The following is a 72,089-nucleotide window of genomic DNA, read 5'->3' on the forward strand; positions in this document are numbered from 1 at the left end:
TCCCAGCAAAATTATTTCATGATGTTAACCAAAGATACCTAAATAACTCACAACTAGGCCTCTCCTGACTTCCCCATGTCCCAAGCCTTTACTCATTGAAATGCACTTCTTAATGATTCTACATTATAAGCAATGCTCTGTCACATTGCAAAAGCAACATTCATTTCAATTCTAAGAATAAGCTCTTTTTTCATGTTAAAGCATCACGTTTTGTCTCCTACACTTGCAACTTTTAATACGGCACGTTTACCATGGGAGAAACCTCTTTTTTCTTTCAAGAGAGGTCGGAGTCTTAGAGACTTGCTTGTGCATACCAGACTTAGAATGCAACAACCACAGGCAACCCCATCCATCACCACATCCTGGGGGTTACCTAAAACAGTGGGCCACTATCCCTACTCTATTTGTGGTGTATGCGACGTGACCAAACATTCAAATACACTTGACCTCGAGCCTGGAAAAACTTGGAAACAATGTTTCCACACCAACTGTAACTCCATTAACGTTGTATATTTAGTCACCTGTCCCTGCGGATTTAAATATGTGGGGATAACTACACGGAAAGTCAAACAACACATATGCGAACATAGGAGCAACATTAGGTGTGGTAGAATTACAACCAAACTGAGTGAACACTACATCCAAAACAGACACTCAAGAGACCAAGTTCAGTGGACAGTCATCGAACAGGTGCAGACAGGCCGAAACATCCACCAATCTCTGTTCGAAAAGGAACAGAGATGGGTCTATCGCCTGGGCACGGACAGAGTAGGGCTCAATGAGAAAGTCCCATGGAATTCCGTGCCCAAGAGGTAACCAGCTTTGTTGTACCACCCCCCCTTTTTTTTAACTTTTTTTCTGAGTTCATACTACCAGCACATCAGGACATGATGTTACATCATAGGTGTACCCCACTTTGTGTTTTTCCTAAGAAGAGTGCCTAACATGGTCTCATTCAATTGGGTAGCATTCCAAGGGAGCCCCTCTTTGGCTTTCCCACTGTGATTAACCAGGGACCGGGACTACTAGCACTGTTTACCCGTGACCCCCATGTATCGGACACTTTTGAGCCCTAAACACACAAAACAGTTTTTTTGCTTAGAAATTCTATTTTCTGAGAACCACTACATTGAGTCTTGTTCTGCTCCATTCTTTGCTCTGACTAATTACTTCTTCAATTACACATTTTAATGATAGTTTATTGTTACAGAATATATAGTGGCAGACTATCAATAACGTTTTTTATCAAACCGGAACAAATAGTCCTCAGTGCAGTGAGCGCACTAGTTCCTTCACTGTCCTTCCAACCACATGCTAAGTTTTCAGTGAACTGATTGGTTCACACTGTACACGCGCCATGACGTGCTCATTCTGACGGGCCGAGCATGCGCAGCTCTACCGAATGACGCACCGGCTCGGTCAATTTCGAATGGCCACATCTTTCTTCAAAAGGGCAGAGTTCCCCCGGTCCCAGCATCATTGGGGTCTGGTAATTGAGGTTGTTCCAGGTTCCCAAATGGGTGACTGGCTTTGCTGGCGTGAGTTGAAAAACCCTTGAACTCGGACAGTCTACCTACAGAGCAGATAAGTAAACCGAAGGGGAAATGCCAATCTCACATCTTTTTCCCTTTTCTCGTCTCTGTTTCTAGGGTGTGCCCACTAGCTACCACCCCCTCCTGAGACCCATGGTGCGATCAACGCTCGCACCACATGTAAGCCCCTTTTTCACTAGTCCGACAATGTTCCACGGCACCGCCACTTGACATATCACGGGGTGATGTTTTGTCAGGTTTTTCTATATTGCGATTGAGATTTACTCACAAACACCACCCGACGCCCTAGCTGGCATGCAGGTTAAGTAGAGATACCATCCCAAGGGCCTTCACTATTGGAGTGGCCGTGTCCTCAAACCCCTCATAAGTGCACCTTCGTTATACACGAAATAGCACTTTAGTTTTGTGTTAAACCCCTCTGTGTGCACAGAGAGGAGCACTGAGAATTTATATGTCACAAACAAACATGAATTGTTGGAACCATCTATATATATATATGTTTGTTTGTGTCTTTTTTGTCTTCCAGAAAACTGCTGGGTGCTGATAATTTACGAGTACCTTGCCTACAACCAGGTTTTTAATACTTTTCCTGTTTTTGTTTATTTTTCACACTATAACCACCAGGTTAGGGTGAGCCTTAGCGCGCTCATACCCCCAAGGTCGAAACTTTGGTCCTGATGAATGCCTAGTGATTAGCAGTCTGGTAGGCAGAAACATGTTGACCTCACTAAGCAGGGCATAGCTGACATATCGATCCAGCTTTCCAACTGCCCACTCTATTTTAACCGTGCCAGGTTGGCCTGTGAATAAAAGTTTTTTTAGGTTTCAACCTGGTCACTTTTAACCCACTTCACTTATCACACACAGAAATACTAACCAGCTCCCCAGTAACTCTGGCGTCGAAGCACACAGGGTTGGTTTTAGACCTTCCCGGTGGGGCCCGATGATGAAGCATGTCACCAACCAGGTTGGTGAGTGAGGGCCTTCTAAAAGAATTTAATGCGATTCTTTTTTCATTTGTCCACTACTCCTCTCATTGTGAGGTACACTCTTTCGTTGATTTGATTATACGTTTAACAATCCTACAATACACACGTTTAATAGCATTTCTGTTATACACAGCATCACACTCCTGTTAAGGCTCTACATTAATCTGCAACGTTATGAGTATACCTTTTACACATTGCACTAACTCCCAACCTACTGTTATATTTCTAAAACACGTATTGGTATTTCCTCTAAATATGCGGGTGCTGACTACCCACGATTATAATGCACCCCTACAATTTTAAAGTACCATGGCGCTCTCTCAGTTCCCCCCTTTGATGACCTGCGTCATCACACAATACACCACCCTTAAGGAAAAAAACGAGTTTAACAGAGCTTGTTGCCTCTTTCCCTCTCTTGAGCAACTCCATGTTCTTAAGATTCTGATATTGATTGTCCTGCAGTCTCTCCATTCGTCTCTCTTACACTCTCAAAGATCTCTCCAGTCTGCTTGATCTGTACCATTTATAGGCTCTAATCAAACCCCATAATCCAATCACACATGCCACAACTATAATGAGGGGTTTCAACGCAAAACCAAGAAAACCCTTTCCAAGGTTTGCAAACCAACTCCCTACTTTGCCAAAGCCTTTGCTAACCTTTTCCCACACAGTTTCCTCAGTCAGATCCTCAATCTCACTATGAATCGCAGTAATGTTACTTATATATTTATCCAGATCTTTGCTGTTGTCTGGTGTATAAGTACAACATTCTTGGACCTTCAAAAGTTAACAGACTCCTCCCTCTTTTGCTAGAAGGACGTCTAAAGCAAGACGATTTTGTAAAACCATAGTCCTTATTGATAACATCTCACCTTCAGCCAACACCAACGACTTAGCTGTATTCATTGACAACTCATCTACAACAGTTGCCAATCTTCTAATTTTCACATCATTCAAGATCACTCCCAAAGTCGGTATCATTGCTCCAAAAATGTCTCCAAGTATGGCTCCTGCACTTTCACTTCACTTCACTCTCACATGTTGTCCTCCTTCTAAAAGTTCAAAATCTTCTGTATGGTAAATCTTGGGAAAAATGATTGCTAAAGAACAAGTTCCATATCATTGCTCAGGAAGTTGCACATATGCATTCATCCCACAAACAAAATACACAGTCGGAATGACATGCACCACACTCTGCAAAAAATCCTTTGCATAATACTCCAAAGTGACAGTATGCTCACACGTGGTATGACCTACTTACGCATTCTCATAGTATGTCTGTGGTCTATGAATGCACAACTTCCCTTTCTGCACTTCATCTAGAGCAATTGGACCATAACTTCCCTTCGACTTGTGCAGCTTTTCTTCATCTGTCCAATCTACTTTACCCTGTCCTGAATATCGCTACTGCTTTTGCTTATGGTACATATCTTCTACTTGTTCTATGAATTTCTTTTCTGTATCTGACAACAAACATGTCCGATTATGGCGATGAGCAGAAGACGTATCCAACTCTTGAGTCGGAATAAAATGCGTCCAAAGTCTGTCTTCTGATTTGTAATAATCATACTTATTCAAATGCTTATAGGCAGGTACTTCAGGAAGTACAGCATCATAATTTGAAAAGAAATACTCAAAATGATTTCGTCCATAGAAAATGAGAAGCAGCAAACTACATGAAATTTCATAGGTCAATGGAAGGTGATGGTATCTAATACCCTCATCCACAGAAGCAGGCAATTGCATACACACATAACAATATTTTGCATCCATGGCCTCAATATACTCATACAACAACTTTGCATACGCATTAAGCTTGAAATTGCCTTTAGACAGATCTGCATGTAACCTACCACTCTCCGCTAGTAGCAAAGCTCTTTCGTCTCCTATTTCGACCTCTTTCTTGCTAGGAGTAGTAGGTGTAGGTGTTCCCTCTACCTCCACTGCCTGCTCCTGTGGTACTAAATACGAAACTACAACTACTAGGATAATGAAGAGTATCACTCCTCCTACGAGTGTGCCTACAATGCACCTAGCTCTACGATTCGGGTTTCCAGTCTCCATGGTCTCAGGACAATTTACAGCTTTTCTTGTTCAGCAACAAATTTCACAGTCTCTTCTCTCTGACTTTAGTTGCTCAAACCAATTCCAACCACACTATGGAAAGCTGTAAGTCCCATTCAAGCTTCAGTTCCTTATTTACAGTTTTTCAAAGGCAACCCTAATCATCCTACTCCGTTCTCTATGGAAAGTCCCAAAATTTCTTCTTCCACTCGGACCTAGGTTGTCAAACTCAATTTATTTACAGGAAAAGTCTCATTCATCCATAAGAAGATTTGTTCCAACCGCTTCTAGCACATATTTCAACAGTTCAACATGAAGAACAACAGATTCATGAGATGGTATTTCAGGACCAAACGTAAGAAAGATCATTTTGCTCAAAATCAGATGGCGAATTCCGCTTAGTATCGGTGTTTTCGGGACTGTGATGGTCAGTACACCTTCAATTTCAAAATCTGGTACCAACAAAAGCACATCCAACTTGATGTTAGGACTGGTACTGATCACTGTCACTGCCCTCACCCTCTCCGATCTCAGTACTCCTGGCATCAGTCACAAGGTAAGTCCACTCAGGAGTCGCGTACCTCCGGCAAGGCACCCTTGTTCATCTTGATCTCCTCAGACCGATCGAGCTTGCCCTTCTTTGCCTTCTTCTGATTCAGATTCCTCAGACAAAGGAGCAAGATCTCTTTCAGAAACCAGTCTCAAGTTCAGTCACCTTTGTCTCTCCGGCCACTGTTCTTCTGCTCTGCTGGCTCCTCTGCCTTCTTCTTGCTCGCCCTGCTCACGACTTTCTTCAGCTGAGCTTGACTCTGGACCACTTTCACAGCAACTTCCCCTTTGGGAGTCAGTTTCGGAGTCGCTGCCATTGTGACCCTTCTCAGCCTGATCTAGTGAGCAACCAGCTGCATCAGACACCCTCACAGCTTTGCTTGTCCCCTCCTGTGGCCCTGCCACATCAGCTGGATATTCATTCAGGAGAGGAGCTGTTTTTTCCAAGGGTGCTGAAACTCGACGGGTATGGGAAGCATGTATCCAGTTCGGCAGGCCCCACACTTCACAGCAGTGTTCATGACTAGGATGACTTGGTAAAAGCCTCTCCACCGAACATCCAAGCAGCTCCTTCGCACGTGCTTCTGAACCAACACCTAGTCCCCGGGACTCAGGTCGTGACAGACATCACTGGATGCCGGGACCACAGCAGCCTGCACCTGATGAGACACAGAACAGACGACATCAGCGAGTCCTTTGCAATAATCGAGGATCAGATCATCTGTGATATTAATCTGGGCCACTGCTGGCACCGCTGGCAACCTCATAATCCTTCCCATCAGCACTTTATGAGGGGAAAGACCTGTTCTCCTGTCTGCGGTACTGCGCATACTCATCAACACCAAGGGCAAAGCATCAGGCCACTTCAGAGACGTAGATAAACACACTTTTGCCATTCGAGCTTTCAGAGTCCCATTGATCTGCTCCACTATTCCAGAAGCCTCTGGACGATAACTACAATGGAATCTCTGATCAATATTCAATGCTGTGCAAAGCATCTTCATGATCTCACTATGAAAATGCGTTCCTCTGTCCGATTCCAAAGAGGTCGGATCCCGAATTGAGGGACAAGCTCCCTCAACAACAGCTTAGCTACTGTGAGTGTATCGCACCTGCGGGTCGGGTATGCCTCCACCCACCTTGAAAACACAGACACCACTACCAAGATGTACCTCAAGTGGTTACACCTAGGCATCTCAATGAAATCCAATTGCATTCTGTTGAAGGGCCCCCCTGACCTCCCAATCTGACTCATGGTAACTGCAGTCCTCTTTCCGACATTCATTTGTTGGCAGGTAATACACCTCTTACACTCAGCTTCTGCCACCACACGAAACCGTGGATTGTACCATGTCTGTTAGAACACTCGTCTCGCACCATCGCATCTCTTCCTAAATGCACTGCACCATGAATCTGCTTTGCCATCGGACTCAGGAACTCATCCGGCAACACCGTTCTTCCATCACCAGAGACCCAAATGTCCACATCCCCTTTCATGCAGCCTGAATTGATCCACCCATTCTTCTCATGATCAGACACCTGTTCTTGCCAACACTTGAGCTCATCCCAAGCATCTGCCATGGCCAGAATCATGTTAAAATCGGTTCCTTCTTCGCCCTCTACGACATGGTTCTCAGTAAAGATATAACCTTGTTCAGCTCAGAATCGTGCAACTTCATCCACATAACGGTTTCCAAGTGACACAAAATCTGTCCCTTTTCCATGAGCCGTGCACTTTACAACAGCAATTTCTTTGGGACGTTGTAAGGCCTCTATAAGCAACCTCACTAACTCCCCTTTGCGGATGGGTGATCCTGACGATGTCATGTAACCTCTCTGGGACCGTAACTGTCAGAAGTCATGAACCACACCAAACCCATACTGGCTGTCAGTGTAAATGGTAATCCGAATCTGATCTGCTGCTAAGTAGGCATGAGTCAAAGCAATAATCTCAGCCACCTGAGCGGAGCATACTCCTCCCAAGCATGCAGCTTCAACTATTCCGGTAATGGTACATACGGCAAATGCTGCTGTCAGTTGACCAACACTTTCCGTTATACATGAACCATTAACAAAGAAAATTTCATCAGGGTCAACCAATAGTTCATCAACAATGTCAGGTCTCGGTTTGGTGCAAAGTTCAGTCACATCAAGACAATCGTGATGCGCACAATTTTCATCAAGTGTATTTGGCAACGGCATCAAGGTAGCAGGATTTAAAACAGAACACCTCTTAAGGGTCACATTCTCTGCAGCAAGTATGACCTGCTCGTAGCGTGTGAGCTTATTGTTTGTCAGGTGCTGTGTCTTGGTCCTGGTCATCAAAAGTTCAACAGAATGTGGTACGTGTACCGTAAGCTGATGACCCATGACAATGCTTTCACATCTTTCAATGCTGACACCTGTTGCAGCAATGGATTTGAGACATCCGTGCTACGCTGAAGCTACTGGATCTAAAGTAGCTGAGAAGTAGGCAACTGGTCTAAGGACACCTCCATGATCCTGCACTAGGACTGCTAAAGCGCAACCTCCTCGTTCACATCAACATAAGGAAAAAGGCCTATTGTAATCAGGTATTTCCAGTGCCGGAGCACGACAGAGATCCTCTCGCAACTCAAGGAAAGCCTTCATACATTTGTTGTCCTATGGTACCGGATCACTCACATCCTTGTGTGTCGGTCTCTGCAAAGGCTTTGCCTTCAAGGAGAAGTTAGCAATCCACTGGCAACATTAGCCACCCATCCCTAGGAACTTCCTAACCTCTCTCTGAGTGGAAGGCACCATCATACCCATGATCGCCTCTATTCTGTCAGGTGACACCTTCCTCTTGCCTTTTTCTATTTGGTGACCCAAGTACTGGACCTCATTCAAACAGTACTGTAACTTGTTTGGCGACACCTTGTGTCCATTCTCTGCCAAATGATTCAGTAAGGCAATGATATCAATCTTGCATGCATCCTCAGTCTCTGACGCTACAAGGAGGTTGTCAATGTAATGTACGAGAACAGAGTTCTGCTGCAGTACAAGACTCTCAAGATTCTTCTTCAAGATCTGATTAAAGATCGATGGACTCTCTGTGTACCCCTGAGGGATACGACACCATCAGTGGTGTAACGAACCTTGAGGGGGCCCCCCTGCAGGGTACATGAAGGGGCCCCCTCCGGACTCAATCTCGAGCTCCCCAGCAGAAGTGCAGTGCTGACGGGGGCCCCCTGGAGGGTGAGGGCCCCCCGCACCACGGGGGCTGCAGGGGCCTGTGTTACGCCCCTGGACACCATGTTAAGACATGGTTTTCTAGCTTAAAAGCAAAAAGAAATTGGCTCTTTTCATGCAGAGGGATCGAGAAGAAAGCCTGACACAGATCAATCACAGTAAACCATTCAGATTGACACGGGATGTGAAACAGTATCACAGATGGATTCTGTACCACTAGACAACAGGGAACAACTATATTGTGGATCCGGCGCAAATCCTGCACAATCCTGAATTTCCCACTCGGTTTCTGCAATCCCATAATAGGCGAGTTACATGGACTGCCCATTACTTCCTTCAGAATTCCTTGCTCAATCATGGACTCAATCACAGGCCTTATCCCTGCAATTGTTTCTGGAGTCAAATTATATTGAGGCGTTCTTGGGAATTCAGCATTCTGCTTAACCTGAATCTTAACGGGTTCAACTCCTTTGATCAATCCTATGTCTTCTCCAATAAAATCCCACGCTTCCTGCAAGACTGAATTTCTCAAGTCAAGTGGAAGCTTTTCCACTGTCTAAACAGGATACATCTCTATACACACATGCTGATTTGTGACCCTAAAGGTAGCATCATCATTATTCGTTTGCAGTTCCACTCCTTTAGGGGTACAATAGATGGTACAGTTAAGCTTACACAGGATATCCCTCACAAGTAAACAAACAGGACTCGAATCGCACACCACAAACTGATGTCTGTCAAGAAACAATCCTATTTTCACAGGAATCGGTTCTGTCAAGGGATTCGTTATCTTACTGTTCACAACACCTACAACTTGGATTGTCTGTCCTGAGAGAGGTAGGTTGGGGACTACTGCAGATCTCAAAGTAGAACGGGTAGCACCAGTATCAACCAGAAAGGTGGTCGGGTGACCATCAACATCCGCATCCACAAATGGTCCCCTCTGGTCTGCCTCCAAGACTTCCTCAAGAGTGCAGTCTTCCTCCCCTCTCAGGCACCGTCATGCCAACGGGTCTAAGTAACAATCATCACTCTCATCAAAAAGCAGCATCTGCTGGCAAGTCTGTGTCCCTGACAAGATCTTTGGTGGCAGGGGAACCTGTACTCACGGAGCTGAAGTCCCCCCTTTGGCAGTTTTTGGCTTGGACACAGTCCTCATCCCCTGAGGCACCTGTACCTGCTCTACCTCTTCCTCCTGCTGGAACTGATTTTCAGGATTCAAAGGACACTCGCGTCTCGAGTGTCCAATCTGATGACACTGGTGGCAAGCAGTAGTCCTTTTCAATGTGGCTAGGTCTACTCTTGGCTTGGAATCCTCTACATTTCCCTTTGTCTTTTTCTGACCATTCTGTTTCCTTCCCAGCGTACCTCCTCCCGACTGCACCTGACCTCCTTTGTCAGCCGCCTGCATCTAGACCAGCATCAACTTGTCCTTAAGCTTTTTGTTTTCTTCGAGTCTATTTCATCCCTAAAATACCTAGCATACCTCAAGATTTCATCCAACGGCTTGTTCTGCCAACAAATCCAATGCTGCTGGATCATAAGACAGGTATCAGGCCTCAATCCAAAACAAACGTCGAAACAAACTGTCCCATATCCTTAGGATCCATTACATCCAACCCACTGTACTGCTTAAAGACTTGCAACAGTCTTTCGTAATATTCATGCACTTTCTCCTTTGGTTCCTGAACCGTCCGATCTATCTTCACCCAGTCAACGTCCTGTGGGGGCACCTTAGGTTTTAGCCATGTGATCAGATCACCTGTTCGTACTTTTTCATAACCAAAGGCGATGGCCCGTTTGTGACAACGTCTCGGTCTGGTTCAGCAGTGGGCCATTCAATTGCAACCTTACATGCAACCCACAAATCTCCCGGACTCACAATGTCAAACAAGGTGTTCAAATCAATCCACAACTCCTTAGAGATCTTAACAAACCTCTCAACCTGCTTGTACCACTCGACTAGCTTCTCTCTCAACTTTGGAAAATTGTTCATGAATGCTGCAAAATCCCCCCAACTCCAAGGCACATGCACATATCCTCCATTGGCCACTTCCCAAAAAGGGTATGCCCCAATTCCTGCCATTCCCTCTCCTGGATTGGGTGTCTCTACCACACTCCTTCTGACACTATTTTTCTTTGACCACCGTTCTTCCCATTTGTCAAGTCAGCTCTAGGCTAATATTCCTATAATCAGCTCTTTAACCCCTTAAGTGCTGCCTCGGTGCATTGGCCGACGGCAGCACTACCTCCCCAGTGCTGCGCACGACCATTGGACGTCCATTCAGCACTAGTTCCAATGGACAGCGCAGCACTGGGGAGGGATGTTTAATAGCATCTATGAGGTTAATGTGGGTCTTTAAGCCAATTACCCTCTTCACTTCTAGGTCTTGATCAGTGTATTGCAACCTATGATTTTCCTGCAACATTTTTGTCCTGGACAAGTCCACATCATATTTATTTGCCAATTAAGTCAATTTCTCATGTGTCTACATCGCTTTGCGAGTCACATCCTTCGCTACAAGCAGCAACTCATCTGGCTCATAGAGTTACACTCTCTCTAAGGGTAAATTTCCCTCAACTATCTCATCCACTTCTGCTTTTAGTTGCATTACTTCCAGCCTTTTTGCTTTCACGGCTGCTGACAGGGTACTTCTACTAGATACATCACTCAATTCCCTGCAAGCACTGTCCTGTTCTCAGCACCTATTCGCTTCGAGTGTCTCTCTAAAAGCCATCCTGTTCTCCGCACTCCCCTGGTCCCAATCCTCTCTTGGCCCCTCGCTTTGAGCCCATTCAACAGTCTCCCATGTTCTTAAATCTGGCCTCAATTCGCTAAAAGATTTTGGTCTTGGCCCCCTCAGATCCGTCAGTCCTCTGGGGGAATCTGCAATAGCCGGCAGCGGAGTACTCGATTCCACAGGCCTTGGCATTTGGCTCAACCCACCCACTACACTGTTCCTTACATCGCTTATGCTCCCTTCCATTCCCATCTATTATGGAGTTCCATTTCTCACCGGCTCTGGATTGTACACTGACACTATGGGACCAATGGTAACCGGTACCTTAAGGGCATACGGCAACCTCTGAGGACTAATGCCTCCTGCATTCTGCATCTCCCCTGTTGAGGGCTTTCCCACTACTTCTGTACTAGGTGGAACTTGAGGTTCTCTAACTCCTTCTATTGGGGCTGACTTCTCCCCTTTTGACTCTGGATTGTATGGAGGTGGCCTCTCTGATAACATCCTTTCTAGCAAGCTATCATCCATGTCACTATAGTCTTCTTCAGCATCCTATTTCTGGGTGTCCTCTGTCTTTACCAAGAGCGGATACAACCTGTCCCCCTCAATAGTCTGTACTTTCCATCTCTTCACCAATGCATTCCGCCTCGCATCCTGAAATGCTCTGACTGACCATTTTACTCTTTCCTGCCTCCTGTCCCTGTTTCGCTCATGCGTGGCCCTAATCCACGCATGTAATGCCTCGAACTGTGTTGGTCTAGGCAAAGGACGCAAAGAAGCCATAATCGATTTCAACTGATATAACACTTCCAATCTAAATGTTCCATATCTGGGAAAAGTCAATTCTTCATAGCCACAATATAGTATGCAACCCTACATTTGTAGTCATATAATGAGCTGGAGTATCCTCAGGTGGAGCCTCTTCTCCCCCCGTGGTTCTAATTTCTTTTCTCTTTTGAACATTTCTCACAACACTTTAAACATTTCATGATGAAAACCAACTTTTCACTTCGCAGCACTCCTCTACTTCCTGATGACAATCCACCAATCCCAGAGCGGCTTTACACCAACTGTTCTATCACAGCGCGGCACCTTCTGACGTCACTCGCACCCACTTCGCAGCAGTTCCCCTCCTTTACAACTCAGCTCTCACTCACTCATACATCTTATTCACATACTGAAATGATCACTTACGACCAAGCAATCACTTCGCTAACTGTACGTCCACAGTCTGACTGTACATCCACAGTCGCGTAATTGTCACCAAACTGGCAACTGTCTGTCCACGAAACGACCGGGCACTCACCTCAACTGATAGGTTACAACCACTCAGCAACCCACGGCCAGCGTCTGTTACTCACGCACTCACACACTTGTTCCCCCTATCTCGGTTCAGCGGGCAATCGATGGTACCTCACAACCCCCTTAACAATGTTCAACAGTTACTCTGGGTGTACGGTACACCCGACCCACTTAAGCTACTTCTTGAGCCTAAGATTTTCTCGGTCGCGCGCGCTCACAGCCTGATCCAGTTTCATACAAGAGGCATTCCAACTCCGCAAGACATCACAACACAACACAAACACCGCAATCTTACAACATAAAACCCTATTCATGCTCACTCTCCCACAAACTGCTGCTTTTGCCACCCCAACACTTTCCAAGTCAAGTCAAGTCATAAAATTTATATAGCGCACTACATACCCAGAGGGTCTCAAGGCGCTTAGGGAGGGGAGGAGGATTACTTGTCAAATATCCACGTTTTAAGTTGCTTTCTGAATGCTAGGTGGTTCTGGGTAAGGCGAAGGTAAGTGGGAAGTGAGTTCCATGTTTTAGCCGCCAGGTATGAGAAGGATCGACCTCCCATGGTGGTCTTGTTGATGCGAGGTACAGTGGCGAGGGCTTGGCTGGAGGATCGTAGTTGGCGGGGGGGTGTAGAAGGACAGCCGTGAGTTGAGGCATTCTGGTCCGATTTCATAGAGTGCCTTGTGTGCGTGGGTCAGAAGTCGGAAAGTGATCCTCTTATTGATGGGTAGCCAGTGGAGGTTTTTCAGGTGACCAGAGATGTGTTCGTTACGCGGGATGTCCAATATGATCCTGGCTGAGGCGTTTTGGATTCGTTGGAGTTTTTTCTGGAGTTTAGCAGTAGTACCTGCGTAGAGGGTGTTTCCGTAGTCCAGTCGGCTCGTGACCAGAGCATGGGTGACTGTTTTTCTGGTTTCGGTGGGGATCCAGCGAAATGTTTTTTTGAGCATGCGAAGAATGTTGAAGCAGGATGAGGAGACGGCGCTGACTTGTCTGTTCATTGAAAGTGAAGAATCCAGGATAATGCCTAGGTTCCGTGCGTGGTCTGTCGGGATGGGTGCTTTTCCAAGGGCTTCCGGCCACCAAGAGTCGTCCCATGCAGAGGGGGATGTACCTAAGATGAGGACTTCTGTTTTATCTGAGTTCAGTTTCAGGCGGCTGTGTTTCATCCATTCGGCAACTTCTTTCATTCCTTCGTGTAGGTTAGTTTTGGCGGTGCTGGGGTCATTGGTGAGAGAAAGGATCAGTTGAGTGTCATCCGCGTAAGAAATGATGTTGAGGTTGTGTCGGCGGGCGATGGCCGCGAGGGGGCTCATGTATACGTTGAAGAGGGTGGGACTGAGTGAGGATCCTTGTGGTACGCCACAGATGACTTCAGTGGCCTCGGACTTGAATGGTGGAAGGCGGACTCTCTGGGTTCTTCCGGTGAGGAACGAGGTGATCCATTCAATTGCTTTTCCTTGTATTCCGATGTTTCTGAGGCGTTGTAAAAGGGTGCTGTGGCAGACTGTGTCGAAGGCTGCAGAGAGGTCGAGGAGGATGAGGGCGACTGTGTCTCCATTGTCCAGTAGAGTTCGAATGTCGTCTGTTGCTGCGATGAGGGCGGTCTCAGTGCTGTGTTTTGCTCGGAAGCCAGACTGTGAGGAGTCGAGGGATTTGTTGGCTTCGAGGAAGGCGGCGAGCTGGTTGTTGACAGCTTTCTCGATGACTTTGGCCGGGAAAGGAAGGAGCGAGATGGGGCGGTAATTTTTGAGTTCGGTGGGGTCCGCTGTGGGTTTTTTCAGAAGGGCGGTGAGTTCAGCGTGTTTCCAGCTTTCCGGGAAGGTGGCGGAGTTGAAGGAGCAGTTGATGACGTCTCGGAGGTGCGGTGCTAGTATGGAATTTGCTTTGTTGAAGATGTGGTGAGGACATGGGTCTGTGGGGGATCCTGAGTGGATGGAGTTCATCAGGTGGATGGTGTCCTCAGTGGAAATTGGGTTCCAGTCGTTAAGGGTGTTCAAGGGGGGAGGATGTTCATCATATGGATGGGTGGGTTGGTCTCCGGGTTGGTTGTCGAAGCTGTTGTGGATGTCTGCAATTTTGTTGTGGAAGAATAAAGCCAGGGAGTTGCAGAGGGCTTGAGAGGGGGTGATGTCGTTGGAGTTGGCCGAGGGATTGGTAAATTCCTTGACGATGTTGAAAAGTTCCTTGCTGTTGTGGGCGTTGTTGTCTAGTCGATCCTTGAATGCTGTTTTTTTTGGCTTTTCGGATTAGTTGGTGGTGTATGCGGGTGGCGTTTTTGAAGGCTTCCTTGGTGCTGGTGGTTGGGTCTTTTTTCCAGGCCTTCTCAAGGGAGCAGCAGAGTTTCTTGGACTTCTTAAGATCTTCGTTGAACCATGAGGCCTTCTTGTTGCCAGGTTTGCTTTGACGTTTTTTCAGTGGTGCTAGGATGTCGGCGTTGTTGGATAACCATAGGGTGAAGTTGGCGGCGGCTTGGTCTGGGTTAGAAGAGTGGGCTGGGGTGTTTAGAAGGAGCGATGAGGAGATCTGGTCGATGGTGGTTTTGTTCCAGTTTCTTTGCAGAGTTGGTTGGGGGTGGTTGATGAGTTTAGGTTTGTTGTAGGTAAAGTGGACGCAGCTGTGGTCAGTCCAAAGGAGAGCTGTGGTGTGGCTGAAGGAGACGTGGTTGCTGGAGGTGAAGATAGGGTCGAGAGTATGACCTGCGATGTGGGTGGGGGAAGTGACCAGTTGTTTAAGTCCGAGGTTGGCGAGGTTGTCCAAGAGGGTGGTGGTGTTGCGGTCGTTGTTCTTTTCAAGGTGAAAGTTGAGGTCTCCCAGAAGGATGTAATCTTTGGAGGGGAGCGTGTGTGGAGTGATGAAGTCCGTGATGTCTTCACAGAATTTTGCGCGGGGTCCTGGTGGTCTGTAGAGGAGGGTGCCTCTGAGTGTGGTCTTGGGGTCGATGTGGATCTGGAAGTGAAGGTGTTCAGAGTTGGCGAGATTGCGTCTTCCGCCGACAATCCACTGGTCAATCATCACCTAATTTTAATGGGCACGAGAAACTCTTATCCTAATTTAGATCTCCCCTCACTCTAGAGACAACATTCCCACTCTGCTACCAACTGAAGGAGCTGGGATTCTCATCTAGATTTTTACCTTATTAATTCTTCAGAATCCCAAGACAGGTCGACTGGACCTTTTTATCTGCTAAGAAGTGTAGAGGAGGTTTCCAAATTCATAACTAAAACAGCTTTGTAAATCAGCAATCAAATCCAATTTAAAGAACCACCGACAACGAACTTAAGTTTAAGAATTTATTACAAAGCCAAAAATAATTGAACATACAAACACCTCAGCAAGAGGTTTAAGAAATAAACTGGCACTAATACTAACATAATCCTCCGAAGGAGTCTCAGACGACTCAGAATAAAAGGCAAAGTCAGTTCAAGAATCATTAGGCATCCAATTACAGTCCCTACTTGAAGTCTGGACTGCATTTACAGAAGGAAAAAGAAAATGGTCAGTCTGTCCCTACACTAACTTTAAGGTGACATCCCTACTTAACAATTCCCTTCAGGCAAGAGTAAAGGTGTCAGCAGTAAGACTTTCAAAGAAGTACATTCACTTTTCTTAAGTAAGCAGCCTAAACTACTGAGCTCGTTTTAAGATGCTCCTTCCTACACCCTACTCTGCCCTAAGTTCCCTCAAATGCTATCTAGGATTGCCTACATCCTGCTCTGGCAACCTCTTAACAAAATCTGCTCTCCACCCTCGGGTACTGTCCCTAATACAAAACTCCCAAATTTCTAGGTACACCCCAAGGCACACCGCTCCGGGCAGGTATCAGTTCTTGGATTTTTCCAGCATGGCATTCTTCCATCCAGCGTCCGTTAAGGTGTCCTTGGATCCAAGGCACCTTCTCCGCCAAATGTTACAGATGAACATTCCTCTGGCAGTTACTCATCTGCACTCCTACCGGCCTAACTTCTAAACAATGGATCATTCTACCTAACGAGATCCGTGGCCATGCACCTGCAACTGAAATAAGTGAGAAGCAGTCTTGTGCACTTTCAAAGTTACAATTCAACATTCTCTGAGAACAGCACCCTTCCCAGCAAAATAATTTCACGATGTTAACCAAGGCTATATAACTAAAGTAATCACAACTAGGCCTCTCCTGACTTCCCCATGTCCCAGGCCTTTACTCATTTAAATGCATTTCTAAATAATTCTACATTATAAGCAATGCTCTGTCCCATTGCAAAAGCAGCATTCATTTCAATTCTACGAATAAGCTCTTTTCCATGTCAAAGCATCACGTTTTGTCTCCTACACGTGCAACTCTTAATATGGCACGTTTACCAATCCTACAATACACACGTTTAATAGCATTTCTACGTTATACAAGGATCCCACTCCTGTTAATTATCTACATTAATCTGCAATGTTATGAATATACCTTTTACACATTGCACTAATTCCCAAACTACTGTTATATTTCTAAAACACATATTAGTATTTCCTCTAAATATGCGGGTGCTGACCACCCACGATTATAATGCACCCCTACAATTTTTAAAGTAACATCGTGCTCTCTCATCTCTCTAACCTTTAATGCAAGGCACATTGTCTCACTTGTCACTTGCGCCGTTCACACACTTGCACAAGCAAAGTTGTAAATAAGACTCAATGGGTTACACCCACATTTAATGTAAATAGTGCTTATAATATTTTTGTATTCAATCCCCTAAATATAGACTGCTCCTTACATTTTCGAATAACCATTGATGTCTCCCAGCTTCTTTGTTTCTGCAATTATTGTGCATGTTTTACATAATTGTCTATGAATATCATCTGTTTATTTTCAGGTAGGGATATGTATACTCAAACATAGCGCTTAAACAAACTTGAAAATATTAATGGATGACAAATGTCTTGACATAGGTGAATTAAACATTCTTACATTAGTAACAGAAATTGCAGACATTTGCAAAGTTGTAATGTTTGTGTTTACCACGACCAGCAGTGGGTCTTTTAGATATTGTTGATCCTGCAGTTATCCCGACTCCACGATGAGTATAAAAAACTTGCTAATAAAACACGTTGAAATAAAAAAAAAGAAATTCTTCTAACACTGGCGAGCTCTTCACTTTCCCCAGCCATCAATTTGACCCTTACTTCCAATTTGCTGGGGTTGCAAACTTTTTACTGCGTTTTTCAATTGATTGCACATGGCCCGATGCAATATCCCCACTACAGTAGACCAATCATTTCTTTCTGCAAGTTGACTGTGCGGCCAGAAAAGGTTGAAACTGCCTGTGCAAGCCAATTTATAGAGCGATTTAAACCATCTATATGGGTAAAATAAATATGTTATCTAAGCCTATGGCTTACATTTTCATGGTGTAATTGGCAGCATAAATTATTCAATGCTTCTCTCATACTGCCCACTTTCGCCCCACGGGCCTTTGGCCTTCATCTATAGTATTAGACAAATGTTGTAAGCCATTCTTGATTCTCCTTTCGATACTCACCAATTTTTTATTTTCATTTTTTATTTGTTTGTGTTGCAGGTGCTGGAGAAACAACACTGAGGCTTCTAAGCCTCTAAATGAACATTATCACCACTATTTCCGGTGAGAACAGCTCTTCTTGATTGTTGCCTCAAAACACTGCGATGCCGCATACTACTTCTTGTGCGCAGTAGTCTAAGCCTCACTGCTGCTTCTTCTATTTCAGCTTGTGTGTCCGACTGCACAGCTTGGTCAGCAGACTGTGTATGAGTGATGACTCGTGGACAGACACATATTGGCTGGGGTGATGAATTCTGGGAGTCAGATTTATTGCCTTCATGAATGGCCATTTTGTGTCTTCCTGCCCCTCACCTTCAGATTTATGACCTCTTATTGCAGAGCTATCTGTTTAAAAATGCTGTTAAAGTTAATTTGATGATATGTAGAAGATATGTATATCATGAGCTTTACTTTTGAATGTAAATACATTTAAGTTCTCTAAGGCTTTGCTTGCAATGTTGAACTACATCTCCCATAATGGCATACCAAAGGCAACTGAAAACATGTACCAGAGTTTTACAGATATATTTTTGACTATAATTAGAAACGTTAGTGCTAAACATTTACACATATCTAAACATAAATTGTACGCATTGCGTGTTAGGAAAAGAGAACTGTAATACATGAGACTTATCTTTAGAAGTTTCTAGTGCAGTGGATATGCGTATGTTGCTGAAGCCAGACACACTTTTGGGTTCCATGGTTGACTCAATCAGCTTCTCAAGGTGGGTTGGTGGTAGTTGAGGGGAGGGGTCCTCTTTCGATTACACAAGCCTCACATTCTCCTTGGTCCTTGATTGTAGATCATACCAAGTTTTTTGGATTTCTAAAATTGTTCTCTCTGTGACCACAACAGAGTTGATCCTCTCATGCATTGGAGCCTTAATGTTCCTTTTTCAGGAAATCTGGAGCCGAAAGTGATAATTTTCCAAATAAATCATTATAATGTGAAACACACTCCGCTATATGAATTTTCAGTTCCTTTTCACAGGATTACAAAATTTATTGTTATGCCTCAGGCATCCTTCTCAGGGTCTTGTAAAGACATTTTGCTGGTTTCCATGGGTAGATGGCTGACAATTTCCAGCGCTTTCAATGGACTGTAAAATCTCTCCAACCTGAGTGCTCTCCAGTCCGTTACTGAGCATTTACGGCCATATGTATGAAGCTCAAATGGGTTTGCAAATGCCGAAATTAGCTGAATTTCGGCGTTTGCGAACTCATTTTCGCTAAATGGTATGTATGTAGCAAAATTGAGTGCAAAATAAGGAATCACAAAATTTGTGATTCCTTATTTTGCGATTGCATTTAAGGAATCACAAATTTTGGGATTCCTTAAATGCAATGTAAGAAGCATTAAAAAAATGCAAATTGGCCTTAAGGAATCACAAATTACCATCAAGTACAAGTTGGTGGTAATTTGCAAAGTCCTTGAAAAATGCACTTTTTTCAAAGTGCAATGTGAAGCACATAAATGCCCTTAGGGCATGTATGTGCGCCACATGTGCACCCATGCTAATTTCAGGGGTGCAACAGGGTCTCCTTTGGACACCCCTGCACCCTTGAAATTATTCTCAATTTGCAAATCTCAAATTGCGAATCGCAAATTGAGAATACCTTCCCATTCATTCCTATGGGCCTCCTGGCCCATAGTAATGAATGGGAAATTATTCCTTAATTGCGATTCGCAATTTGCTAATCGCAATAAAGGATTTTTAAGAGATCGCAAAAAAATGCGATTTTCTACATACATACCAAATACGATTTCTAAAAAATCGCTATTTGAGATTTGCAAATCTCGATGTTGATACATATGGCCCTTAGTGAACTACTTCCTAGCTGTGAGGTCACCATTCACTTCCAACTTTTGGAAACTGTGACTCGACTGGCAATTTACAAAATTGTAAAATGTGATTCAGTAAAAAGAGATTGCGAATGACACCGATTCCATAAACGTTTCCTTAACACTATGATACATACCAAGTAGCGATACCTAATTTGTAATTCTGTAAATATCGCAAATTATGATTCGTTCTGTAGAACCATTGTACGTCCGGCCCATTGTTTGTCGAAGGGTTCTTTAATAACTGACACTTGGGCTCACATCATTAACTCTATTAAAAATGTTTAGATGAACAAATACGAAGAGTTCATATATTTAGACCCATCTTATTTAGGTCAGGTTTGAGATCCTTACAAGTGAAGGTCTTGGTAACTCAAGTGACAAACTTTGAGGCATCTGGTACACAATATGAAATATGGGCTGTAGGGCAGATGTAATAAGGAATCAAGTAAAGTCATGTTATATTTTGGTTATTTGGGATTTGTGAAGTGAAGCTTTCTTTTTTTTTAACATTTTATTTTTCAGAACCAGATAAAACAAGTACATACAAAAGTAAAAGTATTCAAAATACAATAATATTATACAATAAACAATGGCTTTCATGTTTGATTTGTTTTCATTCTCATATTGAGAGAGAAAGTGAAATAAAAATGAAGAAAACAATAAAATAAATAATAATAATAATAATAAAAAAGCATATAAAACAAGATATTAGGGTAAGTCATTATCATACAATCATACCGTGCTAAGCCTCCTTTTCCAATTAGTGATGGGTTGCCAGATCGCCATACCACGCATAGCGGATCTTGGCCCTCTAGTGGCATAGATAGCACTTTCCTGATTGAAGACCCCGAGAAGGCGTGCTAACCACATTTGAAAACTCGGTGGATCTGAGTCTTTCCACCGTGCTGCTAGTATTACCCTGAGGACTGCCGAGCTTATAAAAAGCATGTCCTCTTCTTCCCTGCTCAGGTTTAGTGTATTATCAGTACCTAGCAGATATAGAGTAGGGGAGTCGAGTATTTTATGGCCAAACACTTCCTTCCAGAATTCACAGATCATTTTTTTAATAAGTGTTAGTTGGTGGCATTCGCAGAACATGTGAATAAGCGTTGCAGGGCCTTTAAGACATCTGGGCCAGTGATCGTTCTCTCTTTTACCCCAGGCATATAATTTGGCCGGAGTATAGTATAGATTATAGATAGTCTTATAGGTCTGGGCTATTAAACTGGCTGACATAAGTAGTCGTGATGATAGGCAGAGACTCATATCAATATCTACATTCGGATTATCAAGTCTGTCTGCCCACGCAATTTCTGTATGTTCTAGATCATCTTGTATCTTATCCAGTAGCTGACCATAGATTGTACCTATTCTTGCTGTTCTTTTAGCGATAGTATCGATAATTTCAATTTTCTCTGAGTTAATATTAGGGTTCTTATGTTTGAGCATAGTATGAATCTGCAAATATTTAAAATAGTGTCCATTTGGAAGATTACATTTTTGTTGTAAATCAGTAAAAGTATAAGCCTAGCCTGGCCCATAGTAATGAATGGGAAATTATTCCTTAATTGCGATTCGCAATTTGCTAATCGCAATTAAGGATTTTTAAGAGATCGCAAAAAAAATGCGATTTTCTACATACATACCAAATACGATTTCTAAAAAATCGCTATTTGAGATTTGCAAATCTCGATGTTGATACATAGGGCCCTTAGTGAACTACTTCCTAGCTGTGAGGTCACCATTCACTTCCAACTTTTGGAAACTGTGACTCGACTCGCAATTTACAAAATTGTAAAATGTGATTCAGTAAAAAGAGATTGCGAATGACACCGATTCCATAAACGTTTCCTTAACACTATGATACATACCAAGTAGCGATTCCTAATTTGTAATTCTGTAAATATCGCAAATTATGATTCGTTCTGTAGAACCATTGCCCATTGTTTGTCGAAGGGTTCTTTAATAACTGACACTTGGGCTGACATCATTAACTCTATTAAAAATGTTTAGATGAACAAATACGAAGAGGTCATATATTTAGACCCAGCTTATTTAGGTCAGGTTTGAGATCCTTACAAGTGAAGGTCTTGGTAACTCAAGTGACAAACTTTGAGGCATCTGGTACACAATATGAAATATGGGCTGTAGGGCAGATGTAATAAGGAATCAAGTAAAGTCATGTTATATTTTGGTTATTTGGGATTTGTGAAGTGAAGCTTTCACTGGTGAATTAGCACCTTGATGCTATCAAATTGCCAGCTGGACCCTGAAACGGGGAGCTTGATTGAATTGGGGGGAAAACAGATGTCATTGCCACCTTGAAGTACAAAGTGATTTCTGTGCAATCTCAGGTTGGATGGGCTAATTTTTCATACTTCTCGTTGCAGTGTAAATAGCACACTATATTAATGTAATTATTGACTGGAATGAGGTGCAGAAGTGATGAATGTAAACGCTTGAATCGATCTGAGCTTCTAGAAATTAATTAGGGGGCATTCCATTCCATCAATGTCTGTCTTGTCAGATCCTTCACCGTCACTAACCATATGCCAATCAGTATCATTCCTTCTCTAAAAGGGACAATTAAACTCAAAGTGCCAGCAAGGTCCCATGTGAACTATAACAGAAACAAACCCAGACACATTTCAGTCTTCTTGCACCTCTTTTGTGAGATGTAGTTTGTGTCCCTGTGCCTTCAATAGATTTCAACAGATGTGGGACAAACATTCCATTTTAGTATGACACACTTGATAGCATAAAAGCGAAGGAGGGGGTATTTTGAATCAGTATGAAACAATGGTAATTTATCAGGATACATTCCAGCCATCATTATTTTTTAGCTTGTCTTTGCCATTAAATTGAATACAGGGATTACAAATGTGCAAATCATTCATAGCTGTCTCAAAAAGGAGTGTCTCAGTAATTTACCTGAACTGCTAGACCTTGACCCCTCTGGATGGGAGGATCACAAGCAACCAGCGACTTATATCAGTGTTAGTAGGTCTCAACAGCAAGGGGCAGCTTACGTCCCTATGGCATTTAGGCATAGATGCATCAAGCTAAACACCGCTCGCAAAGGGGCAGATTCTCAGAATATGCCCCTTTGCGACCGGTATTTGTGCATTTGGGATGCATCATCCCAAATGCAAAAATCGCAATTAAAGAAATCGCAAAACTGCGATTCCTCAAATTGCTATTACATTTAAGGAATCTCAAATTGAGATTCCTTAAATACAATGCATTAAAGTTTTAAAAAAATTGTGATTTCGCTAATAGGGGGAGCAAATTACCATGAAGTTGAACTTCATGGTAATTTGCAAAAACTTTGAAAAATGCACTAAAGTTTTTTTTTTTAAAGTTCCATTTTACACACAAACATGTGTAAACAGGGGTGCAACAGGGTGTCCTATTGACACCCTGGCACCCTTGAAATTGCAATCTCAATTTGCGATTCTCTAATTGAGAATCGCAAATTGAGATTGTCTTCCCATTCATTCCTATGGGCCTCTAGGCCCATAGGAATGAATGAGGAGGTATTCCTTAATTGCAACTCACAATTTGCGAGTCTCAATTAAGGAATTTTAAGAAATCACTATTTTTTAAGTGAGTTCTTCATGCTTTGCATTTTGCTATTCCTTATTAGCGAATCCTTATTTTTCGCTAATAAGGAATTGCAAAATGGATGTTTGATGAATCTAGGGGTTAGTGTAGATTCCTCAAGGCATGGAACACCATTGAAGCCTTGCAAAGAGTGGCCATGTTTTTTTTCTCTTTTATTCTTAGTAGCTTAGCCACACAGTCATATTTAAGAACAGCTACCATTGTCTTGGTGTGAGGAGACCAATGTTGTCACTACAGCAACAGAGGAATAGTAGGAGAGGTATGAGAAGAGAATTGTACACGCACCTAGTTGTATGTAATACACTATGCAATATCATACCATGCTATACTGTGCCTTGTCATGTCACACCATATTACTCCATATGACCTCACTGTTCAGTTTATAAATAGTACACATGGTTTTTGTGCACTTCACTATGTGTTTCACAATGTCCACGTTTCTGAGGGGATTTCTAACGTGCTCTGCAAAGCCATGAGAAAGAATCCTTTGAATGTCAATTTCCAATAGTTGTGATAAAGTAGTGCAGTACACTATGGGGTATATTCACAAAAAAGAACCATAACTACAGCAAGAGTAGCGTAACATAACTTTCAGCAGGGCAGCCCATCGTGGGAAAATAACCCCTCTGACAACGTGGAATTCACAACACAGCGGTAGCATGCAATGGTTTGCTGACACCGCAGAAAATGTCCGTGAAACAACCACCTCGAAGGAGATAAAAATACAATCCCCAACCTGACAAAACCTGCGATGGTCAAAAGCGCGCTAAGAAAACAGTGACAACCAGCGCGAGGGCAGCAATGCTCACGCGCAATGCGTGAAAATAGTACAAGAAAAGCACACAGAAAATGCCACTGAACAAAACTCATCAACAGCAGAGTACGACAAATGCACCATGGCCAACTGCAGAGGACAACATATACACCACAACATCCAAGCACCGTGGAAGAACATAACCGAAAGGCACACCACACGAAAGAGACCAGTGGCAGACAGAGCAGAGCCACAGGAGCGACACACCCACCGTGCAGCATACGCACACAATCAGGAGTGCACCCCGGCAGTGACAACATCCCGGGTCACACAGCACCCCCACCACATTTGAACACAGGACACAACTGGTTCAGCAAATGTGCACAACCTGCCAAATAACATCTGGAACGCACGGAAACCTAACATCAAAATGTACAAGTACAAGCTGAGACCTGCAAAAAAAATTATTTAGACATGCAGTGCATTTGGACATTTCCTACTGTTGCTTAATTGCCATGGACGGTCACAATGTGACGTGCTCATGAGAAGTAAGTGTCAATGATGGTATTCCAACGGGCCATTCCTGCTGCTGCTGCAGTGGAATGTGGGCCACCTGCAGGGATCCATGGGGCCCTGGTGCGAACACAGATGTTGTGCAACACAGAACATGCAACGATCAGCTTGCACACAATGTCCGTGCTGTACAGGAGCTTCCCACCTGTGCCGTCCAGGCACCTGAAAGGTGACTTCAACATTCCAAATGTGTGTTCAACGATGCCCCTGGTAGGTATGCGGGCCACATTGTACTGCCTCTGGGCGGGTGTGTTCAGATCTCGGAGGGGTGTCATCATCCAAGGGTAGAGTGCATATCCTTGATCACCTGTGACAGTGCAGGGAGAAAAGAATTAATACTTGGTTCGGCAGAATGTGATGGCAGGTCCACCAGTCCAGTGATGCCTGTGCTGGCTGTGTGTGGGGTGAGTGTTCGCCAGCCCGCAAGGAGTAGCTGATGCTGGCACCTACACCACCAGTCTGTATAGGGTGCAGGGGTAGGCCAGGATGACCATGGAGTGTTGTTGTCGTGTCTGGTAGGTGTACATGTAGTTTGGCATGTTGAATATGGTTGGGTCACGTGTGCATCCCCAAAGTTGTGCATTGTGCTTTGGAGGCATTGTGATGTGTGGTGTGACGATTTGGTACTTACCAACGAGCCGTCCCGTCCCATGTGTGCCATCCTGGAAGCACTGGTTGATGATGGACTGTCGGAAGATGAAAGAATCATGCTCACTGCCTGGGTAGTTGGTGACGACATTGGTGAAGAGTCCCTGGTGGTCCAATATTGCCTGTACATTGATGGAATATGTGTGCTTTCTGTTGCAGTAGTGGTGTGCAGTATCCGCAGGGGGCACAAGTGGGACATGTTTGCAGACGATGTTCCCCAACATGACCAGTAATCTGGCTATGGTGTAGAAGCCTTGCTTGGTCTCCAGCTGTTCCTGCGCAGTGTTGGGGAAGTGAAGGTACTGGGGTATGGAGCTGAGGATGGCATCCTGGGCAGGTGTGATGAACTTTGATAGGGCTGGCTGGGAGACCCCTCTGACTCTGGCAGTTGTTGGTTGGAGGGTACCAGAGGCCATCAGGTGCAGCACAGCCAGCAGCTTTGTCTGCGGAGGATGTTGGTTCTCTGCTGTGTTGGGACTGTCAGCCTGTGGGCGATGTGGGTCAGGATGCGGTGAATGGTTGTCCTTTTGAGCCTGTAGTGGGCAATAACTTCCTCGGGCGTTAGGTCTGTGAGAGGTGCACTGTCTTACTCTGTGCTGCCTCCGTGGTGGTCCGGGGGGGGGGGGGGGGGGTGCGTCTTGGTCTAGGGGGTGGTGGCGGTCCTGGGGGTGGTGGCAGTGGGTGTTGTGGCCCTGTTGGGGCTCTGAGCTGCATGATGAGTAGCTCCATGGCGTTGTTCGATCTTCGAGTGTGAATGTGTGCAGGGCTCCGTTGCCTCCTGCAGGTAGTCATCCGTCTTTACACCTACTTGAGGCAGGTGTTTAATATGTGCGGCTAGCGCAGCTTATCGCGTGTTTTCGGTTTGCTTCGTGGATCTGTCAGTTCGTTGTGAAAGTGTGCTGCTGTTTTTTTGTGTGTTTCTGCACGGGAACGCATACTCTGCATCTCATTAGCGTTAGTTGGTGGTGTCCGCCGTGGTGTTTTGGGGCTGTTATCGCTGGAATTCTGACGATGTCTGCTGTTTGAACTAGCTTGTGAATGGGGTGTTAGTTCTATCTCCACTTTTGATGCTTTAAGGTGGTGATAAATCAGAGGAAACTCCTTGTGAATATAACCCAAAGTGTGACAGGTAAGATTCAGCAACATGAAATAAGTGAACGGATGTTGGTAAGGAAACTGGTATGAAAGCATGATAAGAGACCATAATTAGTACTATCACCGACACCAAAGTAGGGTAGTCACTCCCTGTCATAGGATTTCCTTTCTGTGTTACTTAACTAATGACTTATAATGAGAGATAGAGAAAATGATAGAACAATAACAAATAAGTATCAGTAAATTAGAGAATGAAGGAAAATTAGAAATACAACAAGGAATTAAAAAACGGTACGGAAAAGGAGACAGAGAAAGTGATAGGACAGGACAGAAGGTGAAGAGAACACGAACAAAATCAAACAAGGCACACTGAAGGTACGATGGGTAGAGAGAGATATGACAGAGTGTATGTGCATATTTGCGTGAGAGAAAGAGAGCACAAGAGATAATGAGCAATAGGGAGCAAGTTAATGTGGAAACAAGAGAGCATAATATATACACAAGAGTGAGAACTATCCCAGGCACGACCCAATGGTGTGTGCTGAAGTTGAACGTTGTGCTTATATAAAGTGCACACTGCATGTAGCATGCAGGATGCTATTTCTCTCCAGCTGCATTGTTACATCAAAGGAGTGGGCTTCTCTTATCCCCAAAGCTGCATGATGTGCCTAGAGAGCTGTGTATTTAACGTGCCCACTTTAAAAAAAATAAGTAAGCACTTCACTTAGACTTTGGCAGCGGAAAAGTGCCAACACCTTCTGCCAATTTACCACAACTAGACAGTTAATGATGGTCCTATGATCACCTTCTCCTTGGCGTGCTGTAATCAAAGAGAATGACCCCAGCAGCGGATGATAACATGCTGGCGTTATTTTTACCAGGCCATATACGCTCTCCCCATCCAACCACTAAATGAGGTCCTACATTTATAACTTCTTGGGAGGTCACTGCTATGTTTCTGAAAACGAACACATTTATCATTTTTGTTGTTGTTATCTTATCTTTGTAACTCGTGTATATATATGAAGGTAAAAATGCTGCTTAAAATTCCAACCACCCCTCTATGAATGCAAAATAACCTGTCAGAGGTTGTCTGGCCCTTATTTTGAAAGGAATTAATTGAATTTAAGATTGGGTGATGAGCCTTACTGGAAAAACCAGAGTACATCACACCTTGGGACATCGATCAGAAAGTGCGCTTCTCGCTAATTTCGTAAGTGGGGGCCCTTAAAGACGAATCCTGTTGGATCCATGTCCAAAATGTCCCCCTTTGTCTTGTAATTGCCTCCCAGTATTTATTTCTGCAGTGCATTTCTGAGGCACCACTGAATTATGTAGAAGGTTTGGAGCCAATACTTTCCCTGGTTCCTGAAAGCTGAAGCTCATTCTCCTAGGCCTTGCTAGGCTGAATTATGTTTGAAAGAGTGAGATGATCCAGCTTCTCTGGATCCAGGGCTGGATCTTGCCTGCTGCCTTGCCAGGCTTGCCTCCGAGGAATAACTCCAGTGTCTGAAAGTCCTGAAGTGACTTGGTAACTGTGACATGCACAGTATTTAGAGATTACTGCTGATACTTCTAAAGCTGTTAAGTCTGTTGGTGCTTCCAAGGTGTTTGGGTGAAATGTATGATTTGTGACTGAATATTCTTGCCATTTATGTAAGAAATAAATTGCACATGCCATTAAATGTGGATTTTATGGAAATGGCCTTTGGCATCACCAAGCAGAAAAATGTACTTATAGAGAACCCAAAAAATGTATGGCTTCCCTACTGGATGGCTAAAATGCCTGCACTGATCCTACATACAAGCGACTACATTCGGCTGCTTAACACCTCTGCCTGGAAGGATTCCTCAACTCTTGCAAAACTTGCAGCTCAAAGCTCTCTTCATCTTTATCTGCGGCTCCGGTGCCCCGCTTGGCCTGAGCAAGCGTTCTTAGCTCACTGGAGAGAGAAAAGATCAATAAAGGGCTCATCAGAAAAGAGAAAGATGGAAGCCACCCAATCCTTCTGAAAACCTTGCATTATCCGTCGGCAGTTATGTGAACACTTTCAATGTGTTGAAACATTTTCAATGTTTTAACTTGCTGCATGCCCACATGGAGGTCTTTTTTGGAGAAAGACATTAAAACTCATTTCACAGCAGAGATGCAAAATATATAGACAGCTTTGTTGAGGGAAAGCATCATCCTTATCCTACTGTATAAACTTGCAAATCACATTCATGTTTACCAAGACCACAATGAAAGACCCTGTTGCATGTTTTTTCAAAGGCTTGTGAAGATTTGTATGAATGTTCACGTTAAAATAGGTTCTCAAAAATGTGTTTGAAATTGTTAAACCTACTTTTGGTGCACTTTCCCTGTATATGTTCTCCTTTGGTAAATCTCAGTCATTTGATAATAAGTTCCACTTAGTTCAGGGCTCTCCAAAGTTGGTCCTTGAGGGCTGGATCAATGCCGGATTTTCAGCACATCCCCATTTAGATAAATGTAGTTATTTTTTTATTTCTGTAATTTTTTTACAATCTGGCATAGATCCAGCCCTCCTGCACCGACTTTGGAGAACCCTGACTTAGTTTACATGAAATTGAATCACACCTTACTTTCTTTACTGTGTTCATGCCAACACATATCCCCTCAGAGCAAACCTTCCACATATCTTTGAGAAATGAGGCAAGCAAGCATTTAGGAAATGTTTGTTTTGTCTCTGGATGGTCTCTCAGACCATATGGTGTTCCGAGTCTGGTGCTAGCCATTATCATATTTGGCCACTGACTGTGCTCAGCCAGACACATATATATCTAATGCGGTACAATTCAGAAGAACCCTTTTGGTTTAGTTGAGGTATTCTGTTAAACACCAAATGTGTGCTGTGAGAGCACAAGCTGGAAAAACAAAATAATGTTTCATTACCTTGGAGCCAGCTATCACTGGCTAGGGATGGGCCATTTTAGGTTTCGCCTGTACAGCGGTTGCGCTGTACTTGTGAAATCTATTGTTTTTAATATAAACTTAAAAGTGGCTCACATCACGCCCCTCTCTTTCCTGGCTTTTCATTGGTTCTTGTGCTGGCCACTTACCTTTCCTCCATTTCTATTGGCTGTAGCATATTTTCCTGCGTTTACCAATGCTTGTTACTCTTGTTTTTCTTATCAGTTTCCCATAGCTGAAATACTGTTAACTTACGCTTTGGGTGAACTATTTTTTCATAATGTTTTTCCTCTTTCTGCTTTTTCGTCTTGCAGCAGATTTATATTGCATGACTTATCACATGGAGAGATTAAGTCATTTGCCCAGAAATACAGGATGTTGCACCCCTGAGACTCGAACTGGGATCAAAGCTCTCAATTCAGCAGCTCTGACCATTGCTCCACATTCTCTCCACTCCTGTTATACTTGTCAGAGAGCTCCTTTCTTCTGTCCCTTCCTCCCTACGGTGAAGGATAACTAATCATTCCTCGCATAGGTGAAACCGATGCTTTACCAATGCTTGTTGCATTTTGCTGATACACCCGTTAGGGTCACATTACAAGGTCCCCTTTCATTTCGAAGGGGCCAGTGAAAGCAGTTACTGGCTGCATCAGAACGATGATATTTTCAGGAAAGAACGCTGCAGATCTGTGGTTCTTTAACCTCAGATTTCATCTACTGACAGCAGTCCACATATTCGAGTGAAACAATGTGGTAAAAAGAATTTAATCGGAGAAATCAGACCACGAATTATAGACTACCCTCGTAATTCATCAATGGCAAGGCATCCTCTGCCAAATCTGCCTCTCAGCCGCAAATGCAAATTTACCAGTACCCAGGTATCAATAACTATGCGGGAAGAATTAATAGTGACATGAGCAGGGAACTCATCATGAGCACCCCCTTCTAAATAACGTTATTTATGAGCGTGCATTCAAATTGTACAGTGTCTTGGAATTGCCTTTAATTATTTCGAATGAACAACATTAAGTATTGATTTGTTTATTTGTAACAGTAAAGCAGGGAGAGTGACTCATATTGTATTCTTTAGTACAAGCGAGGCAGCAATGCCTGTGAAGAACAGGGTGGCTCTCCAATCTAGGAAAGCTCAGATAAAGTCTCGTGGACAAAAATAGGCTGGTTGGAAAAGCAATGTGAATTGTAAAAAAGCCAAAGCTTATTCGTTACAAGAAATACCAACATCTGATCTCTGACAATGAGAATTCTTTTCAGTTCAAAGAAATGCAAGGATTGATTTTTCAATTACCCGACCAAATACTGTGGAAACGAAAAACATATCAGAGTGCTCTAATACAAACACGTCTGCAGCAGAAGCAACCCATGCATTGCGCCATTACACTCCCAGTGATGTAACCAAATGGGGCAGGGACAGGCTGATGAGATGTACCCGTATTTAATGCACATACCAGCGAATGCGAAAACCGTGATCTGGCGGAATAAGAGGATTTCTGCTTGAGGGACAATGTTGTTCGGGAGTAAGGAAGAAAATGTAGTCAGATAATGAAAGTGTACACCAAGCCAGCTATTCGCATATCGAACAGCTGCAATATCTTTTTTCCACACATAACTCCTGGACACAATGTAACTTTCAAGAGAACTAGGTTCCAAGGACCTTCAACAACGTTTTCTTGTGGTGTCAGACAGACTTGCTGTCGAGCAGACTACAACGATGCCGGCCTGTGAGGTTCATGTACTGATTTTCAGAACTTCCACACATTATAGGAGTATATAAAATTAACATTGCACATTTAGTGATTAAACTAAGATTTATTTTGAAAAAAGGAGGGGTTTGGCCCTAAGGGTTAGAGGGTAGGTAGGGCCTTAATATCGAAAAATAGAAAAATGACCTAAGCCTCAAATCACTTCAAACATATTATTGATATGAAGTAAGATAAACAAAAATTAATACGTTTATCTTGGCAATGAATTTTGCCTTTTATTTCATGTTTTTTATGGATTTATGATTTTAATCACAAAAAGAACACATCATCCACTAAACAGAATATCACAATGGTACAAAAGCAGTGCAAAAACAAATAAAGTGTGTCTTATCGTTCATATAACTACAAATACATATTCAATACATTTACACACAACAAATGATATGTCAAAAAACTGTTGATATATACATGATTAGTCTCAAAGAGTTGTCATAAAAAGAAAGAATTTCGACAACTGTACAACCCTATACTTAGAGAATAAATAAGTCTAATACTCTAAGCGTTCATACAATTAAATCAGTTTACTAGTTATTCAAGGACTCAATGCCATTGCCACTTAATGCCATTGCCGACGCGTTTCGAGTTCTGGTTTATGGATTACCGGACTCTCATCAGGGCTGGATTAATCTTTTCCATAAAAGACTGTTTATGACAAAAAACACAAAAAACTATTTTTAGAAGGCTTCGCCAACGCCTTAAGTGCTCATTGTATTATTTACATAGTTCATGGCCACATACCTGCATGGTGCCAATGTAGGTTGTGAGCCTTAGCAATGTGTTTCAACGCAGTGGGTGCCACTCTGCAACAAAATGCTGAATTCTTAGTAACACTGTATCATTAAGCCTATTGAATTTCATATTACGCCTGTTTTGGGGAGGAGAAGATTTACCTTATTAGCGGTGTGTTTGTTCAAACCCACTTGTGCTTTCAGAAATTTTAGTCAGGACACTCGCAGGCCTTTATATCTGCAAAAACGGGTAATCACGATTTAACCAAATGTCCGTATGTTGTGTGGAAACATTGAATCCCAACATCCAAGATTAGCTACTTACTCGTTAGAGGGCGGGAGATGCAAACCGAGGGAGAGGTTTTTTCATTTTTCAATTTCAGTCGTTCTTTGTTTTAAGGTTGTTCGACTGTGGATACAAGGGCAAAGTTAGTCCCCAAATTTATACACGGGCAGCGCTGAGCTGAACTAAATCCATTCCGATAGTAGTTCACCTTTTTCGGCTACTGAAGATATTTCAATTGCGTTCCCACTCCGTGTTTGTGGAAAACAAACAGGGACAGCTTTCGGTTAGTATACCGAGCCACGTTGTCACGTGATCGTTGTGACCAATCACAAAGGCGGGCCTCCCCGTAGCATTGATGATGGATTGTGGGAGTTGTATTTCAGTGACAGAGATTTTTGTAAAAACCTATGTTTGAGACCCCTCCTGGGCTTGCCGTTCATGTTTAAATTAGCAGGTTTTTGCTTCCCAATCACATATTAATCAGACGGACAGAGATAAGCACTATGGTGCCCCATCCTTATTTGGAGTAACCCAGTAGGATCAATTACCAGATATAGGTTACACTTTATTTAACTCAGTCATGCAGTTCAGGCCCTGATTGATGCAATCAAATTTCATAATTAAATACGCTTCTTTGCGTAGCAAAGCACTTTCAATTCATGGAGACCGGTGTTTTGGATCAATCCCTATCAGGATGGTCCATCGGAACTCATTTTCACTATGATTTGCAGAGACAAAGTGTTCAACCATGGGAGCAGTAGGAACTTTTCTCCTGATCCTTGATCTGTGTTGTGTTATTCTCATATTGATCTGTTGACATGTTTTGCCAATATATATTTTGTTGCATGGGCACACCACTGCGTAGATTACATTTTTTGTTTTACAGTTTGGTAAACTGTCATGCCTCCATTTGACCCCATTGTGGTCAAATACATTACCCTCTATCGTTGCGGAACATGCTACACAATTACCACATTTGTGGTGCCCGCAAACAGGTATAAAATTCCATTGTGTAATTAAGTCGCTTTTAGGTTTGGGGATTTAGCTGTCTGCTTGTATTAGCTGCTGGCCGATACTCGGGTTCTTCATCATTGCAAAAATTGGTTTCTGTAATGGATGTTCCAAATTCTCAAGTAGATGCCAGTTTTTCAAGATGATGTGTCTAAATGTGTTAGTGTGAGACCCATACACACAAACAAGTTTATCCAGTTCTACTTTTTCTTTTTCTGTAGCAGATTTTCCCTAGGGGTTAATCTAGCTCTCTTCCTAGAGTGTTTCAACAATTTTTTGGGGTATCCCCTCTTTTCCATTTCCTAACAAAAAGACATTGCATGAGTGTCAAAATCCACCAGTTCTGTACAATTCCTTCTGATCCTTAATAGTTGCCCGTAGGGGAGATTCTCTTTTAGACACTGTGGGTGTGAGCTTTTGTAATGAAGTATAGCATTTCTATCTGTCTCTTTTTTGTGCAAATATGTCGTTAGTTTTTGTTCATCATGGCCAACCGAAACGTCAAGAAACGTCATCTTCGTCTTGCTAGACTGGATAGAAAATTTATTGTCAAGGTGTCTTGTGTTTATCCAGTCAAAGAATTGATTCAACTCTGCCTGGCTCCCCTGCCACAGGAGCCAGACATCGTGGATGTACCTGAGCCATTGGAGCATGTTGCCTATAAAAGGGTTATTGCTATATATGAATCTCTCTTCATATTGGGCCATATACAAAACTGCCATTTCTGGCGCATAAGGCCATCCCATTGCTGTACCCTTGATCTGTACAAAAAAGTCATTCTCAAATTTGAAGAAATTACTTTGAGGGGATTTTTCAGCCAGTGAATTAATAAATGATGTAGGTACCCTATGTGGTCTTTCCCTCGACTTCAAATACAGTTCCATCACTTGGAGTGCCTCGTCTTGAGGGATCTGGGTATAAAGGGATGTTACATCCAATGTGACCATTATTTGTGTCTCCTCATCAAATGGCCTACCCTCCACTTTTGTGATAAAATCAGTCGTGTCTCTTAGGTATGATTTAACGCCCAGCAGAAGAGGTTTAAGGAAGAGATCGATATATTTTGAGACTGGATCTAAGGCAGAGTCGCAGCCCGAAACAATCAGTCTTCCTTGGGGTGTGTGGCTATTCTTATGTATTTTAGGTAAAAAATACAATACAGGGGTTCTGGGTTGCTTTTTATTCAAAAATTCAAATTTCTTGGGAAAACAAAGAACGACTAAAATTGGAAAATGAAAAAACCTCTCCCTCGGTTTGCATCTCCCGCCCTCTAACGAGTAAGTAGCTAATCTTGGTTGTTGGGATTCAATGTTTCCACACAACATACAGACATACAGACATTTGGTTAAATCGTGATTACCCGTTTTTGCAGATATAAAGACCTGTGAGGGTCCTGACTAAAATTTCTGAAAGCACAAGTGAGTTTGAACAAACACACCGCTAATAAGGTAAATCTTCTACTCCCCAAAACAGCCGTAATATGTAATTCAATAGGCTTAATGATACAGTGTTACTAAGAATTCGGCATTTTGTTGCAGAGTGGCACCCACTGCGTTGAAACACATTGCTAAGGCTCAAAACCTACATTGGCACCATGCAGGTATGTGGCCATGAACTATGTAAATAATACAATGAGCACTTAAGGCGTTGGGAAAGCCTTCTAAAAATAGTTTTTTTGTGTTTTTTGTCATAAACAGTATTTTATGGAAAAGATTAATCCAGCCCTGATGAGAGTCCGGTAATCCATAAATCAGAACTCGAAACGCGTCGGCAATGGCATTAAATGGCAATGGCATTAAGTCCTTGAATAACTAGTAAACTTATTCAAGTGTATGAATGCTTAGAGTATTAGAATTATTTAGTCTCTAAGTATAGGGTTGTACAGTTGTCGAAATTCTTTCATTTTATGACAACTATTTGAGACTAATCATGTATATATCAACTGTTTTTTGACATATCATTTATTGTGTGTAAATGTATTGAATATGTATTTGTAGTTATATGTACGATAAGACACAATTTATTTATTTATTTATTTGTTTATATGCTTCTATAGCGCAAGAATCGAGCCCGAAAGGGTTATCTCCGCGCTTTGACAACAACAGGTTACGAAGGTACTGTATAGGCAGCAATCCTAAAATTATTTCTCCATAAACAGAATCGTTTTTAGCATTTTTCTAAAAGTGAGGTGATTGGAGATCTGTCTTAGGCTAAGGGGCAGGTTGTTCCACAAGGCCGGCCCCACTGATGAAAGGGCTCGGCCGCCTTGTCTGGCTTTTTTAATGAAAGGTGGTTTGAGCAGGAGTAGGTTACTTATTTGTTTTTGCACTGTTTTTGTACCATTGTGATAAATGTTTAGTTGATGATGTGTTCTTTTTGTGATTAAAATCATAAATCCATAAAAAACATGAAATCAAAGGCAACATTCATTGCCAAGATAAACGTATTATTTTTTGTTTATCTTACTTCATATCAATAATGTGTTAAAAGTGTTTTGAGGCTTAGGTAATTTTTCTATTTTTCTAAACTAAGATTTTGGCACGAGCAGACCCTGCTGGAATGTTTGTATATCACAATATGTAGGACAGTAATATTGTTCTGCACATATATGGGATCCACAATATCCACTGGCAAAATAATGTCAAGGTAATCACCAATTTGGAAGATTAGATTTTCAATTTTTACCTCCACATCTACTGACCTTGATGATTACCATGACATAGCATTAATCAAATATACATATTTATGTATACATATATAAAGGAAATAAACATGTTATCAAATGCATTAAAATTAAAGTAATAAAAGTAAAGTTAATTTAATATTATAAGAAATGTATACAACCAAAAAAAGTTCACCAACTAATATTAACATAATCATAAAACTGTGTTAATCGACATTTTAAATCAAATATAATAAAAATAAATATACATACATATATTTAAATATATATATATATATATTTATATATATATATATATATATCAAACAAATGCAATCTCCCGAGCTCCGACCACAGCGACCCAGGAAATCACGCGGATCCAATAATTGTAAGCACAGTTTTTTATTTAAAGGCTGAACCAAACAATCTTACGCGTTTCGGGCATCCGCCCTTGCTCACAGACAGTCAGAATTGGTAATGCATGCGTTTTAAATAGTAACCACTGAGCAGTGAAAAAAGTGCATTTTTTTCTCTTTTTTTCAACATACACCTTGTGATAATAGACAGCGAGGACAAACTACTAGTAAAGGATAGCCTAGTCTGTTTTCCAAACAGTTTCAAAATGGCAACAGTTCGAAAAATTCATTAACAGGTTTAAATCCATATGTTAAATAGACAAAGATAGAAACCCATGATATAAAAGTTAAAAAGATTTATAAAACTTTTTTCTATACAAAGCTTAAAATGCAAATACCAAGGAATTGTATATAACAAATATTTATACATACAGATAGCCCTCGCCTATATTTGATGTAGATAGTGCAAAATAGCATATTAAAGTGCAAGGTGCATAAAAATAATGGTTGTTGTTATAACAGATGCAATTAAAAACCAGCAATGATACTATTGATTATGTGCAAAATATGCTTAAATGTAAACAATATAATGTTACATCTGTATCCATCAAAGTGCAAAACAGCATAGTAAGTAAACATATGACTGTAGCAGCATAGTTGTAAGGCATGGGCTATTTGGCATCTGATCATGGGAATATCATAGTCACAAAAACGAACTGTTGCAAAAACATGTTTCCACATGAATCACAGAGAAAAACTTATGTCTATGTCCTCGAATGAGTGTACCCAAAAAAGATAAATGCAAATACCTAAATGATAGATCACCGTGAAATTATATGTAAATAATACGTGCAACAACCCAACAAGGAGACAAATTGTTGGACACGTGGAGAAAGGGGGGGGGCATAAGCCAACTAAACCCCACCACCCAAAGTAATACAAAGCGAAGTGGACAAAGCAGGGCTTGAGTTACAGAAACACATGTAGGTCTTCCGTATTGTTAAGACCATTCGGGGATCTACTGTCTAATTCAAGAATGAAATGAGATTCCATTCTTCTCAGCATCTTAACCCTATCCCCGCCTCTTCTGGGTTTGTCTATTGCGGAGATAACAAAATAAGAAAGGCACTCCAAATTATTATTATGCATTGCCTTGAAGTGCCTGGCTACAGGGTAGGTTGGGTCGTTATTGACAATGGCACGTAGATGCTGGAGGATCCTAACGTGTACTGGTTGTCGTGTACTGCCGACATACCTGAGTGCACATGTGCAGGTTAAAACATAAATGGCAAATTCAGTCTTGCAGTTGTATTGGCCCTTGATTTGAATAGGGTCTGGACTGAATGGCGTGTTGTATTGCCGAGTAGTTTTGCCGAATTTACAAGCCCTGCAGGAGGTGCAGCGTATAAAGCCAGATCTAGTTTTCAACCATTCCTGCTTTTTTCTTAGTTCAGGAAAATCATGGCAGACGTGGGATCTGAGAGAGGGACACTTCCTAAAGGTGACAATGGGAACTTCTGCTAATTGGGGTTTGAGTACAGGGTCTGTAGCAAGGACTGGCCATCTTTTAGATAGAATAGATTTTATTTGCCTGGCCTGTCTGCTGTACGGTGTAAGGAACCTAGGGTTCGTGGTATCCTCATCTGAAGTGCTAGATGTATTAGCACTTCTGTTGGTTTCAAGTAAGGAAGCACGGGATCTAGTCTTGGCTTTGGCCATAGCTGTTGTAAGGACTGATTCGCGGTACCCCCTAGCACGAAACCTAGCCAATGCTTCATTGGTGCAAAATACCAAATCAGAGTCTGTACTGCAGATTCTCTTAATTCTTAAGAGTTCACCTAAGGGAATGTTGTCTACCACATGGCGCGGATGTGCACTGCTGGCGTGCAAAATACTATTGCCAGCAGTGCTTTTTCGATGCAATTTAGTGGTAAACTGGCCATTGTGGATCTGGATTTTAACATCCAAGAATTCTGCCTCACATTCACTGATAGAACTAGTGAATTTCAGATTTTCATTATTGACATTGATAGAATCAATGAACAGTTGTGCACTGTGTTTGTCACCCTGCCATAACAAAAAAACGTCATCAATATAACGGAGCCAAAGTAAAACATGATCAGAATAGATTTGAGCATGTTGCCGTCTGAGGACATGTTCCTCCCACCAGCCCACGTGCAAGCACGCGTAGCTGGGAGAGAAACATGCCCCCATCGCGACCCCACGCCTTTGCAGATATAGATCACTCCCAAAAAGAAAGAAATTGTTGTTGAGACACCATGATGTTAGCTCGATCAATACTTTGTTGTGCTGGTAACAATTTATGGGCCTTTTACCAAGAAAAAACTCTAGAGCTTTAATACCACACACATGCTCTATGCTCGTATAGAGCGACTCTATGTCCAAAGTGATCATGAGCATTTGTTCAGTCCACTGGATGTTTTGGATTTTGGCCAGGAAATCGCCAGTGTCTCTAACATATGTAGGTAGTTCTTGGACCAGGTTTTGCAGGAAGTAATCAATGTATTCAGTGACATGTTCAGCCACTCCTGCAATAGCCGAAATGATGGGTTGGCCTGGCACTGGTCTTGATAGATTATGTATCTTAGGGAGTAAATAAAGTTTGGGCAATACAGGAAATTCGACGTGGAGGAATTCGAATTCTTGTGAGGAAATCATACCTTCCCTTTTATATTTGAAAAGTAATTTCTTGAGTGATTTCCACCTAAACTTGATAACTACCCAGAGTTCTCTCCTTCTTTTATATATATATATATATATATATATATATATATATATATATATATATATATATATATATATATATATATATATATATATATATATATATATATATGTGCATATCACCTACTGGCGGTCGCCAGTAGGTAGTTATAGTTAGGATTTTTTTCAACGTTAATTTTCAAAATTCTATTTGGAATAACTTTGGCGCCGGTTGACGAATCTGCCTGAAAATTTCCTCAAAATGGTCTCGCGGCGCCCCGGTCCGTCCCTGAAAGTTTGGGGGGGATTTGTCAAGCGGGGCCGAGATAAAAGGGGGGTCCCAAAACGTGTTTTCCCCATGTTAATTTCCATAGGGCGGTCGACCTCACTTTTAGCTCGTACGGCTGAATGGATTTCCACCAAACTTGGCAAAATTGTAGGGACTGGTAGCCCGATGTGCCTTTGCTATGTCTCAAGATATGTGCTCCAGTGGATTTTGAGTAATTTAGGTTCAAAAAAATATATTTATCTGTAAGCGCGCCCCGGTACGCGGACCGGGTAGCGCACCGGGCGCGACACGCGACTTGCACGCGGAAAGCTGATTGGCTCACGGGTGTCTGTAAACATTCGAAACAGTCCGGAGTGGCCGCCATCTTGTGTCTCGGTAGGATCGAGACACAAGAGGTGGCGAAAACAAAGGGGGAAATGACCATAAGGGGGCAGAGTAGACCCCCCCTGACCCCCTAGTTTTGATGTGGGGAAAATAAAAGGGCCCCGCGGGGCAAAAAAAAAGTAACTTTTTTTTCGATTTTTCCGGGGGGAGCGCCCGGTACGCGCACCGGGGAGCGTACCAGGAAGCGCACCAAAGTGAAAAAAGTAGGTAAGAGTTTAAAAAATTATAGCAAATTTTTATTATTGGAAGGTAGTTCTGAAAAGAACCTTTTTTTTTATTTTTGTTGTTTTATATATTTTTTTATTTTTCTGAACATTTTTTGTTTTTTTTGGTTTTTATGAACTATTTTATATTTTTTTGGGAAGAAACAAAAACTGGGAATTAACAGTGGCTCAACATGAGCAAAAAAAAAAATAAGCTACTGCTTTCTTTTCTTGCTGCAGTGGTGGTTGTCTACAGCATCATTAATGAGGGAAATACTTAGTTGCCCGTAGCAGATGGTCTTTCCGCAATAAATGCAGACCATCGTTAATCCACCAAATTTAATTTGTATGTTTGGCATCATTTCGCGCCCTTCTGGTGCTGCAACCGAAATTTCACCTGTGGAGGTGCTGGCCTGAGGATCTCTGTTCTTCTGAAGCATGTCCCGTACCTCAGCCTGTGCCAAATTGTTAGGATGCCACCTCTCCATGTGGCGGATCATTGTATAATTCCCAAAGGAATACTTTTTCTTTGGGTTGCCCCTGGAGAGGACATTGTTGCAAATCAAACAGGTGACATGTGGGGCATTCACTTTTTTTTGCCCAGCAGGGATGGAGAAGTACTCCCATATAAAATGCACTTTCACATGCCTTTCCCATGGTTTTTCCCGCAAGAATCTCCTAGGCTGTTCCTCCTCATCATCTTCTTCCTCCTCTTCTTCAACTCCTGGAAGGATCTGGGGTGGTGGACCTTCCTTTCTGGGTAGTGGTGGTGGTGGTGGTGGGGGTGGACTGGCTGCAGCTACTACTGAAGCCATTTCTCTGCTCACAAATAGCTCTTGCTCTCTCAAAGAAGAAAGTAAGAATGAGGAAAAAAGGAGGGGGCTTTCATCATTTGGAGAAAAAAAAAGTTGAGAACCAATGAAAAGTGTTATTTTCAGGTCACATGTCCCGACGCGCTTACGTTACGCGCTCCGGCGCGCTTACGTTTCGCGCACTGGGTCGCGCCACGGAGCGCTTCCGGGTGCGTTTACGCAGCGCGCCGAAAGAACGCATCACGCCGTTACGCGATACGTCACGCTTACGCGGCGCGTCACAATGTTGTTTTCGTTCGCGCCAATTGCGCTGACGGGGCCCTCACCGTTACGCGCACCGGGGCGCTAAACAGAGTTGCGCTTACCGGTGCACTGCCCGGTGCGCGTAACGGGAGCGCACCGGGGCAAAAAAAAAAACATTAAACATAAAATATTTTTTATTAAATAGATATAAAATACATTATTTTAATGAAGTATCTATTTTACAGCTATTGATATTTGCTATTAAAAAACCATTGAAATTCACAGAAAAAACCATAGGTTTGAGACCATATATAGTTAGGTGAATATTTTAATCATACAAAACCAATGAAATTCCCATATATAGTTAGTTGCACTAACTATATATTTCGCGCACCCGCAATCCACTGCTGATGATGTCACATATTACATCATTCATGACATGGTCAGTGACATTACTGATGACATCACTGATGACATCTCAAATGACATCCCTGATGACATCACTGATGACATCTCAAATGACATCACTGACGACATCACTGATGACATCTCATTTGACATCATTGATCACATCACTGATGACATCATTCTTGTGCTAATACGATGAACCTCTTCAGACTCTAATATAACCTTAGATACACTCAGTGTATACAGACACTCACACACTGTTACTCATCCATGGAGTTACTCAAATACCTAGTCAGTCATGCAAAGAATCACTCACCTCCATTTCCTCAACTATACAGTTATACACACCTTACTTATTCAAACATATACTAACACATATTTACTCTCTTATACAATCCCTTATACAAGTTCACAATGATCCATACAGCCACTCACACATTCACTGGCTCTCATGCACAGTTACATAGGTTTGAGGCCCTATATATAGTTAGGAATTAGCATTTAAAAAACCTATGAAATTCACTGAAAAAACCATAGGTTTCACACCAGTTATAGTTAGGAATTAGCATTTAAAAAACCTATTAAGTTCACTGAAAAAACCATAGGTTTCACACCAGTTATAGTTACCTGGAAATTTTACTGACATAAAACCATTGAATTTCCCACGTTATAGTTAGTTGGACTCACTATAACTTGCGCGTGTAATGCACTGCTGATGACATCACATATTACATCACTCATGACATGGTCAGTGACATCACTCATGACATCACTGATGACACCATCCTTGTGACAGAGTAACAGACCTCCTTTCAGTGTAATGTAACTCTTGAAACACATAATCAAAAAAAGAAACTAAAATTTTCGAAAAAAAAGAGATATCCATACCAGTTACAACCAATTCAGTATTATCACCATCTATATACACATCCACTCATTCATCAATAGTTCTTTATAGTCACTCATACATATACTCACTCATCATATGTAGTGATACACCTATACATCCTGTTACACACCGACAGTCATCAAAAAGTTACTCACACATGCAAATAAACTATTGAACATCCATTTATTTACATATACAGCTTTACACACTCTACCACCTCACTTCTAAGGAAACTTACACATACTTACTCTCTTAAACAGTCACTTATAGAAACACATACTTATTTAAAGAAGAACTCTTTCAATCTCTTACTCTCACATATACTCACTTATATACATCAATACTCACATATACTACATTAGAACAAATGTAGTTAATGATAAAGATACTAGTGTGACAGTCATTCACTCACTAACACACACATATACACACTCATCCACCCATACAGTCCTGCACATATGCTGTCTTCAAAACTCCTACAAACAGTGAGTCAGTCACCAACCCATGCAGCCAATTATACACAAAATGAAACACTGATACAAAAATTTTAATATTTAAACAATACTCGCTAATATATGTATTCACTAAGATACACTTAATAAGCCAGTTAACCAATCAATTTAAAAAAAAAAACATCCATTAAGACACTTATTTAAATATGTATTCTTCCATCGACCTTTACAAATACATATGTAAAACATATTTATTTTTCAGAAAGACACACATTCACTGGATGGTGTCATCAGTGATGTCATGAGTGATGTCACTGACCATGTCATGAGTGATGTAATATGTGATGTCATCAGCAGTGAATTACACGCGCAAGTTATAGTGAGTCCAACTAACTATAACGTGGGAATTTCAATGGTTTTATGTCAGTAAAATTTCCAGGTAACTATAACTGGTGTGAAACCTATGGTTTTTTCAGGGAATTTAATAGGTTTTTAAATGCTAATTCCTAACTATAACTGGTGTGAAACCTATGTTTTTTTCAGTGAGTATATTATATATATATAGAGAGATGGCACTGATGTATTTTTAACAAATTGATCACCATTGACATAAAACAACTACATCATCGAACTGCCAGAGGAATTACAAAATATGATCATCGACATTATACATACATCAAATTAATGAGAAAATTACAACTGGATGACAAAGTGATTGTCCGTAATTCGGACAAGGGAGGAAATATAGTGTTATTGGCAAGATAAGAATACACCAAAGAAGCACCAGACCAACTGAACGACATGAACTGCTATAAAAAGAGCAACATTCAAGCAGTTAAAACATCATGGAAGGAATTTTATTCCATGCTAATGGCATGGCGCAGTGCAGGATTTCTCAGCATGGATGAACTTAAGTTTTTTTTAAAATGACCATCCCACCATGCCGAATATATACTTTATCCCTAAAATACATAAACACTTGACCAAAACTCCTGGCAGACCAAAAATATCAGCACAAAGAAGTCTGTTGGAAAATACCTCAAAATACATAGACTTCTTCTTGCCGGAATTTGCCAGCGAGTTGTCCTCTTATATACACGACACAGGATATTTCCTGAAACAGTTGTCCAAATACAAGTGGTGTCCGGACTATCAGCTCATATCTATAGATGTGACTTTACTGTATACCAGTATCCATCACATAGAAGGCTTAAAAGCAATTGAATCCTACTTGGGCAAAAGACAATTGAATGTATTTAATCATAACCAAATGTTGATTAACATGATAAGTTTCCGTCTGGAAAACAACTATTTTCTATTTGAAAATCATGTATACCAACAAACCAGAGAAGTAGCTATGGGGGCATGTTTTTCTCCCAGCTACTCTTGCCTCCACATGGGCTAGTGGGAGGAAATGATACTAAAAACAAACCACAGCAAGATAATGCAAAATCACATGGCTGCCTGTCTCAGGTATATAGATGACTTATTTATTATCTGGTGGGGGACAGAAACAATGGCCTGTGAGTTTATAAAATCGATTAATATCAACAATCTAAACTTACATTGTACAGCCACAATCAGTCAACATTCAGTCAATTTCTTAGATGTTGACGTCTTTATACATACCCAACAAATTGAAACTAGGTTACACCATAAGGACACCGCAGGTAATAGTGTATTACACACTACCAGCCATCATCCTCAACATCTCATCCACAGCATACCATACAGAGAGATGCTGAGAATCAGAAGAATATGTAGCACAGATTTAGACCTGAAAAATGCCCAAGAACAGAGTAAACAACGCTTTAGAGCCAGAGGGTACAGTGAAAAACTATAGACATCGCCATCAGAAAAGCTAATAATCTGGACACACAGATAATAACATCTAGAATCACGCTGGAAATACACAGAAGCAGGAGACAAGATTAATATTAACATATAACAAGCAACACAAAGCTTTGCGTAAAATCATCAATAAAAGTTGGATGATAGTATGCAATGACCCCATAATAGGCAAATATCTTCCCAGATACCCTCACATTACTTTTAGGAGGATTCATGAAAGATGCGCTCATTAAAAGCAGCCCAGAAATCAGCTCTAGTTGCACTTGGCTAATCAAACGCAGTGGTTTTTACAAATGTAACAACTGCAGAGCATGCCGATATGAGGTCAACAAAATGAATTATACTGTCCCGTTTCAAACTGAGCCGATTAAAATCAAGATAATTCTGACATGCCACACTGAGTTCGTGATATACATGTTGGAGTGCTCTTGTGGATTGCAATATGCGGGCAGCACCAAGTTGCAAGCCCACTATAGAATATCGCAATACATGAGGGCAACCACCAATTCTGATGCGACATACCCTGTAGCTCGCCATTTCAGGGAAAGTCATAACAACAATTTAGATAACCTGAAATATTTCCTGATTGATACGATTCCCAGTTCGAGGAGAGGTGGAAATCGAGAGGTTAAACTCAGACAGTTGGAGATGAAGTATATTATTCGGTTAGACACTAAAACACCACACAGTCATAGTTCCAGTGAAGATTTTTATACATGTTTGTAGTTAACCAACTTACAACATATGTACTTCTAGCATAGCACCTACCTTCAGAATTATTCCAAACTTCTGGTACAACGTTCTACTAATAGCTGCAAAGGCATTATGCCTATATACCAATGTTTTAACTTGAATTTTAGTTGTAAAACACACGCACATGTATTCAGCACATTGCACTTTCTATACTTTTCACACTTCATACACTTTTGTAAGTCAGACATGTAGCGAGTGACATTATGTCATTATAATCAAGGTTGTTGATTGATCTTCTGTGCAGAGAACAAGTTCTTTCATCCAACTGGTGGCGTTAGGTTAAATGAAATCCTAAAAATGTATTGCAAGCGATCAGTGATTTAAAGTTAGGACGATAATGGAGTTCCTCAAATCCTGTTACGGTAATGTATTAAATGGTTATACAGTTTTTACGATACAAACATGTATTCTTGGAAAATGTTCTTACCATGTTACTTATGTAAATATATTTACATATTTATTGTGATTTATATACATTATTGAGGTACCATGATGATTTTAGTATTTATACTAGTAATAATTTGAACAAACATTTTAGTATTTATACTAGCAATGATTTTTGCACTATAGTGAAGTTAGTATTTATATCTGTGAAAATTTGCACATACATTTAAGTATTTATACTTGCGATATGTTGCACCAAATGCATACTTTGCACAGAAGTATTTTTTCAATGTCTATGTCAATGATCTGAACCCACCTGTGTTGGCACTATCACTTTATTTGTAAAGCAATTCTCCTAAGACGCGTCATGTGATCAAGGTCTTGAGAGACCGAAACGCATCATTGCGGTCATGGTGTTAGAGAATCCGAAATAAAATTGGATTAAAGCACCAAACTTGAGGTCAGCTCTTCGTTCTTTTCCCGAGGAATGGGAAGCTTGCACAAACGGAGGAATTGGTGATATATATATATATAGGTTACTAGGTTGTTATTCCAGGGCATTACCTACCTGGAAGCAAAGCGCTGCATTATGGGAGTTGCAGCTCCTGATGACGCCTGGAACTGCAACAGGTGGGTCTTTAACATCGGAGGCGGGGCCACGGTCACATGGCTACTTAAGGCAGCAGGACAATATTGTTGCGTGGATGGAAGTTCCCTGGACACTTGTGGCGCTGATGAAGGCTAATAAATGCCGAAATGCATTCGCTGAGTTGATGTGAATAAAGGCTTCCATGTTGTCCCCAGGTGTGGCCTCTACTCTCTTCAGGCGAAGGAGGTTTCTTTGACATTTTCTGCGTACATGCCAGAGACGCAGTTTGGATACCCCCACTCTACAAAGTTGACCCGGACTCTTCTGGCTCCGCCTTTTGCGATACCAAGGGATTGGTTTGGCCTGGGCCCGCCAAGAAGTTCAGGATAAATTGAAGTGGTAACGAGGACATTGTCCCCATTTTTGGGAGGCGTGCATTGACACCGCTGCCCCCGTGAAAGATTGGACTGTGACTTCGGGGCTGGAGCGGTAAGGGGAATCAAGGAGGCATCTTGTTCTCACTGCTGGCAAGGTCTGGGGTCTCGTCCATGCCTTCCTGCTTCCCGCCCGACCACTAGGTTGTTATTCCAGTGCACTACCTACCTGGAAGCAAACCGTTGCATACTGGGAGTTGCAGTTCCTGATGACGCCTGGAACTGCAACAGGTGGGTCTTTAACATCGGAGGTGGGGCCACGGTCACATGGCTACTTAAGGCAGCAGGACAATATTGTTGCGTGGATGGAAGTTCCCTGGACACTTGTGGCGCTAATGAAGGCTAATAAATGCCGAAATGCATTCGCTGAGTTGGTGTGATTAAAGGCTTCCATGTTGTCCCCAGGTGTGGCCTCTACTCTCTTCAGGCGAAGGAGGTTTCTTTGATTGAAATATATATATATATATCTATACTACTATTATAAAGAGAGAACACAAACCTTTTGGCAAGGTAAACTCGTGAGCCACAGCGCCAATCCACACACCCAATACATTGTTGTAATCCTCAGGGTGTGCAGATGGACATAGGCTATAGAAAAGTTTTAAAAAACGTAAATTTAAAAATATAACTTAAAAAAAAGTAGTGCCCTGAAAGTAGCTCCGGCCGCGACGCTGACGGCCACGACGTAGCCCTGGCCGCAACGTTGGTGATGACGAGGAGGAGCGGCGGTGAAGTGAGGAGCTCGGGGAGGAGCGGCGGCTCAGGTAAGGCTCTGGGACACGGGACGGGAGGGAGCCGGTGCGGGAGGTTGGCATGGAACAACTGCGGTAAGGCTCAGGGTCTGGGAGCAGCATTTCAGGCTTACGAGGAGGAGCTGAGGTGAAGTGAGGAGCTCGGGGAGGAGCGGCGGCTCAGGTAAGGCTCTGGGACACGGGACGGGAGGGAGCCGGTGCGGGAGGTTGGCCCGGAACAACTGCGGTAAGGCTCAGGGTCTGGGAGCAGCATTTCAGGCTTGCGTGCACTCCCGCCCTGGCCCCCGCCCGCCACGACATTGTCCGGGACACAGACAATGTCGTGGCGGGCGGGGGCCGGGGCGGGAGTGCACACAAACCTGAAATGCTGCCCCCAGCCCCTTTCTGCCACAGGCAACGCTGGGGCGGGCTGCTAATATATATATATATATATACACGTCCCACTACGGCTCAGTTTTCTGACGTTTTTGGTGCTCTGTGGCATTGCGGGGCGTAGAGACGGCAAAGCCCAGCCGTTTACAATATCAGCGAGCTATTTCTGTTAGAAACAAATCCACTCGCACTCACGGGCATAGATCTTCTCCAATTCCCTTTATTTCATTGGCAGCAGCATTTTGTAGACAAACAAATCAGCCCTATGTGTTTCGGTCAATCGAAGAAACCTCTTACTGATCTGGAAATTCAAGTCCTCAAACTTGGTTTAAACTTCTGTCCCACCAATACAATGGACCTGGCACAAACCAGGATATATATATATATGTATAAATATGTTCGAAAACTAAAACTTGCCAAGATCTTCAAAATCTGGCTGATTGCAAAAAAGAATTGGAAAGACCAACAATGAGTCTAGCAGCAAAAGACTCCAGTGACTGCATAACACTTATGGAACTAGATCAGGAACCCAATTCGCAGAGCAACGAACTGGAAACATACTGCCCACAATTTGGTGCTGGAACCAGTGGTAAAAAAGCAAAATCAAAATTCTATCCACAATTGCCAACCGGAGAAATAATAGACACTTTTCACGAAGCAGTGATCAAAGATCTATATCAACTGAAAAAACAAAAATGTAAATACAACCTGAAACTCAAGGAACGAAATGCTCTAATTGCTTTGAAAAAAGAGGAAGATATTGACATAAAAATGGCTGACAAGTGTGGAAACATTATTGTTATGAATAGGGATTTCTACATGCAAGAGGCACACTCTCAACTACAAAATACAGTATATTATGAACAACTAAAGGAAAGCCCAACACTGAAATACAAACAGAGTCTAGACAGAAAACTATAGGAATTGTTGCATGAAAAATTACTTGATCACGATAAAGTAAAATAACTGACAACAGAGTATCCAACAACAGCTACAATATATTTCCTCCCCAAAATCCACAAACATTCAACTAGACCACCAGGGAAACCCATTATATCTGCAAAGGGGTCTGTACTCGAACACATTGCAAACTTTGTGGATGGGTACTTGTTACCATATGTCAAAAGTCTAACATCATATTTACGAGACACAAGTGATATACTACGATTTGTACAAGAAATTTCATGGTTACCTTCATACAAATTAATCACAATGGATGTGATCTTGTTATTCACGAACATCAAAAATGAGATTCGGATTGATTGCATGTGAGTACTTTTTGAGCGAATGTAACATGCAGTTTGCTAACCACAACAAAATGGTAATGGAAATGATTAGACTATGTTTGACACAAACCATATTCATATTTGGGGAAGTAATCTACCAGCAAAAAACAGAACCGCGATGGGCTTTTCATTTAGTCCTAGTTACGCCTGTCTAACAATGGGGTGGTGGGAGCAAAAATTGGCATGGCACCCCGAAAATGGTAGGTTTGTCAATCAATCATTTGTAAAGCAACTACATACCCACAAGGGTCTGAAGGCGCTTGGGGGTGCTCTACTGATCGAACAGTCAGGTCTTGAGTATCCTCCTGAGGGTGAGCAGGTCTTGGGTCTGTCGTAGGCTCGGTGGGAGGGTGTTCCATGTCTTGGCGGCGAGGTGGGAGAAGGATCTCCCACCGGTAGTTGTTCTTCAGATGCGCAGGATGGTGGCGAGTGAGAGGTCGGCGGAGCATAGCTGGCGGTTGGGGATGTAGAAGGAAAGCCGTCTGTTGGGGTAGGCTGGGACGGTCTTGTGGAGTGCCTTGTGTGCATGGGTGAGGAGCTTGGAGGATATCCTCTTGTTGACAGGGAGCCAGTGCAGGTTTCTCAGGTGGGCGGTGATGTGGCTGTGGCGTGGTACGTCGAGGATCAGTCGTGCCGAGGCATTTTGGATGTTTTGTAGTCATTTGATGAGCTTTGTCGGGGCTCCCGCATAGAGGGCATTTCCGTAGTCGAGTCTGCTGCTGACGAGGGCCTGGGTGACTGTCTTTCTTATATCTGTTTGGTTCCATCTGTAGATCTTGCGGAGCATGCGGAGGCTATTGAAGCAGCAGGAGGAGACTGCGTTGACTTGCTTGGTCATTGAGAGCGTTGAGTCGAGGATGATTACCAGGTTGCGTGCATGGTTGGTGGGTGTCGGGGCAGCCCCCAGTGCCGTCGGCCACCAGGAGTCGTCCCAGACTGAAAGGTTGGAGCCGAGGATGAGGACCTCGATCTTGTCCGAGTTCAAATTCAGACAGCTGGTCTTCATCCAGTCGGTGACGGCCTTCATTCGTTCGTGGAGGTTGGCTTTGGCTGTGATGGGGACCTTGGTGAAGGAGAGGATCAGCTGAGTGTCATCGGCATAGGAGATTATGTTGAGGTTGTGCTGTCAGGCTACGTGTGCGAGTGGGGCCATGTAAATTTTGAACAGCGTCGGGCTGAGGGAGGATCCCTGGGGTACGCCGCAGATGATCTCGGAGGCTTTGGAACGGAATGGGGGGTGGCAGACGCTCTGGGTTCTGCCGGAGAGGAAGGAGGTGGTCCAACTCAGAGCCTTGTCTCGGATCCCTGCGGCTTGGAGGCGTGCGTGTAGTGTGCGGTGGCAGACGGTGTCGAAGGCGGCAGAGAGGTCTAGGAGGATGAGTGCTGCGGTCTCGCCGTTGTCCAGCAGGGTCCTGATTTCATCAGTGGCGGTGATGAGGGCAGTCTCGGTGCTGTGGTTGCTGCAGAACCCTGACTGGGAAGGGTCCAATATTCTATTTTCTTCAAGTTATCGGGTCTGTTGATGGTTTTCTCGATGACCTTGGCCGGGAAGGGGAGCAGAGAGATGAACCGGAAGTTCTTGAGGTCGCTTGGATCTGCCTTAGGTTTTTTGAGTAGGGCGTTGATCATGGCGTGTTTCCATATCTCTGGGAAGGTTGCTGTCTCGAGGGAGAGATTGATGACGTTGTGCAGGTAGGGTGCGTTGGAGCTGCTTGCTCTGTTGAAGACGTGGTGCAGGAATTGGTCTGACGGAGAGCCGGAGTGGATTGTGCGCATGGTCTTTATGGTGTCATCAATGCTCACGCTGGCCCAGGCTAGCAGGGGATCGTGGTCGATGGTGCGCAGAGGGTCTGTTGTGTTGCTGTCTGTTAGGGCTATCTGGGTGTTGAATCTGTCGTGGATGTCTGCTATCTTGCGGTGTTATTCTCAAGGTGAAAGTTCAGGTCTCCGAGGAGGATGTTGTCGGTGGAGGTCAGGGCGTGCATGCTGATCAAGTCGGCGTTTGTGAAGGAAACCATTATGTGGTTGAGCTACATAGACAATCTCTTCGTAATATGGGATGGCTCCAATGAAGAGTTCGAAGAATATTTCCAAATTCTTAATAATACCAACAACAACCTACATTTCACATATACAATCAGTATCAGTCGGGTGGTTTTTCTGGACACAGAGATCTATATCCTCGATAACAAAGTACATACTACATTACTTCGTAAATCCACCACAAGCAACGCAACACTCCATGCAGAGAGTTTCCATCAAGGTACACTAATTAAGATCATCCCATATGGTGAATTCTTGAGGATACGTTGGATATGTTACCAAGAGAAGGAATGTTATAAAAGACATGGGAAACCCAAATACAATTGGTCAGGGACCTTGGGTAATCAATTATTTCTAAAGACAGTGGTCCCTAGACAAGGGTTAATGTAGGTAAACAATAAATATAGTCCCAATCAGTACTATATTTTACAGCTGTCCAGCCGGACAGGGTTTTTTTAATATGCAGTTGCTTAAATATATACAAAATAAAGCAAGAAACAATTAAAGTGGGACGCAAGCCTGTATCCAACTTAGTGGGAAGGGTGTAAAACATGAAAACAGGAAGGTTCAGGCAGAGTAAGTTGTTTGTATGGGCCACATTTTGATATGACAAACAAATTATAGTGGAGACACCATTACACAAGTATTAAATAAAGAAGTGTATATGGCACACAACAAGTCATGGGACCTAAGAGGAGGAATGGCAGGAACACAGCCAACAAACCACCAGACGCTTTAAAAAAAGAAAGTACAACAAAAATGTTAGAGCCTCCTGCCTACAAAGGACATTCAATAAAACAAGATCGGAAATTATGAAAGAACAAATTAAAGAGGGAACTGCTGATACAAACGATGACAAAATTCATTTAATTACAACATTCTCCACTGAATCGAAACAAATCTCCAACATCCTACGAAAACATTGAAACATATTGCATCTAGATCCAACAATGTCGACAATTGTAGGGAACCATCCAAAAATTGCCATCAGAAGAGCAGAAAACCTAAAGGATGAACTAGTTCACAGCCACTTCAAAACAAAAAAAACAGGATATGTGGCTGAAAGCAAAAGGGTTCTATAAATCGTCCTACTGTAAAGTGTGTCAAAAACCAAAGAGATTTGCATGGCAAACAAAACAATTTGGAAAATCAATCAGTTAATCAACTATAAAAGCCAGTATGTCATCTACATAATTGAGTGCCCCTTCTCGTTAAAATACATGGGGAGCACAATTTGCGAACTCAAGAAGCACGTACTAGAACATTTGAGGGAAACTATTAACACGGATCGAAGCAACGCTGTTGCCAAACACATGGAAACAAGCCAAGGTGGAGATTAGAAATAATTTAAATTGTACGCAGTAGAGATCGTAGAAAGCCACGTGAGAGGTAGTGACAGAGAACGAATTTCAAGACAGAAAGAATCACGCCACATTTTGGCCTTCCGATCATTAAATCCAAATGCTTTGAATCAGGATAAATAGATGCATTCACATCTATAGTGAGAGACACTGCACCTGTATACAAATAAGACAAAATCTGAACTCTAGCCTCTCTGATATATTGTTTTTAACGTGGACGCACAAAATTCACGTGTGATTCACATTATGACATAAGAAGACGTTTATATGGGCTTCAGGGTTATATTAAAACTCTTAGTTACATGTAGGGAATAACGTATGCAAGAATGAAAATGTTTGTGCACAAAATGCAAAATGAGCGACAAACAGCTGATGCTCACAATAACAAAATAAGCCAACTGGAGGGCAGGATTTGAATATTAATTGCAATATTATATTATTTAACATCATATTGTATGATATAGAATAGATTATTAGTAATTATCCAAGGTTTGCAAACAGTGATGCACGTGAACTGATGGGGGGACTAACAATTTATTGAGGTTGAGAAGTTGAGTCCATGACCAAAGATTAATTGTAAACAGTTATCAAAACTATGTTTGAAGGGCTGTTATACATGTTAAAGTTGTGCTACACTGTAAATTGATTCACCTTGGATCAGATAATGGTTTAATTTTCACACGTATCATTATGTTTAAATTTTGACAATTCACTCACAAACACACAGTTGTATATATTTGCAATCTACATAATGCGGTGTTTTCAATCACATGCACTACAACGACCACAATGCATAGCGCGTGATAAAGAGGATATGATGTAATGAATCCTGTTTAGCATATAACTTGAACAGAATTACCGCATTTTGTGAAACCCGTGATCAAGGTCTTGGATAGACCGAAACGTGTGGGGCTGCTTTGTTTGTCTACAAATTGCTGCTCCCAATGAAATAAAGGGAATTGGAGAAGATCTATGCCTGTGAGTGTGAGTGGATTTGTTTCTAACAGAAATAACGCGCTGATATATGCATATATATATATATATTTATAAATATATATATATAATACCTATTGGCGGTCGCCAGTAGGTAGTTATAGTTAGGATTATTATTATCTGCCTGAAAATGTCGTCAAATTTGCCTCGCGGCGCTCCGGTCCTTGCCTGAAAGTTTGGGGGGAATTCGTGAAGCAGAGGCCGAGAAAAAAGGGGGTCCCATAAAGTGTTTTCCCCATGTTAATTTCCATAGGGCGGTCGACCTCACTTTTAGCCCGAACGGCTGAATGGATTTCCATGAAACTTGGCAAAATTGTAGGGACTGGTAGCCCGATGTGCCTTTGCTATGTCTCAAGATATGTGCTCTAGTGGATTTTGAGTAATTTAGGTTCAAAAAAATATATATATCTATAAGCGCGCCCGCTGGTACACGCACCGGGGCGCTAACCAGCGGGCTAAGCGAGTTCGCTCGCGGAAACCTGTCATGAGTGATGTCACTGACCATGTCATGAGTGATGTAATATGTGACGTCATCAGCAGTGCATTGCACGTGCAAGATATAGTGAGTCCAACTAACTATAACGTGGGAATTTCAATGGTTTTATGTCATGTGATCAAGCCTCGTTTGGGAGGTGAAACGCGTTATGGCGGATGGCATTACTAAATAAATCACCGAAAATTTAGCACAGAATCTGGGCTCACTCTCGGTATTCTTGGTCGACTTGTGGAAAAGAATGGCGTTTTCTTCATATATTACTGGACATCACCTGGTTGCCATCCACATCTCAGCGCGTTCTGCTGCCTTGGGACTGTTCGCACAACAGACCGCTACTGACGAGGCCTCCCCCCGCACCAACCGGGACGCCCCACGCCGTTTTTCGGAGCTGCATTGTAGGATACCAAAAACCAGTGCGGCACCCAGGTAACATCACCTGGGTGCCGTCCAGAACTCAGCACATTGTGCTGCCTTGGGACTATTCGCACAAAACACAGCTACTGACCATTGTTGCTTCATTTAAAAAAATGTTTAAATGTATTTACTGTTTTTGTTGCGTTGTATATATTTATAAGTTATTAAAATGTTATAATCCTACTACTTTGTTGGAGTGCTATATATTTTTAATGTGACACATAATTGTAAAAACTTTGATGTACAAAGAGGCATCCCTGGAATCTTCCGCTTCAGGCTCGGACCCACACACCCTCACAGTGAGAATCCCCTCCCCAAGCACAATACAGGATGGTTATCAGATAGTAGGAACGCGTGTGGTGTGACGGATCTCATCGGGTGGGGGCCTTGATCTACTGTAACTCCTTTGAAGAGGGGTGATTCTCTACAGCTAGGGCCATAAACTACACCTGCAGGGCTACGTGATAGCCTGGGACCGGCCTGGACAATCGGACACAGAGGAAGAGCAGTGTCAGAGGGTGCGGTAGTGAATAGGGTGAAAGGGAGGTGTCGGGCGGGCACAGGGTGTGATTCTCAGAGAAGAACAGCGCAGATGGGAGGAGGTTTCTGGCCCATGCATGAGAGAGAGAGAGAGGGGGTGACCAGTGCGTGGGGGAGATGCTTGCGAGGGTAGGGAGCCAGACGCGTAACGGAACTTCGCGAGGAGAAGCAGATTGGCTCTCCGTGACTGTCAACATTCTAAACAGTCCGCAGCGACCGCCATCTTGTCTCTCGGTAGGATCGAGAGACAAGAGATGGAAATAAACGAAGGGGGAAATGAATGAAAGGGGGCATGGTAGACCCCTCCTGACCCCCTAGGATTGATGTGGGGGCTATTAAAGGGCCCCGCGGGGCAAAAAAATAAAAAAAATGTTTTTCCGATTTTTCGCGGTGGAAGCGCTACCCGGTACGTGAACCGGGTAGCTCAACAATAGTGTAACGGGAGTCCGCCATCTTGTGTTTCGGACGAATTTAGTCACAAGATGGAGGATAAACAATGTTGGGAATGGGTATAAGGGGGCACGGGAGACATATCCTTACCCCCTAGGTTTTCTGAGGGTGGCTGAGGAGGCCCATATATGTAAAAAAAAACAGCCTTTTTATTTCACTTTTTTGCACGGTTAGCGCCCGGTCCGCGCACCGGGTAGCGTTCCGGAAAGCGTAACAAGGGGAAAACCAAGGGAAACAGTAAAATAATATTGGTGGGTTATCCTGGAGGTGACGCACCTCAGCAACGCTATAATTGATTGGATGCCACCTCTGCATGTGGCGGTGCATAGTATAGTTTCCAAAACTATACTTTTTGTCTGTGCCTTGGGACAGAACTGCATCGCAATGAGGCATGTCACCAGCCGGGCATTGACCTGTTTTTGCCCTCGAGGGTAAGAAAAAAATTGCCATATAAAATGGTCTAAGCGGTGGGATTGCCGGGGCACTTCACGCAAGAACTGCCTCGGCTCTACCTCCTCTTCCTCTTCTTCTTCCTCTTCCTCTGGGTTTGGAAGGAACTGTGCAGGTGGTCCTTCCTTCCTAGATGGTTGTGGTGGTGGGGGGGTCCACCAGCTGCAGCTACTACAGATGCCATGACTGAACAAGCAGAAACATGTCTTCCTCTCACAAAGATGAAAGTCAGAGTGAGGGAAAAAGGTGGGAGCTTTCATCATTTGGGAAAAAAAAATGTTCTAAACCAATGAAAAGTGTTATTTTCAAGTCACATGACCTGTTACGCTTACGTTACGCGTCCCACTCCGCGCCCGGAGCGCTTCCGGGGTGCTGCACTTCGCGCCTCGGGTCGCGCTCCGGAGCACTTCCGAGTGCGCTAACGCGGCGCGTCATAAGACGCATTACGCGGCAACGCGATACGTCGCGCTTACGCGACGCGTCATGATGTTGTTTTCGAATGCAGCAGTTGCGCTAACGGAACATTTCCCTGTGCGCTGATCAGGTTGCGGCACCAAATTGAGCTAATGGGAAGCTACCCGGTGCGCGGACAGGTAGCGGAAAAAAATAAATTATATACATAAAAAAATTATATTAAATACATAAAAAATATATTTTTCTTTTAAAAGAAGAATACATTTTACAGCTTTTGATATTTGCAATTAAAAAAACATTGAAATTCACTGAAAAAACCATAGGTTATAGACCATATATAGTTAGGAATTAGCATTTACAAAACCTTGAAAATTCACTGAAAAAACCATAGGTTAGAGACCAAATATAGTTAGGAATTAGCATTTACAAAACCTTATTTTACTCACACAAACACTATATCGCGCACCCGCAATCCACTGCTGATGATGTCACATATTACATCATTCATGACATGGTCAGTGACATCACTGATGACATCACTGATGACATCTCAAATGACATCACTGATGACATCACTGATGACATCTCAAATGACATCACTGATGACATCACTGATGACATCACCGATGACATCACCGATGACATCTCATTTGACATTACTGATCACATCACTGATGATATCATTCATGTGATAATACAATGAACCTCTTCAGACTCTAATATAACCTTAGATACAATCAGTGTAAACAGACACTCACAGATTGTCACTCATCCATGGAGTTACTCACACACCTAGTCAGTCATGCAAAGAATCAATCACACCTCCATTTCCTCAACTATACAGTTATACACACCTTACTTATTCAAACATATACTAACACATATTTACTCTCTTATACAATCCCTGACACAAGTTCACAATGATCCATACTGCCACTCACACATTCACTGGCTCTTATGCACAGTTATTTATATATGTCAATTCTCACATGTACTGTGTTTTACATATGTACTTACTTTGACATGTAGCACTGAGATATCCATTCACTCACCAATACACTCATGCACACAGTCAACCGCCCATACAGCTGTTTCCACATGCACTTTTGAACCCATACATCTAGTGAATCAACTGCTCACACATCTATGCACAGAGTCATACACCTCCCAGCCACCCACACACACACTCAGTCTCCCATACAAATACTTGGGCAACCAATCAATAACCCATATAGTTACTCATATAGCTACTGATCAACACATGCAGCAGTTTACAGAACAACAGACATAATGATGCACAAATTAAGACAGTTTAGTCACTAACCCATGCACTCAGTGAGACATATTTAATCACTCACTCATACAGTCAGTCATGCACCTACTAAATCCTTCATCCAAACACTTATACATCCACTCATTCTTCAATATGTAAGACATATTTTAACTTTACAGAAACGTACAGTCACTGGATGTTGTCATCAGTGATGTCATCAGTGATGTCATTTGAGATGTCATCAGTGATGTCATCAGTGATGTCACTGACCATGTCATGAATGATGATGTAATATGTGACATCATCAGCAGTGGATTGCGGGTGCGCGATATATAGTTAGTGCAACTAACTATATATGCGAATTTCAATGGTTTTGTGTGAGTAAAATAAGGTTTTGTAAATGCTAATTCCTAACTATATATGGTCTATAACCTATGTTTTTTTAGTGAATATATATATATATACACACGTAGAAATGGCTCAGTCCAACTTCGTTCCTGTAAATAGTGTAAATACACCTTTCCTTTGCAAGCTTTAGGAATATAAAAGAGTTTTTTTTTTTTTTTTTTCGGTTATATATCCTGTAAACAGCATTATCCATGAACCGTGAAGAATTATGATAGAATATTTGGTTCATTGACTGTTATATGACAGGTACCGTTTTCATCATCTTTTGATTCCTTTTTGATTTCTTTTTTGCTTCTTTGCTTCCATGTGCCTGATAATGTATATGACTTCTTGTATGTTTTCTTTGCACTAATATGATTACCTTAGCATTGTAGATACATGTCATAGGACACTTGCCGATCCACGGCTTTATTTTTAACCATGATGATTTCATGTTTAAATCAGTATTGACCCTTGGAGAGAACACCATTCCAAGATGGCGCCCACAGTGGCGTAAGGGTTGTAGTCTTATGTCCATGACAATGCCTATGGTTTGTGTGTATGTTTATAACATGGACTGTTAGATGTGGACGATTGACACACTGACGAAGGCTCACGCCGAAACGCGTCTGTGCTTTTCTTTTTCCCTCTGATTAAACCCTGGTTTTGACTTTGATCCGCGAGTGCTGCCTCTTTCTTTTTGGACCCTGGGAGAGTCGAGCGTAATATATATATATATATATATATATATATATATATATATATATATATATATATATATATATATATATATATATATATATATATATAAAAGAAGGAGAGAACTCTGGGTAGTTCTCAAGTTTAGGTGGAAAGCAGCCCCTGTTAGAGCACTCTCAACACCAGCAACACTCTAGTTCTGCTCTCCTCAAATGCCTGTTTTCTATCAAAGTCCTATGCTTAAAGACTTTGCTGTATAAATTGCAAAAGACTTTGTCATTTTCTATCTCGGCTTGGATAGCACTGTGCTAATCCTATGCTTAAACACTTTGATAGAAAAACAGACATGAGGTGAGCAGAACTAGAGTGTTGCTGGTGTTGAGAGTGCTCTAACAGGGGCTGCTTTCCACCTAAACTTGAGAACTACCCAGAGTTCTCTCCTTCATTTTTGCATAATTAACGTGTCACTCTATGCCTGAAAGGGTTTTGTTTTGATACATATATATATATATATATATATATATATATATATATATATATATATATATATATATATATATATATATATATATATATATATATATATATATATATATATTCAATGAAAAAACCATTGGTTTTAGGCCATATATAGTTAGGGATTTGCATTTACAAAACCTTATTTTACTCGCATAAAACCATTGAAATTCCATATATAGTTAGATGCGCTAACTATATATCGCGCACCCGCAATCCACTGCTGATGATGTCACATATTACATCATTCATGACATGGTTAGTGACATCACTGATGACATCACTGATGACATCTCAAATGACATCACTGATGACATCACTGATGACAACTTCCAGTGACTGTATGTTTCTGTAAAGTTAAAATATATCTTACATATTGAAGAATGAGTGGATGTATAAGTGTCTGGATGAAGGATTTAGTAGGTGCATGACTGACTGTATGAGTGAGTGATTAAATGTGTCTCACTGAGTGCATGGGTTAGTGACTAAACTGTCTTAATTTGTGCATCATTATGTCTGTTGTTCTGTAAACTGTTGCATGTGTTGATAAGTAGCTATATGAGTAACTATATGGGTTATTGATTGGTTGCCCAAGTATTTGTATGGGAGACTGAGTGTGTGTGTGGGTGGTTGGGAGGTGTAGGACTCTGTGCATGGATGTGTGAGCAGTTGATTCACTAGATGATTGGTTTCAAAAGTGCATGTGGAAACAGCTGTATGGGCGGTTGACTGTGTGCATGAGTGTATTGGTGAGTGAATGGATATCTCAGTGCTACATGTCAAAGTAAGTACATATGTAAAACATAGTACATGTGAGAGTTGACATATATAAATAACTGTGCATAAGAGCCAGTGAATGTGTGAGTGGCTGTATGGATCATTGTGAACTTGTATCAGGGATTGTATAAGAGAGAAAATATGTGTTAGTATATGTTTGAATAAGTAAGGTGTGTACAACTGTATAGTTGAGGAAATGGAGGTGTGATTGATTCTTTGCATGACTGACTAGGTGTGTGAGTAACTCCATGGATGAGTGACAGTCTGTGAGTGTCTGTTTACACTGATTGTATCTAAGGTTATATTAGAGTCTGAAGAGGTTCATCGTATTATCACATGAATGATATCATCAGTGATGTGATCAGTAATGTCAAATGAGATGTTATCAGTGATGTCATCAGTGATGTCATTTGAGATGTCATCAGTGATGTCATCAGTGATGTCACTAACCATGTCATGAATGATGTAATATGTGACATCATCAGCAGTGGATTGCGGGTGCGCGATATATAGTTAGCGCATCTAACTATATATGGAATTTCAATGGTTTTATGCGAGTAAAATAAGGTTTTGTAAATGCAAATCCCTAACTATATATGGCCTAAAACCAATGGTTTTTTCATTGAATTTTCAAGGTTTTGTAAATGCAAATTCCTAACTATATATCGACTATAACCTATGTTTTTTTCAGTGAATTTCAATGGTTTTTTAATAGCAAATATGAAAAGCTTTAAAATGTCAAGTACGTGATAGATAAAAACATTTTCGTATTTATGCACGCTGATGTGCTTTGAACGCTGCACCCCCCTTCCCCTCTCTTTTCTCTTAGGAGTACTCTCTCTTTGTAGATAGTGAAGGGTAGTTAACGCAGGCCTTTGCCCCGTTGTAATCCGTCGTGCCTGCTTCTCTCTCCATTTGATTGATTGTTATCCAAGCATTTACTGTTTTAGAATTGGTTCTCTTTGGTTCATTCTCTATTTACAAACAAGCACAGAGTCGCAATACTCTGTTTAGTCTTTGCAGATAGTGAAAAATCGTTTAAAAAAACAAATGGAATCGAGCAAAATCAGTAGGCCACTAATGGGATCTCTTTTTGACCTCGCTAAAATAGAAACATTAACCACAACCCCTCATGAGAAATACGAAACTAGTGAGATGAACTGAGCTCCACACCATGAGGGCTGCAAGACAGCTCGGCTCCGTCACCCATCCCGCCCAAAATAACGACAAACCCTATGCAAATATTAAAAATATAGACAACACACCAGCAAAGAAACAGGGTAAAACATTTTATTAAATAACTATTTACATAACGTTGGTTTATAAGATGATGTCAGTAGTGGACCGATGTGTGAATAGGTCGGAAGTAGCACAAGGCGCCAAGATCCGGATGGAAAGTCCTGGATGTTGGGTGCCATAGTTCAGAGTTCTGAGTTTGAGCCTTTTTCAATGCCTGTGCTTTGTTGTTTCCCCTCCATCAAAAACAAAAAAAAATATAAAACTGTGCAAAAATACAAAAAAATCAAAAAATGTTTACAAAAGCAGTGCTTGTAAGACTGTCTGAAGCTTATTTCCACCTACTGCAGCTTCACTATTCTCAAAGTAAGTGAGGGTCGTTTGTGGACCTGACTGCATTTGAAAACAATGTTATATGGTACCTCCCTAAACCGCTTGACGGAGGCCCCCGAGGGGCGGTGTGATGGCACGGACTCGGAGAAGACGCTTGGCTCCGACCCCCTCCCCAAGACTTATAGCACTGGTGTAGCCTGACATCGCCCCCGACATAGGCGGCCGGCTCCCGGGGTCCGGCGGAACTTTTTGCCTTTTGATGACTCTTCTATTCTGGACTTTGTCCCACAATCCGTTTGACCTGAAGACACGCTGTAGTGGGGCGCCCCTTTACCGTTTCAGTTGCCATTCCGCCCGCTTTTGCTACACTGTGCCTCTTCCGCCATTCAGCTGTTTACCGCCCGCTCTTGCGACTACAGCGTCTCGCTCACCATGTAGTTAAGTTGCTCCCGCTCTTGCGGTGCAGCGATAGGCGGCTGCCACAGGACTCTCAAAATGGCGGCCGGCTCTTCGGTTTTAGGCCTGGTCCACTAAAATGGCCCTGGGACACCTTGGAACTCGGACGCTTCCCTGATAGGGCTTGGGTCCCATTCTCGAAAGCGTCCCCTCAGCCTTGAAGATTCTACAAAAGTCTTGGGGGCCCCCGACTCCCGCAGGCTTCTGGTGGGGAGCGGCTGCCATGTCTGCTCGTGGAATGGCCACGACGGAGCTACGAGATGGTAGTGCTCTCATGCTGACGCCAGCTTTAGTCTGAAACATCCAGAAACACTGTAGACTACCAATTCGATCAGTTCCGGTAGCGCCCCAACATGACCCGGAAGAGAAGAACTTGCCCTCCCCTCTTTGACTGATGGTTCTTGTTGCCTGTCCCCTCTGTTTTCATTTAACAGAACTTTTTGGACTGCTGAAAGGGGTTGTGTTCCGAACGCTGGTTGGTGGAGACATTTTGACTATATTCTTGACCTACGTTGTCGCGTAATGCGTTATATGACACGCCGCGTTAGCGCACCCGGAAGTGATCCGGGGCGCGGCGCGCAGCGGGTAACGTAAGCATAACAGGTCATGTGACTTGTTAATAAAACTTTTCATTGGTTCATTTTACTTTTGTTATTTTAATGATGAAAAGCTTGGTCATATGACCTAAAAATTACGCTTTTTATTGTTTTCGAACATTATTTTTTTTTAAACATATATGTTATAATATTCCAGGCTAATGTACTTTCCCGGAAAATTTACAACTGTCCTGCAAGTAAAATATATTCCTTTTTCGAGAAAAAGGGTGTTTCTTCGTTCCATGACGGAGCCGCTGAGTAAAAGAGACTCGGCCTGCTGTCTTAGTCGCCGATACGCCTGATTATCAGATTCTTATCGATCACTTTATGTTGCAGGAGTGGAAAACACAACTGCCCTTGACCATTTATCTTTACTGCGTTCCTACATATTATACCTTTTATCCGTCATGTAATTGGACTGCTTTATTTCACTTGCCTTTTACTGATTCGAAAACAGTGACTAAAAGTAAAAACTTTACCAATGTAAATACTACTACCATGTTTTGTTTTAAAAACCTTTATTGTGAAAATGTCAGTATACAAATACGGGCCTATAACCACGTGGGCCGGCCACGGAGCAAACTGAAATCGTATATGATGAGGAGACATTTACATTATAGAGGAACGTAACGAACGAGCCATTAGGTTGCAATAACTAAGGTGTCTAACAGTTGCGGAATCGGTGGACGTACATTTTGTAATTAAAATAAGACAGGGCCACTTACAATAAAATTTTCTAGATATACATTTGCGGGCAAGGAGTTACGAGTCCCATTTATACCGGCGCCATTTTGGGCGAGGCCGGGCAGGTCCAAGATATAGTCAAAATGTCTCCACCAACAATCGGCCAGACCAGAACCCCTTTCGGCCCTTTATGCTACAAGATGGTGTCTTCCATTCAGAAAAAATTGTTGGCAGCATTTTGAAAGGAAAGTTAAACAGCCGTTCTCCTAGTGAGTCTCACATTGTTACATTTAGGAAGAATGTTGAAGAGTAGTATGTGGAAAATCTAAAGCCATTGTTCTACAAACTCTCAATCAGCCTTGGATGGAAAAAAAAATCCTGAAGAATGTACAAACTGAAAACCAATTTGCAACGCTTGAGTCAGCTTTGTGTCAAGCCGCCATTTTCATTCAATCAATAGCGTCCCCCTGCACACATTCAGGAACCTGGTCGTGTCTTCAGGTGAAACGGATTGTGGGACAAGCAGAAAGGAAAAGGAAAAAAGTTCCGCCGGACCTCGGGAGCCGGCCGCCTATGTCATGGGCGATCTTTGGCCACAGCAGGGCAATAGTGAAGCTGCAGCAGGTGCAAAAGAGCTTCAGACAGTCTTACAAGCACTGCTTTTCTAAACATTTTTTTGTATTTTTGCACAGTTTTATATATTTTTTTGTTTTTGATGGAGGGGAAACAACAAAAAACAGGCATTGAAAAAAGCTCAACAGTGCAGGGCGCCTTGTGCTGGTTCCGACCTATTCACACATCGGTCCACTACTGACATCACCTCATAAGCCAATGGGGCACCCCACACTGACTTTCGGCGCAGCATTGTAGGATGGCCACACCAGTGCGGCAACTTGCTGGACACCACCTCGGTGCCATCCGGATCTCGGCGCGTTCGAGTCACTGTACCGCAAGAGTGACCGGAACTCAGCTGGTCACGCCGTCTTTCGGCGCAGCATTGTAGGATGGCCATACCAGTGCGGCAACTTGCTGGACACCACCTCGGTGCCATCCGGATCTCGGCGCGTTCGAGTCACTGTACCGCAAGAGTGACCGGAACTCAACTGAACACGCCGTCTTTCGGCGCAGCATTGTAGGATGGCCACACCAGTGCAGCAATTTGCTGGACACCACCTTGGGCAATAGTGAAGCTGCAAAAGGTGCAAATAAGCTTCAGACAGTCTTCAACTTAGTCTGATTCTTATAATAAGCTTCAGATAGTCTTACAAGCACTGCTCAGAACTCTCAACTATGGCACTCAACATCCAGGACTTGCCATTCGGATCTTGGCGCCTTGTGCTGGTTCCGACCTATTCACACATCGGTCCACTACTGACATCACCTCATAAGCCAACGGGGCACCCCACGCTGACTTTCGGCACAGCATTGTAGGATGGCCACACCAGTGCGGCAACTTGCTGGACACAACCTCGGTGCCATCCGGATCTCGGCGCGTTCGAGTCACTGTACCGCAAGAGTGACCGGAACTCAGCTGGACACGCCGTCTTTCGGCGCAGCATTGTAGGATGGCCACACCAGTGCGGCAATTTACTGGACACCACCTCGGTGCCATCCGGATCTCGGCGCGTTGTGCTGCCTTCGGCCTATTCGCACATCGGTCCGCTACTGACGCCGCCTCACGTGCCAACGGATTTTCTACGCTTTTTGTAGCCCTATGCCGCATAACAGGTCATGTGACTTGTTTATAAAACTTTTCATTGGTTCATTTTACTTTTGGTTTCCTAATGATGGAAGGATTGGTCATGTGACTTAAAAATAACACTTTTCATTGGTTTAGAACATTTTTTTTTCCAAAACGATGAAAGCCCCACCTTGTTTCTGGATGATTCAGACTGAACCTGGCGTCAGCATGAGAGCACCACCATCTCGTGGCTCCGTCGTGGTCATTCCGCGAGCAATCATGGCAGCCGCTCCCCACCGGAAGCCTGCGGGAGTCGATGGCCCCCAAGACTTTTGTAGAATCTTCACGGCTGAGGGGACGCTTTTCGAGAATGGAGCCCAAGCCCTAGCAGGCAAGCGTCCGAGTTCCAAGACAAGGAAAGGAGAGAAAGCTCACATTATAACAGTGTCCCAGGGCCATTTTAGTGGACCAGGCCCAAAACCCAAGAGCCGTCCGCCATTTTAAGAGTCATGTGGCAGCCGCCTATCGCTGCACTGCAAGAGTGGGAGCAACTCAACAACATGGTGAGCGAGACGCTGTAGCCGCAAGAGCGGGCGCAACTCAGCTGGATGGCCGCCACCTGGGGAGGCCCGTTCACGCCGCCTCCCCCACGCACCCCCCCCCCCGGCCGCCCCACGCCAATTTTCGGAGCAGCATTGTAGGATACCAAAACCAGTGCGGCAGTTTACTGGACATCACCTGGGTGCCATCAACATCTCAGCGCGTTCTGCTGCCTTGGGACTATTCGCACAACAGACCGCTACTGACGAGGCCTCCCCCCGCACCACCCGGGACGCCCCACGCCAATTTTCGGAGCAGCATTGTAGGATACCAAAACCAGTGCGGCACCCAGGCGACATCACCTGGGTGCCGTCCAGAACTCAGCACGTTGTGCTGCCTTGGGACTATTCGCACAAAAGACAGCTTCTGACAATTGTTGCTTTTTTTGGTGAAAAATGTTTAAATGTTTTTACAGTTTTTGTTCCGTTCATTATATTTAAAAGTTAATAAAGTTTTATAATGTTAATTTGTTGGAGTGTTATATATTTTTTTTTAAACGGGTGAATGGGGCCTTGAATCGGGTTATTGTCATGTGTGGGCTTTGCAAGTGTACTGCTACAGGATCGGACATTTCAAACTCAAATACACGTTCTTTTTCTTACCTTTCCGAAGCATGGAGCGCAATAGCAGGCAGAGAAAGGGTGATGCAAGTGTTGAACACTGCCTAGCCTGGAAGTTGCTGGCAGTGCCCCCCCCCCGCCCGCTCCTGAAAGAGGACACACACACACCGCCGCCCCGAGTACTTCACAGATCTTTAAAAGACCATGCGCTTGTTCATGAGGCTTAAATGGTTTATCACCCCTTCTAGAGCCCCTGCATCGACCCTCTGACGTTTCCTGGAAGAATTACCACGTAACACAATACCAAGCCCTGTCAGCTGAAACCCCCGAGGAATCATGGGGCATATTATCAAGGGGGTTTATCTCCGCTTTTTTGGCTTTAAAAGCCAAGAAAGCGGAGATAAAATTATCTCCCTATTACCAAGCTGTCGCTAACACCAGTTAGTGACAGCTAAAAGGAGATAGCGACCATCGTGGGCCCCGCTTTGCATGTCAGTGATAGTGCCCTGAGCAGTTCTTAGCCATGTTATCCAATGGGAGGTGGCTAACATGGCTAAGAGCATTTGCTCGATAATACATGAATATCGCTGACTTTTCAGCGATATTCATGCATTGCGGCCGTTTTTTATCGCATTTGCGATAAACCTTGCTAATAGCAAGGTTTATCTGCGATACAAATCGCCGATGTGCGGCGATAATTTTTGTCTCTAAACAAGTTAGAGACAAAAATTATCGCTAGTTGTTGGTAATATGCCCCCGGGTTTTTGCTTGCAGAAATCGGGAGGCGGGAGACTAGCACTGAAATCAGTAGTCTCACGCCTGAATCGGGAGGGTTGGCATGTCTGGATTCTCTACAACTGGGGCCATAAACTACATCCGCAGGGGTAGGTGATAGCCTGGGACCAGCCTGGCATCTAAAATGGCTGCCGTGCACGACAAAATTGTGGCATTGGAAAAAAGGCAAGATGGCGCAGACAATGTTTATCAATAAGGATTCATTTATAACAAAATATTTTATCGCAGTGACAAATTGGCGGTCAACACTTCCTGATTTCCATCGAATCGAACGTTAACAGACGTCACGCAGCAAAAAAAATAAAAAGCTCACGCACAGCCGCTGGAAGAGATGTATCAACATATATGAGCCTCCTCAGCCACCCTCATGAAACATAGGGGATTAGGATACGTCTCCCGCACCCCCTTATACCTAGTAATTTAATTAAAACGAAGCACAAAATGGCGAATTACCGTTTCGCTACCAGTTTGCGGCCCAGTTCGCGGCCCGTGAAGCGCTTCTACCGTGAAAAATCATTTTTTTTTTATTTTCCTCACGGGACCCTTTAATAACCCCAACAACATTCCTAGGGGGTCAAGAGGGGTATACCTTGCCCCCTTTCATTAAATTCCCCCTTCGTTTTTCACCTCTTCTTCTCTCTCGATCCTACCGAGAGATAAGAATGCGGCCGCTCCGGACTGTTTAGAATGTTGACAGACACCGGGGAGCCACAAAATTATGGCATTGGAAAAAAGGCAAGATGGCGCAGACAATGTTTATCAATAAGGATTCATTTATAACAAAATATTTTATCGCAGTGACAAATTGGCGGTCAACACTTCCTGATTTCCATCGAATCGAACGTTAACAGACGTCACGCAGCAAAAAAAATAAAAAGCTCACGCACAGCCGCTGGAAGAGATGTATCTACATATATGAGCCTCCTCAGCCACCCTCATGAAACATAGGGGATTAGGATACGTCTCCCGCACCCCCTTATACCTAGTAATTTAATTAAAACGAAGCACAAAATGGCGAATTCCCGTTTCGCTACCAGTTTGCGGCCCAGTTTGCGGCCCGTGAAGCGCTTCTACCGTGAAAAATCATTTTTTTTTTATTTTCCTCACGGGACCCTTTAATAACACCAACAACATTCCTAGGGGGTCAAGAGGGGTATACCTTGCCCCCTTTCATTAAATTCCCCCTTTGTTTTTCACCTCTTCTTCTCTCTCGATCCTACCGAGAGATAAGATGGCGGCCGCTCCGGACTGTTTAGAATGTTGACAGACACCGGGGAGCCAATCAGCTTTCTGCGCGCAAAGTTCCGTTTCGCGAAAAGTAAGCGAACCGGAGCGCAGCCCGGGGCGCTGTTACAGATATATATCTTGTTTTGAACGTTAATTTCTCAAAAACTACTGGAGCACATATATTGAGACCTAGCAAAGGCACATCGGGCTAACAGTCCCTACATTTTTGCCAAGTTTCGTGCAAATCCATTCAGCCGTTCGAGCTAAAAGTGAGTCCAACCGCCCTATGGAAATTAACATGGGAAAAACGCGTTTTGGGACCCCCCTTTTTTCTCGGCCCCCCCTTGAGGAAACCCCCCCAAATTTTCAAGGGCTGCTCAGAAACAAAATGTGCCATTTTCCTGAAAATTTCAGCCGATTCCGTCCACAAACGCCAAAGTTATTAGACATAGAATTTTCAAAAATCCCATAGGGAAAAAATCCTAACTATATATACCTACTGGCGACCGCCAGTAGGTAATATATATATATATATATATATTCAATGAAAAAACCATAGGTTATAGACCATATATAGTTAGGAATTCGCATTTACAAAACCTTATTTTACTCGCACAAAACCATTGAAATTCCATATATAGTTAGTTGCACTAACTATATATCGCGCACCCGCAATCCACTGCTGATGATGTCACATATTACATCATTCATGACATGGTCAGTGACATCACTGATGACATCACTGATGACAACTCAAATGACATCACTGATGACATTATCCAATGACTGTATGTTTCTGTAAAGTTAAAATATGTCTTACATATTGAAGAATGAGTGGATGTATAAGTGTCTGGATGAAGAATTTAGTAGGTGCATGACTGACTGTATGAGTGAGTGATTAAATGTGTCTCACTGAGTGCATGGGTTAGTGACTAAACTGTCTTAATTTGTGCATCATTATGTCTGTTGTTCTGTAAACTGCTGAATGTGTTAATCAGTAGCTATATGAGTAACTATATGGGATATTCATTGGTTGCCCAAGTATTTGTATGGGAGTCTAAGTATGTGTGTGAGTGGCTGGGAGGTGTATGACTCTGTGCATAGATGTGTGAGCAGTTGATTCACTAGATGTATGGGTTCAAAAGTGCATGTGGAAACAGCTGTATGGGCGGTTGACTGTGTGCATGAGTGTATTGGTGAGTGAATGGATATCTCAGTGAAACATGTCAAAGTAAGTACATATGCAAAACACAGTACATGTGAGAGTTGACATATATAACCGTGCATAAGAGCCAGTGAATGTGTGAGTGGCTGTATGGATCATTGTGAACTTGTATCAGGGATCGTATAGGAGATTAAATATGTGTTAGAATATGTTTGAATTAGTAAGGTGTGTATAACTGTATAGTTGAGGAAATGGAGGTGTGATTGATTCTTTGCATGACTGACTAGATGTATGAGTAACTCCATGGATGAGTGACAATGAGTGTCTTTTTACACTGATTGTATCTAAGGTTATATTAGAGTCTGAAGAGGTTCATTGTATTATCACATGAATGATGTTGTCAGTGATGTCATTTGAGTTGTCATCAGTGATGTCATCAGTGATGTCACTGACCATGTCATGAATGATGTAATATGTGACATCATCAGCAGTGGATTGCGGGTGCGCGATATATAGTTAGTGCAACTAACTATATATGGAATTTCAATGGTTTTGTGCGAGTAAAATAAGGTTTTGTAAATGCGAATTCCTAACTATATATGGTCTATAACCTATGGTTTTTTCATTGAATTTCAATGGTTTTTTAAATGCAAATTTCTAACTATATATGGTCTATAACCTATGGTTTTTTCAGTGAATTTCATTGGTTTTTTAAAAGCTAACATCTGTAGCTGTAAAATGTATTATTCTTTAAATCCCAAAATATATATAGATATTTATTGATAATTTTTTTAAAATATTTTTTTCTTCGCTTCTAGTTCGCGAACCGGGAAGCTTTCCGTTAGCTCATCTTGATGCCGCGATCTAGTCCGCGAACCGGTCAACGTTACGTTAGCGGAACAGTGACGCGTCGCGGAAGCGCGACGTATCACGTTATCGCGTAATGCGTCTAATGACGCGTCGCGTTAGCGCTCCCGGAAGTGCTCCGGACCGCGAACCGGAAGCGATCTGGGACGCGGCGCGCGCCGCGTAACGTAAGCGGAACAGGTCATGTGACTTGTTTATCAAACTTCTCATTGGTTCATTTCACTTTTGGTTTCCAAATGATGTATGACTAGGTCATGTGACCTAAAAATAACACTTTTCATTGGCTCAGAACTTTTGTTTTCCCCAAATCATGTAAACCCCTCCTTATTTCCTCACTCTGACTTTCATCTTGGTGAGAGAAAGACCATTTATCTGAAGATCCACAATGGCTTCCATTCTTGCTGCAGCTGGTGCACCCCCACCACCACCTCCACCTCCTCATAAGAAGAGAGGACCACCTAGTCAAATTCTGACTAACAGAGAGGAGGAAGATGAGGAACAAGAAGAAGAGGAGAGAGAGGAACAACAATTTCTTGATGAGTTGCCCCGGGTTTCTAAACGAAAATCCAGTTTTATCTGGCAGTGTTTCACCATCCCTCCTGGAACAAAGAAAGTCAATGCAAAATATGCCACCTGCCTCATCTGTGACTACAGATTGTCGAGAGGCACAGACAAGAAGTACAGTATGGGGAACTATACAATGCACCGTCACATGAGCAGGTGGCATCCCAATAACTACAGCCGGGATGAATTAAGGGATCTTGTAGACAATCCGACGGCAACTCCTGTGGCAAGATCTACATCCACATTGTCACTGACGGGAAGAGAGGCACAAGAGACTGTGCCAAACATCCAACCTAACTTTCAGCACATAAAGTTAACTTGTGTTTACTGTGGTGAAATGCTGTCCTATGGCAACATGAGCATCAAGCTCATGAACATTGCATACGAAAATCATAAATGCCCTAATGCACCCAAAAAGTAATTTTCTTTTTTTTGCTCCAGTTGAGCCGTTTTGAAAGCCTGTTTTTTGTTGTCTCCCCTCCATAAAAAAAACAAAAAAAACATAAAACAGTTCTAAAAATACAAAAAAATCAAAAAATGTTCAAAAAATAAAAAAAAAATATAAAAAAACAAAAACAAAAAAAAACAGTTCTTTTCAGAACTACCCCCCCTTTCAAACAAAATTGCTAGAATGTTTATCACTCTGGCAAGCTCTATTTCTTTTGGTTCGCTTCAAGTTCGCTGACCGGTTCGCGAACTTTAAGCGAACTAAAAAAATATTTTTTAAAAAAAAAGAAGAGTTAGTATAAGGGAAGTAATCAGAGAATAATGTAAAAAGAAAGACAGCTAGAGAGAGTAAATGAGAGATAGTGTCAGTGACATCATCAGCAGTGCATTGCGGGTAAAAAGAGTGGAAAACATTTACCTTATAATTCTTGTTACCTTTTTTAAATATTTTTTCATACTTTCAATCTGTAAAACAAAGAACAAACATTTCAAAAAATATTAAAACATGTATTTAAAAATTAGAAAAGACAAGGGAAAAGGTTCAAAAACAAACAGTTTTTCAACAACTTTGACATTTACAGAAGTCTCTGCTTCTCTACGTCACCTACACAATCCTAAACATATATATTCAAAAGAAACTGTATCTTGATGTTGCTGAACTGAGGCCTATTTTGGAACATGATGTTTTTCTTGCACTGCTAATGTCTCACAATAGTGATGCAATAGCAGCGCAAAAAAGATGTAAAGCCATAATAAAATTGTGTCTAACATTGTAAATGATTGTTTTAGGATGCAAATAAGATGTGTGCTTTCAAGAGCTTTCTTTGAGGTGAGGCCTCTTTTTTTTATAAAAAAAAAAACACTACCCAGAAGTACAGCACTCTAAGCATTAAAATTGATATTTACAGAACTCAGCTTACCCATATGTACCACACATTTCTAAATGTATATCATAAGGACAAAAAGCATAACATTAAT

Source organism: Lissotriton vulgaris, chromosome 11, assembly GCF_964263255.1.
Source record: "Lissotriton vulgaris chromosome 11, aLisVul1.2, whole genome shotgun sequence".
Classification (NCBI taxonomy): Eukaryota; Metazoa; Chordata; class Amphibia; order Caudata; family Salamandridae; genus Lissotriton; species Lissotriton vulgaris.